The sequence below is a fragment of the Staurois parvus genome, unplaced genomic scaffold (genome assembly GCF_062004578.1).
Source record: "Staurois parvus isolate SC_StPar_1 unplaced genomic scaffold, SC_StPar_1.0 ptg000291l, whole genome shotgun sequence".
In the NCBI taxonomy this organism is placed as follows: Eukaryota; Metazoa; Chordata; class Amphibia; order Anura; family Ranidae; genus Staurois; species Staurois parvus.
In genome coordinates this window covers 255602-316549 of record NW_028318087.1, presented here as the reverse complement: position 1 = coordinate 316549, position 60948 = coordinate 255602, and the positions used below count along the sequence as shown (strand labels likewise).

General features: G+C 42.7%; 1 protein-coding gene across 2 annotated transcripts; it reads left to right on the top strand.

The window, feature by feature from the left end:
* Positions 1–15268: 15268 nt before the first annotated feature.
* DYDC2 (DPY30 domain containing 2) lies at positions 15269–31751 on the top strand. 2 transcript variants are annotated; one of them, XM_089682480.1, is made up of 5 exons: positions 15269–15514; positions 22030–22195; positions 25698–25817; positions 27989–28096; positions 30931–31751. In XM_089682480.1, exons 2-5 carry the CDS (start codon positions 22049–22051, stop codon positions 31201–31203), a joined length of 648 nt encoding a protein of 215 aa, XP_089538606.1. In that variant the 5' UTR covers positions 15269–15514; positions 22030–22048; the 3' UTR covers positions 31204–31751. The 2 variants fall into 2 exon arrangements, with proteins under 2 accessions (XP_089538606.1, XP_089538607.1); XM_089682481.1 differs by lacking the exon at positions 15269–15514 and adding an exon at positions 18478–18582.
* The last annotated feature ends 29197 nt before the right edge of the window (positions 31752–60948 follow it).

Sequence of the window (60948 nt, the reverse complement as noted above, 5' to 3'; positions counted from 1 at the left end):
TGTGAGGACTTGAACTGAACAGCCCCACTCAATGACAAGGCTACCAGTGTTAACTAATGGGCATTAAGCCTCTAACTGAGGTTTGCAGGTGATAGTACCTTTAGTAATGTCGAACCAGTAGAATCCTGAAAACTGACTCTCTTCAGCGAGGGTCTTGTGTGCATTCTACTGTGGGGATGTCAGAAAAAAGCACTAGGCCAAGTGCTGCAAGCAGGGTTCTATTGGAAGACACTGAAGAGTCAGATCCTTTATAGAAAAGAGATAGGTAGGAACTAGTTCCTGTTGACCTTGTTGACCTTGTTGGTCAAGATGTCCCTTAGGAGAAGGACAGGACTGAGGAGAATCAAATACCAAAAGATGTGCATTTTAAGAGGGGAAAATATTCTGCTGAGCAATACCAAAGAGTAAAGAAGTGCAGCTGAAGTAGGAGCCTGACTCCAAATGGTCTAACATGGAAGCTACAAGAGGTGATCTAAGCTGGGAGGAACCCATTATTATTATTATTATTATTATAATACATGATTTATATAGCGCCAACAGTTTGCTCAGCGCTTTACAATATAAAGGGAGACAATACAGTAACGATACAGTTCAATACAAGAGGGTTAGGAGGGCCCTGCTCCTTGGAGCTTACAATCTAAGAGGAAGGGGCTAGGGGCTAATAACTGTGGGGGATGAACTGATAGGAGAATAGAGGATTTGGTTATTAGCTGAAGGCAGGACAGAAATCCCTGAAGAGATAGGTTTTCAGAGATAGCCTATAAGTTGGCAGAGTAGGCGATAGTCAGATAGATTTGGGTAGAGTTCCAGAGGATAGGGAGGCTGTGGAGAAGTCTTGGAGACAAGCATGGGAGGAGAAGACAAGGGAGATAGACAGCAGGTGTAAGGGACCACCTGGCAGCACCTCTAGCAATCCACTGATAGGGCCTCCCCAGAGCGCGGAGTCTAAGTTCCGGAGCACTTGTTCACCAGGGCCCCTGATGGTGGGGATGGACTTGGATCGCTCCGAGACCAGGTCGCAGCTACTGGATATCCCTACCATGGTAGAGGAGTCTGCCAGAGGCTCCCGCAGGGTGAGAGTCTGATGTGAGGGAACTAGGGGGTCCTAGAGGGATGGATGGAGAAGCGAGAGCTAAGTCAAACAAGCCGAGTCGGTAGCCGGGGGGTCGGTGCGGTACAAAACAGTAGGCAAAGAATAGTCGGGTCACACGCCAGGTCAGTAACAGGAGATCAGATCTAAAGGGGAACATCCAGGAGCGAAGTCAGACAAGCCAAGGGGTCAGGATAGGAGAAGGCAGCAAGGTCAGACAATCCGGATCAATAGTACTCACAACACAGGTATCAGATAACAGGAATCGCAGAAAGACCATTCGGCAACAAGTGTCTGTGCAAGGCTGGTTTAAGTAGCCCGCCCTGCACCTGACAGGCGCAGCCTAGGTCCTAGTGCCTGCCCAGTACTGTCATAGATGACGGGTGCGCCTGGGTCCTAGTGCCGCGCTGCCTGCATGTCTTGACAGACACCTACGCATGTGTAGACCCATGCGTCGCGATGGTTCCTGACAGCAGGAGGTTGTGGGATGAGCAGAGAGAACGGATGAAATTTGGAGACAAGATTGGTAATGTAATTTGGGGCAGAGTTATGAATGGCTTTATATGTTATTGTTAATAGTTTGATAGACTGAAGAGGGGATAGCCTGCAATTAGGTAGACCAATGAGGAGGCCAGTGTAGAGAGGGAATGCACCTTACTGCAGAAGGCCAAGCAGAAGGAACAGAGAATCTCTGCCTTTGAGTCTTACAGTTTGAGTGGGAGGTAGGCTCTGACTGCCTAGGAGTTAGTACAGCTGTAATAGATGGAAAAGGTAGGGGGTGTCAGACCTAGACCTCCTGCTTTGAGACAGAAGCACTTCAACCACCAGTGTCTTACCAATGGCATTGTCAAGAACATATACAAAAATAGAACAACCTCCCCTGAAGGGCAAACTTGTCAGATGTCCCTTGGCAATATCATTAGCATTGGTCTCTGAGAAGACATGTTGCACCGAGAAGCAAAAAACACCTAGGCCCAAAGTGAGGCAAGGCCTTTTATACTCACAAATACAAGAAGCTGGTGCAGGTAGCAGGTAATTGTAGGCGGGCACTAGAATGAGACCAAAGACCAGCCGATCCATGTGTTGCTTCATAAATAGGAGCAACATCAGGATGGTGCTTTCTCTAGGCTGATGGACAAGAGAAAAAGTGTGAAGCATGCATCTGTAACTCTTCACCTAACTGATAGCATAATGTTTGGGTCCCTCTGCCTTAACACTGCAGTGAAACCAGTAATGGTAGAAAATGTTATGAAGTGCTCAGCAGTACCATCTTCAGCATCTGCTTCAGGGGCTTTAGCCCATCCAGCCTTATCCACAAAATGAATCTTTAGAGACAGGATCATCCCAGAGGCTGTTGCATGTCTCTGCACCCAGATAGTGCTCTTCAGCTAGCTAACAGTACACAAAGCACCAAAATGCTGAAGACTGCTTTCCAGGTTAGCCTCGTAATTTTCCAATTCAGCAGAGTTTGGGTAGGGCCTCCAAAGCTACTGCTAAGAATATGTCGAGCTGGATATCTGCTGTGTAAAATGTAGCACATCAAAGAGAAATAATCTATGTGTACCAAGTACCTTGATTGAAATCAACAGAGAAAAAAAATAGGATTATAGTTGGCAAAAGTATAGTTAGATCTTACCAGCAGAGCTTGAAGAAAAGGCATTTGACCTCCTTTATTTTTTTATTTTTACTTGGTGATCCAGCCAGTAAGCCTGTTATTTTTCAATTTACTTTAACAGACCAAGCTGTCCAGGCAACATAGAAGTTAGAGGGTTGAGACAAACCATTTATCACTACAGGGGGTGCTTAAAATGGTCAGCCTTTTTCCATTATATCAGCGTTAGCTGGGATTCAGCTTCAATTTAGTCAAGTTCATCTATATCTGTTAGTCTAAAGCTGGCAATCCATAGCTGAATGAGAAACCAGTTTACCCATCCACACACTTAAGATGGTGGGAAAATCCTCCTCACTCTGACTTTGTATTTTGGCAGTGGGACTCCGTTGGAAAGACAAAACACTTGAAGTGTAGCTAAACCCAAAAACAAAAATGCAATATATTGTAGCTTACCAGTTCTTGGATGTGATGGCTGCATTAGTTTTCTTTTTTTTTCCAGAACATTTTTAGCAAGTACAGAAAATACCCAGAGGGGCCGCTAGAAATATATTGGGTCCTCCTTGCTTGTCCAGAGGCTGCCCACCCAGTTTCCAGTTCCAGAAACATGTCAACAAATTCAGGCTCAGTCTAGGGGGTCTTTTTACCTTTTATTGCAGATCTTGAAGAAAATGCAGTAGACAGTTGAGAGAGCAGGATACTCAAAGGCAGTTATGGATCTTGGTGGACAGCTTTCTGAAGAATCTTGTAGCATTAGGCTCAAAAATAATGCTGAAGAAATAGAGGACAGCTAGTAAATAAGAGACCCTATGCAAGCAATTACAGTCTTGGCAGCAACTTCTGGCATCTCATCCTCAACCAGTGCCTCTATACCTGGAGCTTCAAGTGAAGGGCACTCACCTCTCCAGCTGAATTTCTGCAGACAAGTTTCCTTCGGGAAAGTCTTCTTTAATCCCGCAGCCCATAGCACATGCTGAGGCCTAGTAGCAGTAACTCCCAGGAACACACACACATGCCTCTTCCCAGGGGGGAAGGCCCAGTGGAAGAGAGAGGCTGATCAGATATTCTCAAAGATATATCTTCTCTGCAGCTACACCTTCTGTGTCAGCCTCCCAGAGATTAGCTAGGGTCAGATAACTATTCATAACCTCAGTGGTTGATCCTCCCACACTTTTGCTGGAGCATTCTTCTACCAGCAGGCAGGAGCAATCAACCACCAGGCTTAGAGAAAGCCTAAACAGGCTTAAAAATGAATTTTAGCTTAGCTGGTTACAGCAGAGCCATATATTAAATTTAACCAGCCCAGCAAGGGCGATACATATCTGTTAAAGTAGTAATAAACTCTTTTTTTAGACTTTTACCTACAGCTAAGCTTATAATAAAGCTTACCTGTAGGTAAAAGCAAATATCTCTTAAATGGTGCACATTTGGGAGATATTCATCTTATTGAGAGCCAATGCATGAGCTTATGGGTATGCTGTTCCTTCATAGCACGGTGCTGTGGCCCGGGACTACAGCGCACATGCATGGGATTGAGGTCTCCGCAGCTCGGCCAGTTAGACTGCCAGAGCTCGCAAACCTGGAGGGAAGACTGGGTGAAGATGGAAGCCTCTGCAGTGGTGACAGCATGCCGCTGGAGGGTTTCGTTTTAGGGTAAGTCCTTCATAATGTGCTAGTATGACATTATGACAATACCTTGTAGTGGATTTTTTTTTTTTTTGAGCTGCAGTGTACTACTGCTTTAGTCTCACCATAAATACAGTGTCCTTGCCAAATACTGTAAAAATTGAAGCTAAACCCAAGCACACATTGTAGTTACACAAGCAGTTACAGCATTTACAGTGACAGTTTGTTTTTCCTTTTTGGATAAAGGTTTTAAATAGATAAATAAACAAAAACTGATCATTGTGAGTACCCCTGTCAGCGGTAAATGGTTTGTCTCCTCCCTCTAACTTGCTACATCTGCAGGATAGCTTGTTCTGTTGGAAAACAACAGACTTACTAGTTGGATCACAAGATGAAAATAAAGGAAAGAAAGACAAAAAAATGCAGCTATTGCAGCTAAGAATTGGTAAGCTGCAATATAATAAATATTTGCTTTTGCGTTTAATCCTGCTTTAAAGGCACAGCATCATGCCAAAAGATCAGACTAGCCTAAAGTGACTGAAGAACCTCAGTTTGTATGCCAAATACTACAAACCAAAAATGTCACGTTCTAAAATTAATTTATAACTAGCAAAGGAAAGGTGCATGTAGTTTGGCAACACCTTGAACAAAGAGAAAAAAAACCCCAAGCACTCAATGTATCTAGGCAGCAAGGACACCCATTTAGAGCATTAAGATTAAAAAGTAAGGTTTTTGTTTTGCACATTTGCAAATATACTGTATATATATGTATACATGTAAAATCACACCATCCAATCTAAGGTATCAATGTATGCGCCGTTTCTTTTTATGGTCAAAAAAGATATAGAAAACACACTGGAGTATTTAAAATTGGTTTTATGTAAACACATTATGTTACAATTACATTACTCTGAATCTTAAATATAAAAAATAAAAAAAAATTGTGGCTTGCCTCTACAGTAGTGAAATTAATTTAAAATAGCGTTGATTCGAATGAATGAGACACAACCCATTCATACATTTTTATGAATGGATTTTACTGTATGTACCAAACCACCATGATATGAATCTAGGCAGGGTCAATTGAGCTCACTGTTTTGATGACTCAAAATTGCCTCTTTTCACAACTAACTAGTGTAGCTGTAAATGTATTTGTATGGAAACAAATTCTGAAAGGTTAAAAAAACAATCCTGATAAAAATGAAAAAAGAAAGAATGTCCATGTATCCTTCACAGTTCATGCATGGGGTCCTTTTCAGGTAAGAGGAATCAAAGTGAGCAACCATACTAAATGAAGACTGCACAAAAACAGGTAATGAATAACAAAGAATTAGGACAATGTGAACACAAAGCAACTTTCTGGCAAGGCACACTAGGCAGCAAAGTAAATAGCACAAGGGCAAAATTCAGATGATAAAACAAATACTAAACTAGGCTTCTTGCAGGCTAAGTGAGGACAGAAGACTAATGAAAGTTAACTAGGCAAGACAAGATACAATGCATGGCATAATAGTCGGACATGATGATAGAAGTGACTAGCTACTAAAGAATTAAAAGACATTAACCATGCCAAGATGCACACTGGGAATAAGGGTGCACTCACATTGGCACTTTGAACTGGTCTCGCGTGGTTCATTTCTGTAGTCCCAGCCCCTTTGGGCCAGTTCCTTTTTTGTAGTGTGATTGCTTTGCACCGTGCTAAGGATCTAATAATTGTACCACACCTAGGACCATTTGGAGTAGGTGGTGCCAAGCGTGGTTCACTTGTGGTCCGGAATGGTTTGTTGCAGTATGAGCGGAAACCGGGCTAGAGCACAAAACTCTCCATACAAGACTGTGTACAGAAGCAGGGATCACTGGTCTGGTTAGCAGGGGTGATGATGTAAGTGGGCCTGGAAACAACTGTATGTGTGCCTAGGATCACTTGCCTAAAGTCTAGATTGAGTGCAGACCAGCAGGGGAGTAGGGAGAGGGGACAAGTGAACTTGGGCACGGTTAACTTAAACCAATCTTGGTGCATCCTGAGATTCACAAGGGGCCTGAGCGCACATGGGCTAGATATGGAAAAAGACCGAAAGACCTTTGCTGTGACTGAGGAAGGATTTCAAAACCTCCAGCATGGTGAAGTTGCTGAAAATTTAGCTAAAAACCGAAGCAGAACAACACTAACAGGTGAAACACAGTGATTGCCAGGGCTTTACATTTCCCCCTACTTCTAACTAGTGAACATTTCTAGAAGTTCCCCCAAAAAAGGTGGGTATGCAGCAAATATTCTTACCAGCAAATTTAATTAAAATATAAAGTGGAATCTTGTAGATATACTATATGCCCAATTTACCTTCAGAGAAGATGCAGTCACGTTGAATTAACACATTGGAAACTAGACATGTGCATGCCAGAAATGTTTGTTTCACTTCGTATGCATTCATTAATTGAAGAATTTTGTTTCGGATGCATTTGTTAATTGAACCATTTTGTTTTCTGAATTAGTTTTGTATCTTCGTCATTCATTTCATTCAGTGTAGCTGGTTGTTAAGGAGCAGGCGACAGGCAGCCCACACGTCCTTAACAACCATGATCCCGCTTACAGCACAATGTAAACAAAAGCATTGCAGCATTAAACATTTTTCAAAATAAACAGCATGGAGGTCCCCCCCAATCCCAAACTTTGATGGGACTCAAAAGTCCAGTCCCTTAGGCCTGGTATGGATTTTTATGGGAACCCAAGCCCAAAGTTTTTTTATAGCAAGCCACATGCCCGATGACCACCAAACACGACCAGTCCCATCTATTGATACTTGCTGAATGATAGCTGCTTGACAGTAAGTAAACCTGGGGGCAGGGTTGTGTTCAGCAGGTGGCAGCTTTTTTTTGTTTTTTTCATGCAGGTCGATGTTCATCATGAATTATGTTGGATTTACTTCAGGGGACATTTATTTTTTTGTAGTTGTTTGAATAAAGGACTTGTCAAAAACTGTCTCTGGGTTTTTATTTACTTTTGACATGTACTATGTACCCCATACTCATTCACATAGAGGGGGGCCCCCTCATTAAAGGGGGCTTCCAGATTCTGATAAGTCACCCCCCACAACCACTCCCCTAACCCAAAACACTCCCCTCATGTTGAGGGTATGTGGCTTGGTATGGTTCAGCAGGGGAAAGGGCACTTGCTCATCTCCCCCTTTTCTGGCTTGTCAGGCTGCATGTTCAGATAAGGCTGTGATATGAATTTGGGGGGGGGGACCGCACGCCATTTAAAAAAAAAGTTCAGATATTGGAGTCGTCTTAAAATCCATACCGGACTTAAGGGTCTGGTATGGCTTAGGAGAGTAACGCCTTTTTTTTTTTTAATGCCACACTTTGTTTACATTCTGCTGTCAGTGAGGAATCCCGCTAACAGCAGAGGAGTAATGGTTGTTTATGACCACCTATTCACAATAAATCCTAAAGAAACAAATGCATTAATTCATTTCGATATAACTTTTTTCAGATTCGTTGAGATGCTGCAGATATTTAGAAGACACTATTATTGGCCAAGTCACCAAGAGTTAGCTACAGAACTGGAAAGCTCAGCTGGGGACTTCTGCCTTTTGAATCAATGGCTAGACTATGGTTTAAAACAAGACTTGTGTCTAGGGCCAGACAGATTACCCACTGATGCATCAGTTATAAGGCTAGAGTCTGTGACCAGTCTGGTCTCCCCAGTGATGGGGCTTAAAACTACACAAGCAACTTGAGAACTAGAATCTAAGGCTAAATCTAAGGCCACATGACAATACTAAGGCTATATGACAAGCATCCCATGTACCATGGTCAGAGGCTTGTTGCTTGTGTTCCCTTTGTGGGGGTCTGTGAATACATTAAGAACTATTTCAAAAAAGTGGCTCTGGAGTCCTCAAGGGAAGAAACAATAGTTAGATTGTCATTCAAGACAAGACTAGTGCACATGAGCACATGGAGGTTCCTGCTGCAAGGATCAAACACAGTGCTGAGATACCAGCCTGGAATTCCAACAATAAGGATCATATAGTTGAACTGTTATTCAAGGCATAAATGGTCTCTGTGACCAGACAGAATTCTCCATCTTTGGGGTCCAAGATGTGATTAGGGTTCAGGACCAAGCTTTAACCCCCAACCCCTATAGCCTCAAACTACATAATCAACCCCTAAAATGGGTTCTGAAACTACTTTGCAGGTTTCCATGTTGCTGGAGTCTCTACTACATTACTAATATATCTACTGCTGAGGCCTAAATCTACAGTAATGCCAATTCTCTTGGAAATTCAGGCCACAGCAGCTGATCCTCAGTCTAGGTGTTCCAACTACAAGAGTATCAGGTTACTGTATATTGCAGCTGTCGCTGGTGACCTGAAACTTCATAAAGAACCCTGAGAATCAAGACAAGACTGGTATTTGACAAAACAGAATTTACCTCTACATGAGTCACAAAAAAAGGCAGGCACCTATTGTAGGAATTCCAGTCTGATCACATACTGTACCTCATGTGAATGAGATCCTCACCCCTAGTTTGTGGCTACATTATAAATGTCCCCATAACCAGGGTCTGAGACTACATAACAGTAAACCTGTGATTATAGGACTATGGGAGCTGCCTGTGACAGACCCAACCTGGGCAGGGGCTTTTGGAGGGGACTAGGGGCTAGCCTTCTACCCACTGATTATGGCCCATGGAAAGAGCAAATCAATCTCTAATGATGGAAAAAAAACGTGATGAACGCTGACAGCGAGGCTTGGACTAATTATCTGAGTAAAGACAATACAGCTTCCCTTCTGGAGTGGATGGAAAGGTTAATGGACAGAGGAAATATCTGACCCTCCTGCAGGTTGGAGAAGTTCCTCAACTAAGGACAGAAATATTTATTAACAATCTCCATCATAAAATCTATGAAGATAGCTGAAATCCACTTCTCTGCTGACACCCGCCAATCCATAGAGGTCTATGGATGGTCCGATCGGGTCCATATGAAAAACTGACAGGAGGACTCGATTGGACCGTCACTGTGAAAGGGGCCTTACTGATTGGTCCTAAATTTCCAGTACACCCTGGGGCCACACAAAACAAAACGCCTGAATTCTGACACCCAGTCTACTGTATTTCACTATTCTAATGCTCCTGTTTGTAAAGAAGGTTCAATGGGTCTGTAAAGAAAATGGAAGAAAGCTATTTTATTTATAGTACTATAAATAATATACTATACTAAAAGTGCTATACGTATTGTATAGTATTTATAGTACTTTGAAGAAAAAAAGGCAGAATTTTAAAGTGGTAGTAAACTCTGCTTTTTCACTTGTACCTAAATGTAAGCTTATAATAAGGTTTGCTGTAGGTACAATGAATAATTTGGCCAATAACATCACTGCGCATGCGTGGTGCTTTCTACATTCAGGGTACACCAAGTGTGTCCTGAATACAGAGAGCGCCATGCCATGATTGGGACTCCCATGTGCGTGAGTGACGTCATAGTAGCCCCGACATGCAGAAAATTTTAATTCAAGAACAGTCCTTCAATTTTCAGAGTGGCTTACAAAGCTTAATAAAATGAGTGAGCAGGTTGCTATGAACGTACCATATCAAGCCTTTATCTGGCCATATGGGATAAAAAATCTGACAGTTCAGCAGTAACCAGATGTAAACGAATTGAAGTGTTGTGCTGCTATATATTAGAAATTAAATATAAATAAAAACCTGCCAGTCCCTGAAACACATAAGGCTGTATTCAAATTGTGAATATACAAATACTCAAAATATGTGCAGAAAAATGTGAGATCAATGTAAATACATGGCAGCCTGTCAAGCCCACTATTGCTACATAGCAATCAAGTATTAAAAAACATAATACATCAGAAATCCAAAGAAATGAAGAAAAAATACCAAGTGAAAATAAAGAGAGTAAAAATAAAAAAAATGACAGTAAACACCCAACTGCCCGACTTTCTCATGTGATGTAAATCACAAAATAGTGACTAAAGAAACAATGAGCGTCTATCCCTTCGATGTACTAGAAGGTAAAATGACAAAAGTCCAGTACAGAAAATTAGTAGTCCAATATGAGTAACAAACGATTTCCCACTGAATAAAAAAAAAGCCACCAGTGAGCCTTCTAATGCAAGCCATTCGGCCGATTTTTCGTTCGAAAAAAAAATCACCCGATTTTAGCACTGTTAGTGGGTTAATTGGTCGGCTGTTTTTCGGGGTTTTGCCACATTTTTTTTATCGGTAAGGTTGGAAAGAAATCGGACAATTTTGCTGATTGGCCGATTTTCCCAGCAATGATGGGCATATCGGCCAATCGTTTTACCGATAAAAAATCTGCACATGAGTCGTGACCTGCAAGAAGAAGAAAAAGAAAAAGAAGAATTCCGTCTGCTATTATGTTTTATATGAAAAGTAATGCGGTTGCAACAATGTACAGTCAGGTCCATAAATATTGGGACATCGACACAATTCTAACATTTTTGGCTCTATACACCACCACAATGGATTTGAAATGAAATGAACAAGATGTGCTTTAACTGCAAACTGTCAAACTGTATTACATATAATACATATATATGTAAAGTGTTGTGCAGGGGCAGACTGACCATTCGGGCATTGCCCGAGGGCCCGTGGTTAGTAGGGAGCCCGGTGAGAGGCTCACTGTGCACAATTCACTAAGCGGTATCCTACCATATCTGTGTATGTGGTAGGATACCACATAGCTTTTTAAAAAAAGTTTGAATTCACCAAAAAACACTACTATAAAACCGCACGAGTTATTTTATCAAGTCATGCAGTATTTTAGTATTGAAAATTATGCGTTAATGTTTCAGATGTCAGCGGAGTTCCCCACTGACAGCTGAATGTAAAGGAAAGAATTGCTGGCAATTAAAAAAATAATTTAAAAAACGGCGTGGGGCCCCCCTCCATCCATACCAAGCCCTCTTCCCCATAACCCTGGCCGGTGGTTGTGGGGGTCTAGGGACTTATTGGAATCTGAAAGCCCCCTTTAAGAAGGGGGCCTCCAGATCCCAGCCCCTCCCCCCATGTGAATGAGTATGGAGTACATAGTACCGCTACCCATTCACAAAACAAAAACCTGTAGTATGAAAAAAGACAGGAGACAGTCTTTGACGAGTCCTTTATTAAACAAAGAAAAGTAAAAAAATGTCCCCCAAAGTAGATCCAACGTCAATCACAATGTCCGCCGCCATTAAGGCGGCTAAGGCTCACCCACATCTTCAATCTCTCCCTCTCTACTGCCGCATTCTCCTCCCCCCTAAAGCACGCGCACATCACCCCCATACTCAAAAAACCCACCCTGGACCCCACCGACCTGAATAACCTTAGACCCACCCTACTGCCATTTACATCCAAGCTCCTTGAGCGCTTAGTCTATAATCGCCTAAGCGCCCACTTCACTGACAACAACCTCCTCGATCCACTACAGTCTGGCTTCTGTCCCCTATACTCCACCGAAACCGCCCTACTCAAATTCACTAATGATCTGCTAACCGCCAAAGCTAATGGCCACTACTCAGTCCTTTTACTCCTTGACCTCTCTGCGGCCTTCGATACAGTTGACCACCCCCTCCTTCTTAATAAACTACACTCCCTCCACATCAGAGACTCTGCTCTCTCCTGGCTCTCCTCCTACCTATCCCAACTCTCCTTCAGCATTACCTATAATGCTACCACCTCCCCTCTCTCCCCCTCTCTGTTGGGGTCCCCCAAGGCTCGGTCCTCGGACCCCTTCTCTTCTCCATCTACACCTCCTCCCTTGGCAAACTGATACACTCCCACGGCTTCAACTACCAGCTCTATGCCGATGACATGCAAATTTACCTCTCCACCCCTCACCTCACCCCTTCAGTCTCCGCCCGTATCACCCACCTGCTGAACGACATATCAAACTGGATGTCGCTTCATTTCCTCAAACTGAACCTTTCCAAAACCGAGCTCCTAATCTTCCCCCCAGCCCGCGCCCCCACCCTCATAAACAACAATGCCACCATCAGTCCCACCCAGCAAGCCAAAGTCCTAGGTGTCACTCTAGACTCAAACCTGTCCTTCCAACCCCATGTCCATTCGTTGGCAAACTCATGCAGACTCCACCTCCGCAACATCTCCAAAATATGTACGTTCCTAACCCCAGACTCTACTAAACAACTCGTTCAGTCCCTCATTATTTCACGTTTGGACTACTGCAACTCGCTCCTAACCGGCCTACCTCATCACAGACTATCCCCGCTTCAGTCTATACTGAACTAAGCGGCCAGACTCATCCACCTTACCAACCGCTCCTCTTCGTCCACCCCCCTCTGTCATTCCCTCCACTGGCTCCCGATCGCCCAACGCATTCAATTCAAACCACTAACACTGACATACAAAGCCATTCACAACGCTTCCCCAAACTACCTCACCGACCTGATACCCAAATACCACCCAACCCGTAATCTTCGCTCCTCACAAGACCTCCTACTTTCTAGCTCCCTGGTCTCCACCTATCACGCCCGACTGCAGGACTTCTCCAGGACTTCCCCCATCCTCTGGAACTCACTACCCCAATCCATCAGACTGTCACCTACCCTCCTCACCTTTAGACGCACCCTGAAACCCATCTCTTCAGGGAAGCTTAGCCCACACTCACCTAACAGCCGATCTCCTCACTCCTCCTACCACTTCATCTCCCACAGCCACTTCCTCCTGTACCACTTTCCCCTCCCTCCTAGATTGTAAGCTCGAAAGAGCAGGGCCCTCGAACCACTCATGTATTGTCTTGTTACTGTATTGTCTCATGTTCTGTCCCCCACTATAATGTACAGCAATGAGCAAACCTTTCTGGCGCTATATAAATACTATATACTAATAATAATAATAAGGCGGAATAATTGTCAAACTGTCACAGCACTGAAAACTGAAACGTTTTCTGGAAAGAAAAGGAGTATAACATGCTGGTATTGTTGTGGTTAAGGAGTAAAGGAAACATTTTTCATCATTTATAGAACTTCCGCACTACTTCCTTAGGAGTCGCTGAATATTGGGTCCTCCTACAAGTGCACAGCCAGGTAACACACATTTTTCTTCTACACCTGCACACTGGAGACAGTAAACAGTCCTTGAGCTTGGTTTGGGATTTTATTTAGGGGTTTTGAACTTGGATAGGGTTGAGGGGTGTATGGGATGCCCAAGGAAACTGTGAACTGTGAGGACAAACTCCTTAGCAACTATGTGCAAGTCCAGGGACAAAAAGTCTCTCCTTTGAAAAGCTCTCCAGCTCTCTGATGTACCTCCTCAGACGCCAGATTAAATCTCCACTTCACCCAGTTGCCTGAGGGTATCCCTGGGCAAGGGGACCCAGAAACTTCCAACTTAAGAAACAGCTCCAGATGAGGAGTTAGCTGGGTTCTCCACCTGACTGCCCTCTCCTCTTATCTGGCCCAGGGGGTGTAAGGTTACTCACACTGTCCTTCCTGATAGGTCAATGGGTAGGTGGCTGCATTCAGACCTTTCGCTGGGCTAGCTCCTTCCCTGCTGTTCAGGCTGTCCTTTCTGGAAGACAGTCTTCACTGAGACTTCCTTGTCCAGCACCAGCTTGTAGGTAGGTCCCCTCCCAGGCTCCGCACTCCAGCCTTCACTCCATCTGCCACCCGACACTACTCCTCCTGCTGACCAGGCTCTCTCATATTTAAGGGCTATCCTGACCATATGCTAAGCCTCCTGCTTGGGGATTGGTCAAGGTCCCTTAAACATGCAGATCAGCCCCTCCGCACCCCCCACCCACTGTCTTCTAGAAACTTCTCAGAGGGATCAGGGAACTGATCTGCAGAGCCCTCAGCCCTGACCCAGAGCAAGCTGGCTGACTAGGGTTTGCAAGTGGGGGACGGGGTATTATTTGGGAGTTTTGATGTCTGTCAGCAGAGGGAGGGGGTGCCAATGATAGCCCCCCACCCCTCCACTACTGCTCCCCGCTCCCTACTGACAGACCTCAACTACCCCCCCGATACACCCCCACAACTACCAACCCCTCCCCTTCCCTCCCAAATACAGACCCAAGCCTCATCAACTACCACCCCCCAACAGACCCCCATCCCCCACTGACAGACCATCCCAACCCCCTATTAATGTACCCTTCAACCACTAATGGATCTACACACCCCTACTACCGTCCTCTCCCACCACTGACAAACCCACCTTCTATCCTCTCCTCACTATAGAAAATATAGGGTACTGAAGTTTGTTGCCATTTCCCCAGCGCACACAAATGTAAGGTTTGACATGTTGGGTATCTGTTTCCTTGGTGCTACCTCTTTTATATTTTACCAAAATGGTGGGTAATTGCATTTGTGAGCCCTAAAATTCACTTTAGTGTTTTTTACTGAAATGTTGCATTTCCTAGACCTTTGCGGTTTCATCATGTGACATAAAAAAATTGGAACCACTATTTTATTCTCTATGGTGTCTGCTTTCAGACAATATATAATGCTTGGCTTTGTGTAATCTTCAGGACCAAAAATGATTTTTTTTTAAAACGTGTGCAAAACACACACAAAAGAGTTAAAGTTGATTTAAAAAAAAAAACTGTGGAGGTCACATGTTTCCTGGCGAGAGTGGAGCTCCAGTCTGCAGCCATATACCCTTGGGAAATGCAGATGTGACAGGAACCATGTGACCTCCACTTCTTGGAGTTGTGTCTATTGGTTGTTTGTTGCACTAAAATTCAAAAAATTTGGAGTGGAGGTCACATGTTTCCTGTCAAATGGAGCTCCAGTCTGCAGCCATTGGTTATTCAACAGATTAAAATTCTTTTTTTTTTTTACAAAAAGGTGGAGTGGAGGTCACATGATTCCTGTCAAAAGTGGAGCTCCACTCTGCAGCCGGCAAAAATCCACAGTGAATTGGTCTACAAAAAAATGTCCGCCGTTCACCCGCCTGTACATGTAAACACGGGGCTTCGAATTAAGAATAAACATGCGAATAGCTTAGATTTTAGTCTTTTAATAGAATAATTAAATCTTTCGTTTATAGCGCTCTGTTTCCGTCGCTAGTCTCTGTCTTGGAAAATAGCATTCCCTATACCAGTATGGCCACTGGAGGTCGCACAGCACTCATGCAGCATATTCGGCACCTTGTTTGGGTTGCCTGGAGACGGGACGCGTTCTGGCTGTTGGAGGTGTAGGAGAGCAGAGAGGTAGGTTTATACCGTGCGGTAAGTGCTGGAAATGTAACCTACACTGGATTGTATGTACAGGGATCAGACCTTCCCTATGTATAGTGGACTTCTCCTAGAGGAAACGTCTTGTATGCAGCTGGCATGCTGAATAGGATTGCCCTATATTGATCTTTTTTATTTTACTTATTGATTTGAGATCGTTTTATTCTACTCCATGTTCTGGATCTAATTAGATGTTGTAATGACATCCTATACAGAGTAGTGTTGGTCACAGAGAGGCAGATACCTCCCTGAGATGACAGGTGGGGTCAGGTCTGCCTATCTGTAATGGTCACATAGATCTCCTATCATAGTCAATGGCAGGGCGTCATCTTTTATTATTATTTATTACAGGTATTTATACATATTGTACATTCACATCAGTCCTGTCCTCAAGAGCTTACAATCGATGGTCCCTACCAGGGGCGGACTGACAACTCATGGGGCCCCCGGGCAATAGGGGATCATGGGGCCCCTGTGTCCTTGTCCAAACTCACAAAAGCCTATGAAAAAGGTACCGGGGCATCTCATGGGGCCCCCTACTGACCCCGGGCCCTCGGGCAGTGCCCGAGTTTCCAAATGGTCAGTCCGCCCCTGGTCCCTACACACACATACTAAGGGCAATTTGAACAGGAGCCAATGAAACTCCCAGCATGTCTTAGGGCTCGTTCACACTTGAATTTATTTCTAACTCTTGGCAAACACCCCTATAGCATTTGACAGGCGATAGGCGTTTGGGAAGCATGTTTAACACGCTCATCAAATGCTCCCAAAATGTCCTATGTGTGGTTTTGAGGCGTATGATAGGCGTTTGCCATGCGTTAAAACTCCACCACAAACTCCCATAATGAAGTTAAATGGTATTAACGCTCCCCAAATGCCTCGCAACCGCTTGCCAGGCGTTTAAGGAGCGGCACCATAGACTTGAATGGGAGGCTTCAACTCCTCCTGACTCAACAAGAGGCGTCAGTTTTGCTGCTACGCTAACGCTTCAATGTGAACAGCACTGCATGCTGCCATGTGCAGAATTTTAATAGGCATTTGAGGAGCATTAAAAACGCTTCCCAAATGCCTGTCTGACGCCTGCTGACAAAGCTAGTGTGAACTGAGCCTTAAGAGTGTAGGAGGAAACCAGAGTATCCAAAGGAAAACCACACAGGTAGGACACGCAAATTCCATGCAGATTGTGTCCTGCTTGGATTTTGAACAGTGGATACCAGTGCTGCAAGGCATAAATAACAGGAGCTGAGCACTCATTGATTTGTGTGGAATCTCTGTGTGCAATAATCAGCACTGTCAGCAGGCCTGGACTGGCCATAGGGCACATCAGGCATTTGCCTGGTGGGCCTGAGCCGACTGGATAAGAGGGTCAGCTGGGCGGCACAAAAAGGAACCGGACCGTGCATTTCACCCCTGCAGCCACTGAATGCCTCCTTCTCCTCCTCTCCCTCTCTCCCTCACTGACTGGTTCCTCTATGTGCCACCCGGCTACCTCTCCTATCTTCTCCTGCTGCCCTGGCTCCTGTATACTGACCTGGTGGTCGTCCCCCTTCATTCCCCACAGTTCTGCCGGATTCCCCCCTCCCTACAGTTGCTGCAAGGGGATCTGTCAGGATAGACTAGACTGTCCTCTGGGGCTCTGAGCTGAGAGAGTACCTTTCCTACAGCCCAGAGCCAGTGCTTACAGTTGCTCTCCACCACACCACCACAGACAGGAGAGGAGAGAGGAGTCTGGTTCTGCCCCTCCTTTTCCCCCTCTCTCCTCCTGTGTCTGCCCTGCCGACTCTCACTGACAGTCTTTTGTCTTCTTTCCCCCTTTATTTCTCTTTCTCTCTCACCAAAAGGGGCTCCTGAAATTTAAAAATAAATAAATAATAAAATTGTAAAAAATAACTTAAAAAAAAAATAAATAAAAACCTACTGACACTAGTGGCTGAACTACCAGGGTTGCAAAGGTCACTGTTGCGACCGTGTCCTGGCGTTCCATCACCGGGCTCCAAGGAAAGGGTCCCGGGGCTTGGTGCTGCTTAGTTTACAATGCACAGTTCTGTTTTTTGTCCCTGTCCGGACCTGACTGTCAGAGTGATCCTTGTTGTCTAGAAATGAGGAAAGCTATGGAAAGAAAAAGACCCTTTTCACATGGAGTGGAATCTGCTTCTACCCACTTCCTGAATCTGTCTGCTGATCTCCCACTGAGCAGAGCAGAGCGCGGTGATCGATGATCCATCCACATCCACTATGGACAAGTCAGATGTATGTGGACTGGCTGTCTATTTACATCTGACTGCCCTTTGATCTGATTGGCCCAGACAGAGGGAAACAAATCCCCTCCGATTGTTTTTGGAGAATCGAATCAGTTTGGAGCTCCATAGAGTTCTGCCTGATAAACGGACAGATGGACCCGATCTGACCGCTCGTTTGAAAGGGAGCCAAACCAGTAGGCTCAATGCACTAAAGGATGTCACATGCAATATTTGGAGCAGTGGCACATTTTTCCCAATTATCACATGCCATATTGAAAATATCAATTCGCTATCCCTTTATGCTGTAGAAACAGACATAGAAAAGTGATGGCAGAAAAAAGACTAAGTGGTCCATTGAGTTTGTCCATTTTTTTTTCAATACAGCTTTTGCATTTATTTGTTTGGGGGTTTTTTTGTCGTTTTTGTTTTGTTTTACTTTTTCACTAATATTTTTGTTTGAGTATAGATCTAAAACCACTTACTGTTGACTGACTCACTACCTCTGCTGGAAGTCTATTCCAAGCATCAACTACCCTTTCAGTAAAATAATACTTTCTAAGATAGATAGTTTGAGGTCATGTCCCCGTGTTCTTGATTTTCATTTCATATTGAAAATAATGCCCTCTTGAACCTTATTCACCCTCTTGATGTATTTAAAGGTTTCATATCTTCCCTTTCCCTTCTATCCTCCAGACTATACGCATTAAGTTCCTGAAGTCACTCTTGATAAGTTTTATCCGTGACACCTTTCACCATTTTTGTTTATCGGTCTCTGGACTCGTTCTATCTTATCAAAATCTTTTTGTAAGTATGCTCTCTAAAACTGGACACAGTGGGGGTTATTTACTAAAACTGGAGGGTGCAAAATCTGGTGCAGCTCTGCAAAGAAGCCAATCAGCTTCCATTTTTTTTTGTCAAAGCTTAACTGAACAAGCTGCAGTTAGAAGCTGATTGGCTGCCATGCACTGCTGCACCAGGTTTTGACTCTCTAGTTTTAGTAAATCAACCCCTTTGTGTCTGCCATTAACAGAATTCCACAAGTGTTGTCCTGAAATGAATGTAATTAATGTAGATAAGGGAAATCATTACAACGTGAATTACCTATGGTAGGCAAATACATTGCAGATATACTGCAGAAGATCAATTCTGATTGTTTTCTGTGCAATAGGGTCATCATAAGTAGGGCACTACAAATCTTTGCTTAAAGTGGTAGTAAAATCCACTTTGCATATTTTTACCTACAGGTAAGCTTTTAATAAAGTTTACCCGTAGGTAAAATGAAGCTCCATTCACACTATGCTTTTTGGAATTGCCGCGATTCTGCCCATGATTTGAAAACGCGCTGACAAAGTGTGAAAAAGCACAATCGCATTTTCAGGTACCATTCTTTTCAATGGCACCCGAAAATGCATGCCGTTTTTGCTGTAACTGCGGCATGTTTTTCCATTCGGCAAATTTTAATTATTATACAGGATTTATATAGCGCCAACAGTTTGTGCAGCTCTTTACAATATAAGGGAGACAGTACAATTACAATACATTTCAGTACAGAAGGAATATGAGGGCCCTGCTCGTGGAGCTTACAATCTAAAGGATGCACCGCGATCACGCAAACAAAATCGCGGGAGGAGCGCGATTTTGTGTGCATGATCACAAAGTGAATGGCACCTGAAAACATGATTGCACGTTTTCACACTTTGACAGCGCAGTTTCAAATCACAGCCAGAATCCCTGCGATTCTGCCCACGATTTGAAAAAGCATAGTGTGAATGGAACCTTAGACGTTCACCGTTTAGGAGATATTCTATGGAACAGCAGCCGGTAACAATACCACACATGCACTCTGAAGAAACGGCATGCCTGTGCCATTCCTTCAGAGCTGTGTGCCATGGCCGAAACTAGTGATGTCATTGGCAGCTCAGCCATTCAAGCAGCCACAGCCCATAAACCTGGAAGGAAGACCGAGTGAAGATGAAAGCCTTCTGCAGTGGTGACAGCATGCCGCTGGAGGGCTTCATTCTAAGGTGAGTCTTTCTAATGTGCTATTATGTAATGCATACTAGCACATTATATTACCTTATACAAGGAAATGTTTGTTTTTTTTTAATACATTTATTTTTAATATATTTTCTTTTTTTTAATACATTTAGTGGCAATAATGCTGTATTTTTTCTGATTGACATATTGAAAAATATGCATTATTGTTACTAGATGGTGCTGACGATCTTAGGAAACAAACCTATTAAAGTGGATCTAAACCCTCCTATCCTTTACAGCCAAGGAGACTGTGATTGTAGCCTCTGATGGATCTGCAGTTGCTATGGTACTGCACATTTGATCAGTTATGACATCAACCATTTGGTGACTTGACAGCTTGGTTGTGATAATAAGCAACTGTGACAGCTATTATTCATGGCATGTCTTGAATGTAACTGTTTTAAGAAGACAATGGATTTAGTTCCACTATAAGCAAATCACAGTGAGGATCTGTTGTGGCTATACAAATGATTGATACTCTGCACAGGAATTCATGACTACATTCCACAAATTACCATTCCTCATTTAATAATGGTGCCCCTAATAACCACTTTTATTAGGCAGCGGGATACCAATAGGCAGGGCTTAGCCTAGAAGACTGGTAAGTCAGTCCTCCATCAAAAAGTGAAACTTATTTCAAAGGTGGGACTTTTAAAAAAGCACTGTCAAACTTGCATTTATACAAAGACATTTCTATAGACAACATTTCTAAAGGCATAGATGCATGTAACGATTTTCCAATGGTGCCATTCAAAGTCTGTTTATCTGCTTTTAGGTGTGATCAGTTAAGCTGTGTTTAGAGCAAATAGCATTTTTTACATCCAGAATCTGATTAGATGTTCTAAAGGTGGCTAAATGCAGGTAGACGTATCTAAAAAATTAAAATTTGCTATTAGACCCCTTTCACAAGAAGGGTCCGATCAGGTCAGCCTATCAGTTTTTCAGACAGGCCCAACCGGACCCTCCATTAACCCCTGTGGACCCATGGTTATAAATGGACTTCCATTTACACCTGCCTACCTCCATTCAGATCCAGTCTGCTTAGAAAAAACAAACAAACACAGAAGGGGATCTGTCCCCTTCAGTCTAGGCCAAGCAGATGGGAGGGTAGTCAGGTGTAATGGATGGTGCAATTTGTTTATTCCCGACTTACAGTGAAGTCGCACAATTTCAAAGTTGGGTGAGATGCCGATTTCAGGTGCAATTTGCAAGACATCTGACACAGATGTCTATACAAATTGCACCAAAAGTAATACATGTACTACTTTAGAAATCGGTGCGGCTCCGACCAAGTCTGACCACTCTACTCTCCGACCAAGTCTGTCCGATCTGACCACTCTAATTGCGGACAGTAGGGTTGTGACTTGGCATGTGATTTTCAAGTCACATAGCATACAAATCGCATGCCAAGTCACACCCGATGTGAACAGGGTGGAAAATAGCAAGTAACAAAAAACTGACAGGTTATATGGGTTACCTAGACCACACCCAGGTAACCCTTTGCGTGCTTATGGTAAGATACACAATCAAAAGTTTGTGGACATCTGATAATCTCACGTATGGCAAAAATTATGTGATGCCCCCTCCTACAGTAATTGAGTGCAGGTGTTTCCAATGAAGGTTCTTGGTAATGTTACAGCATACAAAGAAATATTAAACAACTGTGTGCTTCCAACCTTGTGATGACAGTTTTAGGACGTGACTGTACCCAAAAGTCAGGTCCAAAATGATATGGTTTGATGAGCTTTGTTGTGGAGGAACCTAAGTTGCCTTCACAGAGTCTTGAGCTTGGTGTGGAGAAACCTAAGTTGCCTTCACAGAGTCTTGAGCTTGGTGTGGAGGAACCTGAGTTGCCTTCACAGAGCCTTGACTTCAACTCTATTAAAAATCTTTGGGATATACTCAAATGCCTATTGCGTGCCAGACCTCGTTCAACATCAAATACTAGACCTTACAAATGCTCTTTTTACTAAGTGGACCAAATTCCCACAGACACGCTTTCCAGTGGAATATGTTATAGCCCCAAAGTGTTGTTCTGTTGTGTATCAATGTGCATGGTTCTGGAATGGCATAAATATCAAACTCGTATATTGTAGGTGTGATGTTCACGTGTCCTCAAACTTTTGGTGATAAAGTGTATCAAACTACAAAAAATGAAATTCATTTGTAAATGTATAATGTTAATAATGCAGTGTTTTTCTTATTTCATTGCAGTGTGCTACGAAGAATATAAATGGATTCAGAATACTTGAAGAGATGTTTAGGAAACTGTCTTGCAGAGGGACTGGCAGAAGTAGCAGAGAAAAGACCAGTGGACCCTATTTATTATCTGGCACACTGGATCTACAAATATAGAAGCAACGTAGATGAATATGAAAAGGTAACTTTAAAGCAGGTTATACTCGCCTCACCTCCAGCTTTGCAATGTCTGCAAGCTCCCTCACCCACGCCAACCTCTTCACCGGTCTTCTTTCATATTTGGGATCTTCAGCCAGGGCCATGGATAAGGGGGTACCACCAGTCCTCCTGTAAGGGGCCAAGGCCAACAGGGGGGCCCAGGTAACTGGGTGAATCGGATGTGAGCAGGGAGGGTGATCGGCACGGCTGAGGGTCAATTACTTGAACCGATCCCCTGTGTAGCTCTCTGCAGCAGGTGAAAGCTGGCTTCTTCTCCTATTCCTCCCACTGGCTTTCAGCTGCTGCAGAGAGATCCATACAGGGGATCGGTTCCAGTAACTGCCCCCTCTGCACCCATCACCCTCCCTGTACACCATACATGTCCCTCTGTTGCCCATGCCCCCTGTGTGCCCCACCCCTGCAATGCTGCTGGCTTCCCTCCTCTCCTTCTTACCGGCAGCTGCAAGTACTCAATAGGATCCTTCAGGATGGAGAGTAGAGGAAGGGTCTGGTAAAATATGTCACATTTATCAGCCCCTTTCTTCCCTGAATGGACACAGTTAATGATCGGTACCTATCACTCACTGTTCATTCATAACTGAAGCATAGTAAACTGTGCACTTTTTTTTTTTTTTTGAGGGGGGGCCTGTCAGGTTGGCTATATGGGACCCCGTGGCTTCTAACAGCAGCCCTGTCTTCAGCCATCTTGATTGGCCTTGCCAGGAGGACTAAATTCCCATACAATCCTAGGAAATCGTTTATCCTGGAAGATGCCAAAACTGTATATTTGTTTTCATCAACATGTGCACAGTGTCTCTAACAAATAGAGGTCCCAAGGGAACCTCTGTTCATTATTGCACAGTGGCAGCGCACCCCCGGAATGCTGTCACTGTGCAGGGAAAAATGCAGACACCTATAGCAGCTCATTGTATAAATTCTTCTCCCTTTCCTGCAATCAGGGAGTGATTATTGGGGGGAGAAAGAAATGCAGACTGCCCAATGTCTGCTCCCTCTGTGGTGAGTGCCCATTCAGACCTTCATCAGAGGAAATGTGTCAACTGTCTCCTCTCCTCTGCTCACCTAGGCAGAGAGAGGAATGAGGGAGGTGGTAGCCTCTTCCAGCTCATCCTCCCTGTGATATGCATATGTACAGTCAGAAAGAGTCAGCCTGATATGCAGATCTGCTCCAGGTCAAACCAAGCACAGATCTGCAGTTAATATCTGTGCCATATTGTAGCACAGATATTAGTCTATATGGTGCAAAAACTGCAACATTTCTATAAAAAAAAAAAATCACAGTTTGTGATTTGCCAAATTTTGGCGCACATGAAGCAAATCCTTTTCAACATAGATGCACTATATTCTTTATTTGTTGCATGTCAAGCGTGCCAAAAATATAGCGTAAAAACAAATGTTTATCTGGCCCAGTATATCTCTTCTGCAATAAAAAGCCTGCCCTTTGCACATTTGTATATTGTATGTAGAGGTTTATTATATGTACACAATGAAATGTTAAAGTGGTTGTAAACCCTTACATATACCCAGTGAAGTGACTGGCCTCAGGTGATACACAGAGATGAAACAAATCCTCCTAGTTGCACCTGTTTATCTGAGGTCTTCTCTACATCTGTTCAAAATCCAGAATTTATAAAGCTTTTCTGAGAGTTTAAAAAAAAAGGGGGCAAAGAACTGAAATTACACACTGCAGAGCTCAGTGAGGAGAGCTACAAGAGCTGATTGGAGGGAAGAGACACACGCCCCTCCACACAGCTCACAGGAGCAGAGTTGAGGCTTTCAGTCTGCTGGAGCTCCTTCCTCTATCACCATTTTTCTCTTGGTGCCGGGAAGACTTGTCAGAAGTGGCTCATGCTGATAGCAGAGGAATGAGGTAGCAAACTGAAATGATATTTACTGCTCTTAATTGAGACAAATACATACTATAGAGGAATATGCTTTGTTCATATTTCATGTCTCAGGTTTACAATCAGTCTAAAGAGGATCCGTCACAGTTGGTTACGTTATCTGGTACTGTTATGCACAATCAGAAGCTTGGAGGCAGTGTGTGAGGTCAGGCAGTTGAGAATGGCTGCAACTTTCATAGTATTGGTCCACTTACTTTCCGCTAAAAAAGGGGTTAACATACTGTAAGTATTTCATGTGTATGCCTCAGCAGTTATCATTAAAGAATGAGCAATCAGATCATTGCATAAGCTCATCATGATGAGTTCCCACAAAGGTGAATCGGTTATGTCAACAAAAGTGTGCATACTAATATTATTATTAAATTACAGGCACCTACAGTAACAGCAGACACTGACAGGTCCCTTAGCCTAGGTTCATACTATTGCTGCTACATAATCATGAGTTTTGCAATGCATTTTTGTAGTGCCTTTTTGATGTGTTTTTATGCTGTTTTTTTGTAGGAAAAAACTGGATTTTAAACACAAAACTCTCCCAAAAATATGCACTAGAAATGCATGAAAGAGCATTTTACAAGCACTTTCCATGTGCTCTGACTGTCAAAAACAGACTGTGCTGCACCTAAGAAGCACCTGCATCTTTTTAAAAAATCACAGTGCACCATATTGTAATGATATGAAGGGGCACCATAGAGAATAATGTGATTTCCATTGTCATACATGGCAACGCACCAACAGACGCAGGAGGAATCACACTATTGTGAACTGGGGTCTTATTGATGAGCCTATAGAGCCCCACTTCAATTAATTAACTTCTCCAAAATTCATATTGCTGTTATTTTTTCTATAATGCTTTCTGGCTTTTTGAGAATCATATGGAAAATATTGAATACAAGTACAAAAATAATAAATGATAGAAAAAAAAATGTGCAGCGCTAAAGTTGCTAACATATAAATTGTATATAGCAATTCACAATAATAATGATAATAACATACATCAATAAGCACCAAAAGCGAAAAAGTGCAAAGTGACTAATACATAATACAGTCCATTGCCTGATGAACAAAGATCAGTGACAACAATCCAGTGGTGACACCTATTCTGTAGGACCTTCACCCCTATGCACTCACCTGACATTTGGCAAACATACGCCCAAAATGATGTAACGTGTAATGGCCTCCTTGACTCCTTCCTCACAGCGGACTCCAACCGAAATGACTGAGATGCGCATTAATAAAAAAGCTCACATGCGGAGCCTCATCCATAGAACTTTTATTTTTTTTGTCAGTTTCTGTGAGATTTTGAACGGATTTTCAGATTGCATCATTTCCTGTCGATGGTCATCTCCAAGCGCTCACTACACCTTGCTTGTTTATAAGAAAAATAAATTCACATAACGAATATAGCTGGGGAGGCAGTAATACCTTTCATATGGTGTTCATGGGTGGTGCAGATACATTCCATTGTATGGTTAACATCACATTTGTTGTTTTTCACATAATCCAGCATTATGAATGGTGTGCTTGGGCTATATTTATCTGTTGTTTTTTTGTTTTTTTTTAAAGAGGAAACTGGAACGGGAGGAGCTGGAGAAAGAAAAAGAAGAAGCACGTAAGGAACTTGAGATGATTGAAAGACTGAAGGAAGAAGAAATTTTGATTCAACAGAGGATTGAAGAACAGAAGGTAGGTTTTGGACTTTGAATACCACGAAGAAGGGTTACAACTTCTGTGTACCCATTGGAGAAATTTCCCTTCACTTCCTGTTGTGGTCACAGGGTGTTGATGAGAAATCTCTAAAATGGAGACAGACAATGAAAAAAAAAATCTGGGCCTTAGAGTGATTGTAAAATCACCTTGTAAAACAAACCATTCAGTTTTGAATGAATTGAAAGGCATTTGTGTAAAAAATTAAAAAACCTTATAAGTACATTTTTTCCCTTTTTATAAGTGATCACATTCCCTCTGTTCTCGACTGCAGAAGAGCTGGGGTAGGAGAAACAGTAGTACACTAAACTTCCCAGAGAAAAGCTGTGTGGGGGCGTGTCAGCACAAGTCTGATCATTGAAGGAGAGCACAGTGAGTTCCCAGCACAGCTAGAAAACTGACCACAGTGTGTTCTCCTGCTTAGTGTAGTCAGTTTTTAATAGGAATGCAGAGGGACTGGCAGGAACACCAGGGATTTTATACAGAAGGAAGCAAAACAAAGAGAAAAGGATACTTTTTCATAAAAGTATATGGTACAGCAGGCACATATCAGGAATATGAAAGGTTGGGTTTACATAGGATAAGTTCACCTAGGAGCATGTTACACCCATATTCAGAGTATAACATGTAACATGTTCCCTCCACCAGCGCTCCCCTCTCTGTGACAGTGGGCAGGGGTTCTGCTCCCCATACCTGCTGTTATAATTTGAAAACAGAGCGGCTATGTGGGGCTCTGCCCACTTGGCCATGTCATTTATTCACAATTCACTGTGAATGAATAGACTACAAGTACCGTCATTCATTTCAGCTGATGGCTTGTAGTACTGAATGAACTGCAAGAGCGCTGGTAGGCACTTTGGTAGTTCATTACTTTTACTTGCTCTCAGGTAACTGCTTGCCCAAATGAGAGGTAAGGGCAGCCAGCTATCCTGAGAGTCTGCAGGAGCCTTGCATTGCACTGATGATATGCTGATCATGAGTAAATGCTCTGCAGTATCCTTTGAAAATGTAAGAAGTGCACATTTTTTTACCTGTAGAAAATGTGCATTTATTATTCTTTTCAAAAGGTGAACTTATCCTTAAGCAAATAAGCTCTTTCCTAACATTTACCTGCCACCCTCTCCATTAGTACTTAACACCACCCCAACACTAAAATGAGCCCTGTAACCCTTGACTTAAAATACAGTGACAGAAATAAGACTCTTGGAATACGGTTTATAACAGCTCTGTTTTCATTTCCTCCAGCTTTTGTGTATGAGAGTATGAGAAAATATATTGTTTTATTTATTTAAAGCTGAACTCTAGTCTTACCTCCAGTTTTGCACAGTTGTACAGACTGTCTCACTCTGATTTCATTGCACACAGTGAGCTTCTCATAGTGTGCATTAAAAGTGGCAGCAGGTCAGCAATCCCACCTCATTTCTTGGCTGAGGGTCATCCAGCATCACCTAGTTCTTTCCTCCCCATCATGACTGTCCCTCTCGTTCATTCATTGAATTTCAGTTCTTTCAGTCATGGAGTTCAGCATCACAAGTGGCTGTTATCTAGAGTAGCATGTACACAAATGCAGCCTGCCTAGGAATCTCCTTACCTCCAGACATCTATCAAGCCATTTTGCCATTTCTATAACTCCTCCCAAGAACCAGCCCATTTCTTGCATCATCGCTGAGGACTGTTGAGAGAAGTTCTGAGGCAGGGTGATGTGACTTTTTTCAGGAAGCCCCTCTCACCAGCAGTGATTTGTCTGCATTTCATAGAGAAGCATATGGTCCCAGTGACGACACCACTGGGTTTAAAATAAGGTATGTAATGAAAACGAAAATATTTTATTAAATATTTTCATTTGTATTTGATGGGGGGGGACCAGTAAGGGCAAAATATAAGATATTAAACTTAAACTAGACTTAAACCCTTTGCCTCCCTTTGATCTGCAGTTATCATAGTGCTGCACAAGTGATCAGTTATGTCACCAGCCATTTGATAGTTTGACAGGTTGAGAGCACAGGCAAATGTGAGTTATCATTCACAGCATATCTTGAATTTACCTACTTTGGGGAAACCATTACATTTTTAGGTTTGGCTCCACATAATGTTTTTATTGTTACTATATTAGCATTTACAAATGATCACTAAGTGGATTTCTTTTGCAGAAAATAGCTTCTGAGGAGCATCCACAAAAAACCATAGCAGAACTTACTGAGAAATTTGGTGCACCAAACTTACCTACTGTAGAAGAGACAGATGAAAGTCTAGTACCAGTAAGTACTATCCAGGAAAAGAAACCTTTGTTTACCATTTCTTACCTTGCTGGATATAGATTGTATAATGTTAGAAATAGAGTTTTCTTTTGGTGATATTTAATCACCACTGGGCAGCCCTGGAATGACAGCTTTCAATCTGTCATTTTTTCCAGCGTGGGCATTTTTCCCATTTAATAGCGTGCAGCAACAGCCCTGAAGAAGGGAGAGTCGTTTCTCCCAAAACGCGTTGGATTGATGTACTTGTAATTATTCTCAAAAAATGCCTCTTAATCTACCATCAGAATTGCATTCTTTTGGACATCAGGAGCTCATTTTCTCTATTATTCCATTTATATGAGGTAGCATTCCTTCCACTGACATCAATGATGGGGCACTATTCCTCCCACTGACACCAATTATGCAGGCCATAGATGGGTCGAAAATCGGCCGATTTTTCTTTTAAAAAAACGAACAATCGGTCGTTCAAGTGGCCGACGTTACCACCAATGGTTAAAAAAAACGGCCGATTTTCATCCCGTCTACAGCCGGCAAAAAGTGTCCCTGCAGAGAGCTCTGCTATTTCTGACAGTTCTCTGACAGTTCCTTGACATTTACAGCGGTTGCAACATTGTATCTATTTGTTTCCATTTAGGATACAGATGTTTTTATTCGGAAACAATTAGATACAATGTTGCAACCGCTGTAAATGTCAAGGAACTGTCAGAGAACTGTCAAAGAAATAGCGGAGCTCTCTGCAGAGACACTTTTTGCTGGACTGGAATTCCTCTTATTTTCATCCTACTTCTTCTTCTTTTTCATCCTCTTCTTCTTCTTCTTCTTCATCCTCATCCTCTTCTTCTTCTTCATCATCCTCATCCTCTTCTTCTTCATCATCCTCATCCTCTTCTTCATCATCCTCTTCTTCTTCTTCCTCATCCTCTTCTTCTTCATCCTCATCCTCTTCTTCTTCATCATCCTCATCCTCTTCTTCATCCTCTTCTTCTTCTTCATCCTCTTCTTCTTCATCATCCTCATCCTCTTCTTCGTCTTCTTCTTCTTCCTCATCCTCTTCTTCTTCTTCATCCTCATCCTCTTCTTCTTCATCCTCATCCTCTTCTTCTTCTTCATCCTCATCCTCTTCTTATTATTATTCATCCTCATCATCTTCTTCTTCTTCATCATCCTCATCCTCTTCTTCTTCATCATCCTCATCCTCTTCTTCTTCATCCTCATCCTCTTCTTCTTCTTCCTCCTCATCCTCTTCTTCTTCTTCATCTTCATCCTCATCCTCTTCTTCTTCATCATCCTCACCCTCTTCTTCTTCTTCTTCATCATCCTCTTCTTCTTCTTCATCCTCTTCTTATTATTCATCCTCTTCTTCTTCTTCTTCTTCATCATCCTCATCTTCTTCTTCTTCATCCTCTTCTTCTTCTTCTTCATCCTCATCCTCTTCTTCTTCATCCTCATCCTCTTCTTCTTTTTCATCCTCTTCTTCTTCTTCTTCTTCATCCTCATCCTCTTCTTCTTATTATTCATCCTCATCATCTTCTTCTTCATCATCCTCATCCTCTTCTTCTTCTTCTTCATCCTCATCCTCTTCTTCTTCTTCTTCATCCTCATCCTCTTCTTCTTCCTCCCCATCCTCTTCTTCTTCATCATCTTCATCCTCATCCTCTTCTTCTTCATCATCCTCATCCTCTTCTTCTTCTTCTTCTTCATCCTCATCCTCTTCTTCTTCTTCTTCATCCTCTTCTTCTTATTATTCATCCTCATCCTCTTCATCCTCATCCTCTTCTTCTTCTTCCTCATCCTCTTCTTCTTCTTCTTCATCCTCATCTTCTTCTTCTTCCTCATCCTCTTCTTCTTCTTCATCCTCTTCTTCTTCCTCTTCTTCTTCTTCATCCTCTTCTTCATCCTCTTCCTCTTCTTTTTCTTCTTTTTGTCTTCCTCTTGCAGGTCACTGCTTATGCACAGATTTTTTATCGGTAAAAAATCGGCCGATTAGCCCATTATTGCCGCGAAAATCGGCCGATCGGCCGATTTTTTTCTAACTTTACCAAAAAAAAAAAACGGCCAAAATCCCGAAAAACGGCCGAACAAATAGCCCACTAACGATCCGAAAATCGGCCGATTTTATTTTCGGCCAAAAAATCGGCCGATTTTCGACCCATCTATGGCCTGCATTACTGTATCTAATTTTTTTACTCCCACTGAACACCAAGCCTATGGCATTGTTCACTTCCACTGATGCCAGGGCATTTTCTACTCCTACTGACCAGTCTGGCACCTCTAAATTTTGAAGGTTTTGAAAGTTTGTAGACCCCTGCACAAAAATTCCCTAAAACATATTTGCTTGTTTATTATGAATAACCAATAAAAAAAAAACAAAGGCATCTTTAGCACTGCTTGTCCCACTCTACATACCAGATCAGATCCAACATATTCAGGATTATTCAATAAAATCAATTTATTTCTGATTGGTTAATATGGGTTATCTTGCTTTTTTTTCTAATTGCTCTGCAAAATAATGAGCATGAATGACCTAAATTACCCGGTCTGCAGGTGGAGCTTGTACACTACACTATTACACTGTATCTGTACAATTTGTGGAATTTTTGCTAAAGGTGTTAATCCTATTGAGGCTTATGTATGAAAAGAAAATATCTTATTACCTATAGGAACCACTAAGCTCCCAACTGTCATGCATAAGCCTCTTAGCATTTTTCACTTCTGTAAATACAAAAGAACCATCTAACATATGTGAGGACTACAATGAGTATGCCATTATAAATTACTTATCTGTAAACCGGTTATAAAAATGATTACATTTCTCCATATACTCATATCCTAAGGGTGGCAGACAGAAGGACACAGAGGAAGCAACTGAAGCGGGTGAAGAGAAACCAGATGAAGACCAGCTGAAGAGTGGCACAGCAGACCCAGAGGAACCCTCTGAGACACCTGCTGTACAAGCAGAACATGGAAAGGGTTTGGAAGCTTCTGTGAGTGTTGAGGTGTCATCAGAAGAAAACAGACCAGGCTTTGATTCAGCCAACACAATCACAGAGCAAACCGAAATAGAGGACACAAAACCAATGGCTGCTACAGAGGAACTTGAGGGATGACATTATTAACTTGTGTTACATTATACATTTTCAATATATCTTTCTAGGTTTTTGAGTTACTCCTCTGACCTTCACTGGAAGCTACTTCATTGCTGTAGCCAACAAAGACACTTTTGAATGCACTGAATTGTATATCAAGCTCGAATTCAATTCTGTGTCTTGTGAGCCATACAGAAATTGAGAACAAATTACTGATATTTTGAAATATTAATTTTTTCTTATACATAGCTGTAGCCTTTGTTTTTGTCTTTTTAGATCTTGCTAGTTCTCTGGCAGTTTTTCAGAAATAGTAGACATTCTGACAGTTGAATAGAAGGGTGGTGCTTGGTGTCAGGAAGGGGTAGAGCTAAATCTCGGCTGACAAAGACATTGTGGCACTATCTGCAGACTAGGATCCAAGGGGCTCGAAAAGGATCACAAGGATTGGTATAATGCATAATATATTGAAAGCACAATATTGTTTATTGTATACTTGTACAATTTTACAGTATATATGTTTAATCCCATAAAAGACAGCATTTCTGAGTTTTGCTCAGTGCTCAAAAATGCTCAGTCTCTTGTATGATTAAAGGTAGTGGCATGGCACCACTGGAGGCCCCCATGAGAAATAAATTGAGGTGTACAAGTGCAGTACAACGTGTACATTTTCTGGAGAAAGGTTGTTCCGCTCCAAATCGGATTGCACAGTGAAGATAACTGGATGAGGGCTGAAGGTACTGTAGGTATTTGACCTAGTGGGAAGCACTCGGGTTTGGTGAAAATATATTAAAGGACAGTTGTACAAAGGTACAGTTGTCCTTTAAAATTGCTTGGCCAACACTAACATTTAAAGAATAAAAAAATATTGTGATAAAACATACATCAGGGTGTATAGTTTCAAACTGTGCAGAGTAGAAATAAAGATTAGAAAGTCCAGTACATAGTACAAAGTGAAGTAGTGTGCAGTATAGTGTACAGAGTGGAACATTGTGGAGTATATATTGTGCAGAGTGAAGCAGTGTGGCATATTTAAAGCTGAAGTTTAGGTATTTCAATTTACATAGTTACTTTGGTCCAGCTTAGACCCTGTGGAATCCCTATGGAAGCGTGTAATCACTATAGTAGTCACTGCTTTCTAGAGACTGTCTTGTTGCATTACAAACACAAGAGGTTACTTGCTCAGCTCAGGGTGCCTGTCAGAGAACACTTTGCATTTTCTAGTTGGGAAAGGTGGGTCGATGACATCATGATCTCCAACTCGTCCAATGAGAAAACACTTTGCATTCATTGAGAAAATACAAAGGGTTCTTTGAATGGTGCCCATGCCAACAAGCAACCACCTGTGTTGAGTATGCAGAAGAGCAGCACGCAGCATGGGACCCAGAAGCCAGCAACAACCACTGAAGCAATGGTGACTACTACAGTCATTCCCAGCTTCCAAAGGGATCCCACAGGTATGGCACATACTGTACACACTTACAATGGTCCAAGGTGACCTAATGTAACTATGTAAAAATTGCCATAGCTAAACTTCAGTTTTAATGTACAAAACGGTATAGGGAGTAGTGTAGCAGTTTGAGGTTTAAAATACTGTAGAGAATGGAGCAGAGGTCATACAACACAGTGTACAGATTGGAGATATTTGACGTTAAGAACACATAGCACAGCGTGAACAGGTGCAGCATATAGAACAACAGAGTCTGGTATAGGAGATAAAGCAATGATCAGTAACCTGGAATGAAATTTCCAGAGGCAAATCTCTAAAGCTTGTGATTGCCCTTAGAATGAAGAACAATAGCCAGCTTTGGGTGTGCCGGGCTTAAATGGCATACAATGTAGATAGGCATTATGCATGATATCTAGGTGAGAAGGCAGGTTTCATTGTTGGCTTTCTGGGATATGGGTGCTGTGCAGTACTATTAAAGTCACTTCATGTGTGTGTTGCTGTATCAAACTGTGTAGGGCAGGCCATACACAATGCAATTTTCTTTGTGATCGCAGGAAAGAAAATTGTTTGATTCCCCCATCAACACAGTCAGTGTTAATGGGGGAATCCTCCCGTAGAGCTATTGTGTTCTCTCAGAGGAGCGAAGGGAGGAGGGCTGGGGGAGCTGTCCCTGCCGGGAGAACACAGTGATTACTGTTAGAGGCTGTAATAGCTGCTAGCAATAACCATATGGAAAAACCGACATACTGGTTATACCCAAGTCATTCAACAAGCACCTTAGGTACAATCAGCCTGACCATAGATGGATCAAACCCCCGCCAGTCCCTGCTGAACCAGCCGGGATTCGACCCATCTATGACAAGCTTAAGTCCTACAACTCTTCCTCATTGAATTCATAGAGGTGCCTTCCCTCTGTGCAACACTGACGTAATAGAAGGCTTATCAGACAAAGGACTCTCTGCATACACAGGAATATGGAATCAATAACATACTCAAATTTGACAATCACAGCGTGCTTGACTGTTTTCTGCGGTGCATAGATGGTGCTTCCTTACATGTTTTGCCCAACCTGGGCTTCGTCAGGGGAATGGTGGATAGCCTGTCTCTTCCGCTGAGGAAGCCTAGGTTGGGAGAAACATGTAGGGAGCACCATCTATGCACCGCAGAAAACAGTTACGCATGCTGTGATTGTCATGTTTGATGTACCTACCTGTATTTAATGTAATGCCATTGCAATAAATTAGTAAAAAAACTTTTAAAAATCAGTTGGTCAATTGTTACGCACCTCCAATATCCCATAACTACTTTCTTTTGTATTATCACTAATAGTCAGTGAAGTCCTCCCAGTTTTCTAATACTGGGATTTCATTTATTCAAAATGTATTGCTGGCCTTGGGCAAAGGGATGATTCATAATTATTTACATATTGTACAGTGAAGCATTTATAATTAGGATGCATCTATACAAAGAAACTATAACTGCTCAGACAAGTCTCTGCCTGAATACTGGCATAATGGGTGCTAGCAAGGTTGAAGGTTTTGCTCAGTGCACAGTGTGTCATATGTATGCAAAAATGGTGCAACAGCTTCAGGATGAATACCGCTGTGACAGATGTGAGCAGCTTTTCATTGTAGAAGCTTGCTTTAGAGATCTAGAGGAGTTGCAATACTGAGCAGAAAGGACAACTGTGAAAGGAGCCTTCTGCTCACTGAGCAGGTGGTTAATGGGGTTGATGTGGAGGGTGGAGGGGTAAGTCAGGATTAACAGGTAGGAAGATGGGTTAATGTAGTTAGGGGGAGTGGTAGAAATTCACAGAAAAGGAAGAAAAGTGCTGTATTTGAGCACCAAAACAAATCTGCCAAGTTGAATGAAGATGTGGAGGTGGCAAACACAAGTGGCAGCCCTGGATGTCACTGCTACCCATAACGGCTGGGAGATCAACCCACCTAGTACAGTTGGTTAGGGTAGTGCAGGAAGGCCTAGACATTTGGTGGTAATAGTGGATTCTACAATCAAAAAGACTAATAGAATAATTTGTTGCCAGGATCACCTCAACCAAATGGTTTGCCATCTCCCAGTGCCAGGGTTTGGCGTGTGGTGGACCGGGTTAATAAATTACTGGGAAGGGCTGGGCATGACCCAGCTTTGTTGGTCCATGTTGGAACCAATGGAAGAATACTTGGAAGGTGGAGGCTCCTTAAAAATCAATTTAAAGAACTAGGGAAGGACCTCCAAGATGATATTCTCTAAAATACTGCCTGTGCCATGCGCAACACAGGAAAGACAGGGGGAGATTAGAGAACTGAATGCATGGCTAAAGAATGTGGTGTAAGAAGGAAAGATTTGGGTTTCTAGTGCACTGGGCTGACTTTTCATTGGGGTACAACCTATACGCATGACAGGGCTATTAATATTCTTAGATATGCTCTCTTTCAGAGAGACAAGGTAAATCGTAAAGGTGGTGGTGTCTCTATGTGAGAAGTGATCTCAAAGCAAGTGTGAAAGAGGACCTGGTTGATGGAGAGTGGGATGGGGCTGAAGCATTATGGGTGTGTGTAGTTCAAAGTTAATCATTGGAGTTTGTTATAGGCCATCAAGTGTTAATGAGGAGGTAAAGACTCAGCTCCTTGCACAGATGGAAAGGGCTGCAAGGGCTGAGACAGTGATACTAATAATGGAGGATTTTAACTTCCCTGATATTAATTTAAGTATTGGCACTGCAGGAACAGTTAAAGGACAAAAATGTATAAATGTATTACAAGACAATGTTATGGTACAGTTCATAGAGACCCCAACTATGATGCTTTGCTGGATCTGGTAATCTCAAACCATGCAGAGCTTATTACTAATGTTCATATAAAAGAACATCTGGTTAGCAGTGACAATAACATGATTTCATTTAATCTTAGCTGTAAACAACAAGCACATACTGGAAAGATAAAAACACTTAACTTTAAGAGGACACATTTTCCAAGTAGGAGGGCTGCTCTCCAAGACTTTGATTGGGAGGGAATATTTGCATCAAAGAACACAGAACAGAGACTGTGTGTGAACATACTGCAAAATACACTATATTGCCAAAAGTATTGGGACACCCCTCCAAATCATTGGATTCAGATGTTCCTCCATAGCCACAGGTGTATGAAATCAAGCACCTAGGCGTGCAGACTGCTTCTACAAACATTTGTGAAAGAATGGGTCGCTCTCAGGAGCTCAGTGAATTCAAGCGTGGTACCGTGATAGGTTGCCACCTGTGCAATAAGTCCATCTGTGAAATTTCCTTGCTACTAAATATTCCACGGTCTACTGTTAGTGGTATTATAACAAAGTGGAAGCAACTGGGAACAATAGCAACTCAGCCACAACGTGGTAGGCTACGTAAAATGGGGGGGGGTCAGTGTGGTCAGCGCATGCTGAATTGCGCAGAAGTCGCCAACTGTCTGCAGAGTCAATAGCTAAAGACATCCAAACTTCATGTGGCCTTCAGATTAGCACAACCGTGCATAGAGTGCTTCATGGAATGGGTTTCTGTGGCCGAGTAGCTGCATCCAAGCCTTACACCACCAACTGCAATGCAAAGTGCCTTATGCAGTGGACTCTAGAGCAGTGGAGACATGTTTCCTGGAGTGAAAAATCACACTTCTCTGTCTGGCAATCTGATGGATGTGTCTGGGTTTGGCAGTTGCCAGGAGAACAGTACCTTCCTTGACTGCACTGTGCCAAATGTAAAGTTTGGTGGAGGGAGGATTATGGTGTGGTGTTGTTTTTCAGAGGTTGGGCTCAGCCCCTTACTTCCAGTGAAGGGAACTCTTAAGGCATCAGCATACCAAGACATTTTGGACAATTTCATGCTCCCAACTTTGTAGGAACAGTTTGGAGATGGCCCTTCCTGGTCCAACATGACTGCGCAACAGTGCACAAAGCAAGGTCCATAAAGACATGGATGAGTGAGTTTGGGGTAGAGGAATTTGACTGACCTCAACTCGACAGAACACCTTTGGGATGAATTAGAGCAGAGACTGTGAGCCAGGCCTATTCTGACATCAATGCCTGACCTCACAAATGCGCTTCTGGAAGAATGGTCAAACATTCCCATAGACACACTTCTAAATCTTGTGGACAGCCTTCCCAGAAGAGGTAAAGCTGTTATAGCTGCAAAGGGTAGGCCAACTCAATATTGAACCCTTTGGACTAAGACTGTGATGCCATTAAGGTTTATGTGCGTGTAAAGGCAGGCATCCAAATACTTTTGGCAATATAGTGTATATTCCCATGGACAATAAGTACAGAAGGCTAAAAATAAAACCTACGTGGCTCAGGTCAAGTTAAAAAAGCTATAATTATTAAGATAAGAACTTTTAAAAAATATAAAAATTAAGGAACACTATTATCATTTAAATGTTACAATGAATATAACAGAATATGCAAAAAGGAAATCAAGGATGCAAAAATTCAAAATGAACAACAGCCCCCCAAAAATTCAAATACATTAATAGTAAAAAGGTCAGGTCTGAGCATGTAGGCCCTTTACAAAATAATCTAGAGTGGGTGACTGGGGACAAAGAGAAGGCAAATGTATTAAATACCTTCTTCAGCTCTGCGTATATATAAAAAAGCATGGGGGTGCCCATATCCATAATGGCGATGATATTGACAGAGCCTCAAATGATCCACAATGGCTTGAAATTGATATGGTTCAGAAATATTTAGACAGAATAACCATGAACAAAGCACCTGAACCAGATGGCATACACCCATGGATCCTAAAAGAATTGAGCTCTGTCATTTCAAAGTCACTGTTTCTAATATTTAGAGACTCTTTAATGACTGGCATAGTACCTCTGGACTGGTGTAAGGCCAATGTGGTGCTTATATTTAAAAAGGGATCTTTACCAATTAACTATAGACCTGTTAGTCAACTTCTATAGTTGGGAAGATACTGGAGAGTTTAATAAAAGATCACATAGATGAGTTCTTGCTAGGAAAAAAAATATTTTAAATAACAGACAACAGGGATTCATGAAAGACAGAAGTTGTCAAACAAATCTGATCTCTTTTTATGAGGAGGTAAGCAAAACCTTAGACAAAGGAGTAGCTGTGGAAGTGGTTTACTTGGACAGAGGGGTGGCGGTGGACGTGGTATACTTGGATTTTGCAAAAGTGTTTGACACAGTTCCCCACACACAGCTAATATGTAAGGTAAAGTCTACAGGCTTGGAGAAATCAGTTTGTAAACGGATAGAAAACTGGCTAAAAGACCGAATTCATAGAGTGGTGGTTAATGATTCATATTCGGACTGGTCTAGGGTTGTTAGTGGTGTACTCCAAGCTTCAGTGTTGGGACTCTTACTTTTTAATAGATTTATAAATAATATAGGGTCTGGGATTAAAAGCACTATTTCAGTGTTTGCAGATAACACCAAGCTATGCAGTGGAATAACGTCCTTACAAGATGTCTTCAATTTACAAGCTGACCTCAATGCAACTATGTGGCAAATGATGTTTATTGTTGATAAATTTAAAGTTATGCGCTTGGGGGCTAAGAATATGCATGCATCATACATACTAGGGGGAGTATAACGGGGAATTAATGGTGGAGAAGGATCTGGGAGTTCTGGTAGATCACAAGCTTAATAATAACATGCAATGCCAAGCTGCGGTTTCTAAAGCGAGTAAAATCCTCTCTTGTATTAAAAGAGGTATAGACTCCAGAGAGAGAAAGATATCATTTTACTCCTGTACAAATCATTAGTAAAACCTCAACTGGAATATGCAGTTCAGTTTTGGGTACCAATTCATTCACAAAAATAACATTGAGGAACTGCAGAAAGTACAGAGAAGGGCAACCACACTGATAAGAGTCATGGAGGAGCTCAGCTATGAGGAAAGATTAGAGGAACTGAATTTATTCTCTCTTGAGAAGAGGAGTTTAAGGGGGATATGATTAACATGTATAAATACATAGGTGGTCCATATAGGGAACTTGGTGTAGTTATTCACTTTAAAGTCATCACAGCGGACAAGGGGGTGCTCTTTACATCTGGAGGAAAAGAGATCTAATCTCCATATATGGAAAGGGTTCGCAGTAAGAGCTGTTAAAATGTGGAATAGACTCCCTCAAGATCTGGTTCTGGCAGCTCAGTATATTGTTTAAAAAAGGCCTGGATCCTTTCCTAACTGTACACAATATAACTGGATACCAGGGGCGGACTGACAACTCATGGGGCCCCCGGGTAATAGGGGATCATGGGGCCCCTGTGTCCTTGCCCAAACTCAAAAAAGCCTATGAAAAAAGGACCAGGGGCATCCCATGGGGCCCCCTACTGACCCCGGGCCCTCGGGCAGTGCCCGAGTTTCCAAATGGTCAGTCCGCCCCTGCTGGATACTAATATTTATAGGTAAAGTTGATCCAGGGAATATCCAATTGCCTCTAGTGGGATCAGGAAGGGCCTTTTCCCCTGCAGGAGCAAATTGGATCATGCTTTATTGGGTGTTGTTTTGCCTATATCAACTGTGAATATACGATTGTGTAAATACAGTTCAATTGTATAATTTTTTCCCCTTTTATTGGTTGAACTACATGGACTTTGTCTTTTTTCAACCAAACTATGTAACATGCGATGGAGTAGATGGGACTGGAGGAGGACATAGGATGGAGGAGATGGGAATAGAGGAGGAGGACATGGGATGGAGAAGGTGGAGGACGTGGGATGGAGGAGATTGGATTGGAGGAGGAGGAGATGGGACCGGAGGAGGAGGAGATAGGACTAGAGGACGAGGAGGACATAGGATGGAGGATATATAAAAGTGGGTGCCCTAAAGGACTTGGTGGGATGGTCAGTGGACGGATTCAGTGGGTTGACCAGAGGGGGGGCCCTGGGGAATGTTAGTGGTCAGGCCCAAGCCTAAAGCTGTGTAAGGGGCCCCAAAATTTCTGAAGGCTGCCCTGCCCTTCTCCTAAAAATTGACTTTTAACTGTGATCATTCGTGGTCATTTTGATTAGGTCAGCCTGAAATGAGCATTCCTGGAGCATTTCAGTCCCTGTTAGTGCAAATGAAGCAAACAATCAACTATGGACGGCAAGGCACTGTCAGAAAGAAGCACAGTGAAGACTATTATTAAAAAGTAGAAGGTATTTGGTACAACACCGTCCCTCCCTGGATCAGGACGTTGCTACAAACTGGATGAGAGAGTTAGGAGGAAACTGGTCAGAGAGGCTACCAAGAAGCCTACAGCAACTCTGAAGCAGTTGCAGGAATGTATGACAAAGAGTAGTCATTGTGTTCATGTGACAACAATATCACAAAGTCTTAACAAATGTGGCTTGTATGGGAGGGTTGCAAGAAAAAAGCCACTCCTCAAAAAAGGCCACATGCAGTCACGACTGAGGGTTGCAAAAATGCATCTTGAAGATTCTGAGGTGATATGGAAAAAGGTGTTATGGTCAGTTGAGACTAAAATTTAATTATTTGGCCTCAACACTAAACAATATGTCTGGCGGAAATCCAATACAGCTCACCATAGAAATAACACCACTCTTACAATAAAGCATGGAGGTGGTAATATCCTGTTATGGGGGTGTTTCTCTGCAGCAGTGATTGGAGCACTTGTCAGGATAGAGGGATATGACGCCACAGGGTCATGTGGCTTCATCGGGGGATATGATTCGTAATTCCCTGATGAAGCCACATGACCCTGTGGCGTAACGCGTAGGGGAGGGGCTCTGAAGTCACCACGTTCTGTCGGCCAGCTAACGGCGAGTATTGTTAGTGTGCAGACCACACACAAAGGCATTTATCACAGGCGCGTTTTGATTGTTTTTAATGTGAGTGCAATTGCTCATTTGATTATTAAAATGTTTAAAAGGATAAGACACTATTTCTCGTTTTCTTTTTGATACCATTATGTGGAGTTCTGGAGGGGATATATAGGCAAATAGACCCCTGGAGGTGAGAGTGAGGAATCCTTCCATATCCATCTTATTAAGCAGCATTGTGGAGAGACACCAGGTGGATCATTAGCATACAACAACGTGCAACCAGCTGAGTGGGAGATCTGAAGCAGGAGTAGTTTTCATCTGTCCTGTCAGGACAAAAAGTGTTTTTTGCCTATTTATATATTAGGCAAAAATTGGAGATGAGCGCAATATATATTATTATTCATCGGTGTTTTTCCCCATTTGGTGACACGAGTTTTTGGATTTATCAAGAGGACTGTTCATTTAACACAGAAATTGTTTGCATCAAGGCTATTACATTGTTTTTGTTATTTTAATATGTTTTTGAGTATATAGTTTGATTATGAACTGATAATCACTGTTGCAAGTTTTTTTTTTTTATATAATTAATTTAGCACGGGAGCGCAGCACTGAATATTATTATTCATTAATAATATAAGTTTTATTTTGGATAAAACAAAAACTGTGTCTGTCTTCATTTCAGGCTGCAAATCAACAAAATGTGATTATTTTATAGAGGGGTGATTCTTTCTATACCCACTGTACATAACTAATATGTTTGGTCCTGTATTCTGGGAAATAAAAAAAAATATTAAACTTCAGCTTTAAAGCTACCCACTGTTTGGTTATTTGGCCAGCTCATCTTGCCGGTTACGTGTATCCAGCTTCCCAGAAAGTACATTTTCATATGGAGGGAGGTATGATGCAGAAGGAAATGGGTCGGCCTGCAATCTAGACTATACTGTAAACAGAGCTGACTCAAATCCTAGAAGCACCTATAGAAAGTCACAAGGGTTTGAATCCATGAAATATATGAATAGGAAAAACAACCAAAAAAATAACTTTGTGGAGTCAAATTACAGTCAAACGATCTGGTGTAGCTGTGCATGGTAGCCAATCAGCTGCTAACTTCAATTTGTTCAGTTAAGCTTTAGCAATAAGACCTGGAAGCTGATTTCTATGCTCTACTTTTAGTGAAAAAAACCCCCAGAGTTTGTGCACACAGTTTTTGAAGGAGCCTGGGAGGGGGTCTCAGAGGAGGGGGGTTTGCCTACAGGAAGCTGGACAGAAGGACCTCCACTGTCCCACAATCTATCAGGGAAAGACAGCCTGTCAGCAGGGAAAGAGTCAGCCCAGCGTTAGGCCTTAAAGCAGCTTCAACCTTTAAAACTACAAGAACAGGACAGTGTGAGTACTTCTATACCCCTTGGGCCAAAGAAGGGAGAGAGCGGTCAGGTGCAATACCCAACTAGTTCCAGGTGGATGAGGAGATTTTCATCTGGGGTCTGAGGAGGTTCATTTAAGGGGACCAAGTGCTCCTTGCAAAGACTGTGTGACAGTCTGTCAAAAGCAAAGATACAATCCTAAAAGTGTAGTGAGCCTAGGATTTCATCTTTTCTGTGCTTTTTGCTGGATTTTTGACTTTATCGTGTCTAAGAAGTTTTCCTCCAAGGTGTTCAGTTCCAAAGCAACAAAAACCAAGCTCATGGACTGTTTACTGCCTTTGGATGAAAGTGTGGAAGATGTGTGTTGCCTGGCTGTTCAGAGCTTAGGGGGACCCAAAAACTCAGCAGCCCTCAAGAGGGTAGCGCTACATCAGCATTGAGGACACCATCGACAAAGGTACAATGGTTAAGGACTGTAGACACAGTGGTCAACCAAGGAAACGTAATGCAGCAGATGAAAGACACATCATGTTTACTTCACTTAGCCATCACAAGATGTCCAGCAGTGCAATCAGCACAGAACTGGTGGAAACCAGTAGGATACACCCATCTAATGTCTGGGAAAATCTGGCCAGAAGTGGTCTTCATTGGAAGAATTGCTGCCAAAAAGCCAGATCTCTGACCTGGAAACATGGCCAGATCTAGGGGGGTGCTGGGGTGGGCTGTGCCCCCCAAATTTCAGCTTCGCCCCCCAGGCAACCCATGGACTTTATCCAATAAGAGAAGCTGTCTGCACACAGTCCAGACAGCACACTCCCCCCTCCCCTTCCTTGCACTAACAGGAGAGGAGATCGATTTACATTGCCTCCTTCCCGTCCTCCTGTCTGCCCAGACATTTTGAAGCACTGCAAGCCAACTACATGGTATCTTCATGATTGACTCCTCTGAGCCTGTAGATACCAACCTGGGTGAGTGAGCTGAGCTCTGCACTACAGCTGAACTCTCCCCAACTCCCTCCCTTCTATCTCTCCCCCACCTCTATCCCCCCCTTCTCTCCCCCTCTTTGTCACCCCCTTCTCTTCCCACCCCCCCACCCCCATCTCCCCACTATCTCTCCCCCTTCTCTCCCTCTGTCTCCTCCTTCTCTCCCCCCACCTTCTCTAACCCCTCTATCTTCCCACCTTTTCCCTCCTCTATTTCCCACCTTCTTCCCCCTCTATCTCTCCCCCCTCTATTTCCCTATCTTTGCCCCTCCTCTATCACCTCCCTTCTCTCCCCCCTCTATCACCCCCCCTTCACTCCCCCCTCTTTCTCTCTCCCTTCTACCCCCCCCCCCCTTTCACCTTTCCCTTCTCTCCCCCATCTCTCCCCATCCCTTCTCTCCCCCTCCCTTCTCTCCTCTATCTCTCACAATCCCCTCTCTCCCCCATCTGTCTCCCTCCAACTCTCTGTTCATGTTAACATACAGGGAGAGCTTTAGTATTATTGGGAATGGCTGACAATCTGAAGGCTGGACAAACTGATGGACTTATTTCTCACAAGTTTGCTATGCTTCTGTTTAACCCTGCCTCTGTTCCTGCCCAGCCCCAACATCCCTTTAGGGGATTGTTCACATGAACTTTGGTCTCTGAAGAGCGATCTGCATTCAGATCACTCTTCAGAGAGCAGTTGGCAGGCAGTGAGATGTATAACCTGCTCATCACCTGCTTTAACCCCTAGAACCCCACACTTCAACCAAGTGCATTGCACACAGTTGTGGGGTGCTTGCAGAGCAGCCTTGTTCACTTGAATGGATTCAGGAGGCACTATGAAAGCAACAGAGAATTTCTTCCGCGGACACAAAACATCACAGTGGCAGTATGTGTATACCCCAACCTTGTGTTGCCAATCATCCATAAATTTACAGACAGTTTGTATAAAACAGACACTTTTCTCATATCCGCAAATGTTCATGGACAGGAGAAAAGTGCCCGTAAAAAATATCTTTGTCATGGGCTCTGCCTACCAGACTCTGATGTAAGGGGGCACTCTGCTGGATTCTGATGTAAGGGGGGCACTCTAGACTCTGCTAGACTCTGATTTAAGGGGGACTCTGCAGACTGTAATGTAAGGTGGTTTCACTCTGGGGACACTGATGTAAGGGAGGACTCTGATGTGAATGTGGCTCTCATCCCGGCAGCTACACTCCATATGTTGTTTTGATTTTTACTTATTCTGACCCCTATGCTTTATGTACATTATGCATAAATATACATAAACCTGACCAATTTGATTATTTTCTCAACAGTTGCTGGTTTTAACGAAGTTCTTCTTTAAGGTAGGCTCAGTAAGGTGGCTCAAACATTAGTAATTTGTTTTGTTCAACAATGTTTTGAACAGAAAAAAAAAAATATGACTCAATTCTCTCATCTACAAATTCTGTGTGGATAGGGAATCAGTCCCTCTGAGGTAATGTGTTCTGACAGAGAAGAGACTTCAATGCCATCAGGATACACTGATCAGTGCTGCCAGCTATAGCCAGTGCTGCTAATGCAGACATTTTGCTAGAGGCTTAATGTACAGAAGTCGATAGGTACATCAACTTTTGTACAACCAGCCTGCCCATACATGGATATAAATTCAACTGGAGCAGATGAATTTTGATCCAAGCATGGCCACCTAGGGCAAAAATATCCTTTTTGTGTGCATAAAGACATATGAAATGGAAACAATTAATGAAAAAAAAAGTTCCTTTGTCCTGAGGTTTATTTGGGTCTTTGAGACTGTCAGTTGTGGCACAGTATATAGTATTTTGTAGGTACGAGGAGTGTGGTATAGATGTGCATTGTATATAGTAGGCACAGACTCTGTTCAGTCCCCCTTTAAGATCCTCCCACTGGCCAGCCACAGAACTTATTTCTCTGCTATTTCCAGAGTGCCCCATGTCTTTCATGATCCCAGACTTGCTCACACTTTGTCATCCTGTTTTGACTTTTTAATTATAAAGCCAGTCAGATTACTCGTTATGAGTATTTATCACGTACCTGGTGATGGAGGCCAATGAGAGAGGGCTTCCCTTGCGGGAAGGTTCTTGACTCCCCTGATAGTGGGACAGTGGGAGTCAGGCCCAAAGTTGCACAGGTCACCTGTAGGAGTGCTGGTTGGTGGTCCACTCAGAAGCACAGCTGGTGCACGGAGATAGGTCTTCAGACAGGAGGCGCCTGTGCGTGGTATGCAAGCCCTTCTGGGATTTACATGTTTACTGGGTAGTCGGTTCAAGCCAAGGTCAGGTACCAGGTGGGAATCAGAGCAGACGTGGTCAGATGGGATAGCCGAGGTCATACACAGAGTAGAAAGAGAGAGTATCCATAAGCTAGGCCGAGGTCAGATCAGGGGTAAGGCAGAGTAGACAGGTCCAGGAGCAAGCCAAGTCGGTAACACTGTTCAACAAATTTTTATTTTTTGCCAGTTTTGGAAACAAAAGGATCCATTTCTTAATGAATTTCACATTCTGAGTTCAAATATAACAATGAAATTTGTCAATTGGCTCTAGTTTTTCTGTAAACGGAAAGTTTTCTACTATAGGCGTAATGACTACATAATGCACAATAATTATATAGATAGATGTCTTTCCACAAATATAAAGCAAGTGATATTGACTACATAACAAAGCCTAAATGGCATAATATATTGCATAGGATTACCAAGAAAAATTATAGCCATAAGCTAAGTTGAATCATTTTAATACTTAGGATTCTCACTAGTTTTGTCTTCAGTTTGTGTCGGTTTTGCTTCTCTTGACTTTTCTCTTGTATTCGAGGAAAGGGCTATCTCTTACAACTGCACGTGACTACACGCTTCAGGTTCTTCCTCACTTGACTCAACCACGAAGGATTCTGGTGCTTTAGGAATTGGTAGCCCCTCTCCATGAGGAACTGGATGTATTGCCGATGGAATATTTGGATAGTGCACAGATAACTTTTTCTTCTTATTTAGCCCTTTTACAATTGGAAGCACCATACAAAAGTAACAATTACTAACATGATCTGTTGGCTCTCTCCAAATAATTGGCACAGCGAAAGGCATAGATGCCTTTTTTCCATTCAACCATTGCTCCAGTGCCGTCCCACAAGAATTGAAGCATATATGTGGTGCCCAACTCTTGTCCTGGTCTCCTATCTTGCAACCAAAATACAAGTTGTAGGCTTTCTTAATCATTCCTGTTATCCTCCTTTTTTGTGAGATAAAAGTTATTTCACCGCAGATATAGCAGAAATTATCTACTTTATTCACACAAGTTCGAGGCATTACTGAGTAGCCTATATAAGCATAAAACGAAATGTAAAGACGCTGTCGAACTACAATCAGCTACAGATACTGCAGCTTTTATGCAGTGAAGTGATGCAATTAAAGGCTAATATTGCATCATCTCAGTATACATGCAATTTTCTATTGGTCACCAGTATCAATTGCGCAATATGCAGCTAAAGTTGCATCATAATTTTGAATGGCTTACGTCATTAGGTGGGTGAATATATCATGCAAACTAGAGCCAATCAACATTTTTTGGGGTCAATTTTCGTTTTCAGCACCCCAAAATTATGTAAGATTAGCTAATTTTATGCCCAAAACTTTTTACCTGTTGAACAGTGTAACAGGAAATCAAGGGTCAAAGTCACAGGAAACAGGAACAGGGCACGGGGAGCTAGAGATCATCCAGCAACTTCAGGAAGTGATGAGCTTCCTTATAAAGGCCTTCTGGCACCAGACTGAGGCTGATGTGTCCTTCTGCGGCCATGCAGAGTACTGGCAGAAATACCAGATCTTCCAGAACCTCTGCCGTGGACAGGACCCTGACAGTATTGTTAAAATTGTCAATGTTTACATATTGCTTATACTGTTTAGTGGCTATGCTCGCTTTTAAAACATATTATATGTCCTGTGCATTGCTGACCCCTGTACACTGTCATACTGACACCCTGTACACTGCCCTACAAACTGCTGATCCCAGCCCTTTGCTCTGCTAATTCTTGTCCTCTGCCCTGCTGACCCCCAGTACACTCCGCTACTGATTCCTGTTTTTGTGCACTGCTCTGCTGACCTCCTATCCTCTGCCCCCCTGATATTTTTTTTATTGCACCCTCATATCAGACTGGCTAGATCTGACCTGCATGGAAAAAGGCTAAATGACTCAACTATGCATGAAAATATAGCAACTGGGGTGCAAAAAAATAGCAGAAGGTGCTCTGGATTGATGAGTCAAAATTTGAAATATTTGGCCATAGCAGGAAGCAGTTTGTTCACTGAAGGGTTGGAGAGTGGTACGAAAATTGAGTGTTTGCAGGCAACAGTGAAGCATGCTGAAGGTTCTTTGCAAGTTTGGGACTGCATTTCTGCAAGTGGTGTTTGTGATATTTCCTCATAGCTGAGTTTCTCCATGCCTCTTATCAGTTTTGTTTCCCTTCCCTGCACTTTGTCCAGTACTCTAATATTCTATTTGTGAACTGCCCAAAACTGAACTGCATATTTCAGATGAGGTCTTACTAAAGATTTGTACAGGGGAAATAATAAATCTCTCTCTCTGGAGTCTATTTCTCTTTTTAGATAAGGACATATTTTGCTAGCTTTAGAATCTGCAGTTTGGCATTGCATGCTGGTATTAGGTAAATGATCTACCAGAACACCCATATTCAGTTGTGCAATTTTGCCTTCTTCCTTTTCACAGCTGCAGCAGCAATCAATGACTTTAGGGGAGATATTGTGTAGCAAAGTAGGTGTTCTGTATCACTGTAGTCTCACTTCTGTATCGTGGTATTTATTGATTCCTACTCTTTCTTTGTAAGTGTAAGACCTATGGCAGGAACTGGATCACCTGCTGGTGGCACTCTGGTACCAGGATCTGAAGGGTTTATTCCAAGTGTCTCTTAGTAGTCAGTAGATCCCAGTAATTAATCCCCACATGATGCTCTCTGCTGATAGGATATTTATCCCTTCATCTAGCCTTCCACAGTATCTCAACATTTTTCTCTGTGTGCCAAACAGCCTGACCCTGCTGCCCTAATCCTGCTTCTTTACATGATAATCTGACTCTTTTGGCATTGTATCCGTTACTCTGATCCCATTGACTCTACCTCCTACACTTATAACTGATCCTTGCTCTGAATAGAATAACAACTAATACCAGGTTCTTTGTAAACCAATAATTATTATAGACCTTTATTTCAGTCCCTATCTCAATAAAGTCTCATCAAGCATATGCAGAAAAGTGAAAAAATATTTATCCGAGTCACAGATGCAGGTTACTGAAATCTCTGCTGGAACATCATCTTTGTCAGCCAGACAGAAGCAGATTTAAGAGGACTTCTCCAATTGGTTCCCGCCAGTATTGCGATGCACAGGATTGCAGAAATAGTAGAGGTGACAGATATAATTTCTCTCTCCGGTGCTCTATCTATCCAATGTGTGGTCTGGTTTGTCCCCAGCTTCAGGAAGCTAGAATTCTTGGTACCATGCTTATTCTGAGATGACCAGGTTCTTGAGGAGTTCACAGAATTGGTGTAAGTCTTCTAACATCCAGAGAATGGCTGTGTAACCATGATTGGTGGCAGAAAGCCAAAATAGCAAATACAACCTGAATGGAATGTGTCATTCATGGAGAACATCCAGGAGAGGATGTAGCGTTCTTCTGTTGCATAGGGTATGCTGGAAAGATACTGGAATATTTTCACTTCACATCTACATAAATTCTGTCTGTTAACCCATTTCTTGCCTCCTCTTCTTCCCTTTTAAATGCAGCCCTTACACCCAACTTCACCTTACCTCCTGCTCTTACTGGAGAAGTTTTTGCTGCAAAAGCACTGGCAAAAGCTTGGGGAGATTGTCTCTCTGTTGGAACAGAAGTAATCACTTCGTACTTCGTTCTTCCTCAGCTGTTCCTCTTTTTTGACTGAAGTATAGACCTCAATAAAAAAATGTACTAGGTAACTGTCAGAACTGTGTTACACTAAACCTTTCATTCATCCTCTATATTATTGCATCTCTTGTTTTGAAAAGCCAATAGTGAAAAAAATGTGGGTTACCCGATAATTGTTTGCATGTTTGGCAGTGTCTGTACATGTGCTAAAAGGTGTTCTTCATTTTACATCTCACAAAGTTGGAAGATATACAAAAGCAAGTTTTCCCAGGTTATGGGCTTAGATAGTGGGTTGCCTATCCTTATAAGGAATGTCAAGGTCATGTAAGAGGATGCTGTGTGTGCAGATGCCACTGCACTTGGCAAGTGGAGTCACTGTTTCGGTGTGTGGCAAAGCAGGAGTGAGGCTGTGACCTGCAACTCTCCCATGCACTTCGCCACTAGTGGCCAGAAAAAAACTCAATGATTACATGATCACTGCTTACCTATTGTGCTAGGGGAAACGTGTGGAACACTACCTTGTTCTCTGCATTGACTTCCAATGGCCATCTTGGGGGAGCCTGTGTCAAAATGGATGCAGACCTCTACAGAGATTTGGGCACATATATTGGACCCAGAAAGGCTATATACCGTTATATAACCCATGCTGGGTTATTTTCTACAGTGTGGGGAGTGTGAGGTAGGGACAGAGACCTATAAATGTGTGAGTTTAGCGAGCGCACCAATAAAAAGCTGCTGATGCACAAAAAGGAACCACAAAGCCTTTCTAAGATTATGACATGAATATAGGGTGTGCAGCGCTATATAAATAAAACACACTGTCTAAAGTATGACAAAATATGACAGAAATGGAAAAATCCCATAAACTAGATGTTAGACAGTCCAAGGTAATATAATATCAGTCCAAAAAGGTATATTCCAGTGATGGAGTATAAATGACTTCAATCCAAATGGGTATATTCCAGCATCCTAACATGAAGGTGTAGAAAAATTGCCCACTCACCGGAAGTGCAATTTAATGTGCACATAGAAATTCCATGAAGCCGGAGGTCCCATGAAGGTATAGCCTGATGATAAAGGTGCCCTCTGGGGGTGGATAGGGTGACGGCTGCCAGAGAAGTTGATCTGGACCAATTTCCCAAATTGTCCTGCCTGGGTGGACTCCTAGAATGCTGGGCTGAGATGTGGAGGCTCAGTGCCAGGTAGTAGAGATGAGAACGCTCATAGTGTAGTATTATAAAAAGTATTTATTGAGTATATATCATTAAGATAAAACAGTAAACGTACAGGGTTAGAGTACCTATACAGGTATGGTGTAAATGAGCTCTTTAAATGCACTGACCAGTGAATATAAATGATGGCCACCGGACCTCCTGATCCAGTGGCGTAACGTCAAGGCGTGCAGAGGCTCCTCCTAGACGCGCTTCGTGTAATAACACGTCTCCTGTAGGGGTGATGCCATGCCTAGGGACAGAGACCTGCTGGCTAGGGAAAGATAGGATTAGTGTCAAGGCAGACTCTGGCTTTTTATTTGCCTTCAAAGACATGAGTAAACAGTTCTTACATCTGTTTCCTACCAGAGATCAGCATGTAACATCTCTTTAGGGTGGTAGGTTAGACTTAAAAATATTATACAAAATTGCATTTATATTTAAGGCACATTGAAGGTAACATAGGTTCGGAAAACACATCATGGAAAAACCCACTCCTTAATAAATTCACCATTAATACACTGTACACTGTGGCTTGTGTATCCTCGTGCATCATGAAAGCGTAAAATTTATTGTGAGGATATTTTGGGTACTATTGCAGGCTCTTTATTAGAGTTAAAGTTAAAAGGTGTGCATACTGTACTTTGTAAGCATGAACAGTTAGTTCAGCGGAGGAATAGAGCACTATCCAGTCTGGTATGGGTCAAGCATTTGGTCCAGGTCACCATCTAATCTCATGTCTGTAGTTCAGGCTACTACTTTCATGGGGAGAAGGGTAGAAAGTAAGGTTTAAACATTTTTTTGTTTTTTAATTCTTTTTTTTGGGCACATCACAACACAAATGTGTAAGGCTTAATGCACATCATATTCAGCTGAGCGTAATTGTCAGGGTCCGCCGCGGCGTCTGTCCCAGCACATGCGCAGTCGCGGCGGCTCGCGCCAGGATACAGGCACTAGGTCCCGGCCGGCCGCGGCTGAAGGAGATTCGTGCATGCGCAGTAGGCGCCGCGAGTACACACTGGGCAACCAATGACAGCGCAGGGCACGGTATTTAAAGATGCCCTGCGCTGTCACAAATTGCCGCAAGGTCTTTCCTGCTACCTGTGTTCCTGTACCGTGAGTTCTGTTGCTGTTTTTGACCTGACTACGCTGCCTTCTCCTCTCCTGATCCCTGGCTTATCTGACCTCTCTGCGGACTGACCACCCCGGTATTGACCCTGCGTGTGACCCGACTATCCTTTGCCTGCCGATTCTGTACCTCGCTGCTCCCACGGTAACGACTGGCCTGTCTGACTGCGATCCATCCATCCCGCCTGGGCCTGCCGGTCTCTTCACATCAGGCTCTCCTCCTGTATCCATCCCCTGTGGTCCCCTCTGCCACGGGTGGGAGTGCTCAGAGGTCGTGACCTGGTCCTGGTCTGCTTCAAGTCCATCCCCAACATCAGGGGCCCTGGTGAATACGCAGACCGGGACTTAGACTCCACGCTCTGGGTAATCCTGTCCGGTGGGCTGCCAGAGGTACCACCTGGCGGATCATAACAGTAATAGTGAACAAACTTATTCCCATATAGGAAACCATGATCATAAGTATGCAGCCTTTACCTATACCATGAGCTTTGTTTAGGACGTGTCCATCATTTTCAGAATTTGAACTCTAGGCAACAACAGGGGGGTAAGGGACAGAGTTGAAGGCATGGTCGAGGAGCCAGGCAGTGCATGAAGAAAGGGATAGCTGGGAAGGGGAGGAGGTAAAGAGGGATCAATAGGGAAGGTAAAGAAAAAAAACTGGGTAAAAAGAAAAACCTTTTCAAAAGAGAGGAAGGGTTTGGGGAAGGACAGGGTGGAGTGTTAGAGGCACTTCCATCATCAGGCCATCACTGGGCCAGGGTTGGTGGGCCATAGAAAGTTGTTCTGGAGTCACAGACCACCAGCCAAAAGACTGAAGTGAGCAGCTAGGGTGGCCACTATTAGTGGAAACTATGTATCGCAAAACTATTCTTCACAATTATGGAGAGACATAGTCAGGCTTTCTATTGTTTTAATTTAATTAATTTTGGTAAACCATAACAGAACAATAGGGGTGTAGTTTGTTTCCACGAAGCTGGAATGCAGACATGGGGTGTGTTAAGTAGATGGATGGTCAAGGAAGATTTATAGTTTCAGTTGTACTTCATGGACTGGAGAGTCAGTTTTTCAAACCTCAAACCAAAAAGGACATAGTAGGGAGTAATTCCAAAAAACATAAAGTATAATCCTAGGTTCTAACTAACATCTCCAATATGTAATCAGGACCTGCAGGAATATTTTGTAGAGAAGGCATGGGACTAGATATCAATGTGTCAACATTTTATAGCTTTGATCCCGATATCTGTTGGCAAAAGAAGACCTGTATGCCAGTGTAATGACTTTCATTACATAAATGACTTTATGTATGGAGGAATATTGTCTTGTAGTGGTGCAGTAAGGGTCTTACAGAGAAGAGTGCGTAGATGTGGCATAGGAGTTACATCTTGGGATAGGATCTCAAAAGAGCAGAGGTATCTAGACAGATTTGTCGATATCGTACAAATCTTAGAACGTGTCAGACCGCATATGCAGCCAGAGTATCTAGTGACAGTGAAAGCAAGTTTTTGATTGCCTCTTGACCTAACCAGCCATATGGGGTCAGAAAGTGTCGGAGTCTGGATTTACCTGCATCCACAGGCATTTGAAATGTTTGTTTTCAGTAATGAAGGAAATAAGGATTTCCCAGCACTAGAAACATAAGGAAGGGATGGGTTGAAATCATTGGTAGATGGAAGGTCTATTGAATTACTCTAATAGTGGCTTCAACAGTTGGATGGGATTTTAAGACACATAGGTATCTAGAGGGTAGATAATGAGAGCAGAGATGAATCTTGTTCCACTAGCAAGAAGTTTTTTAACAGGTTGTACACCCCCAGGCAATAGGGGATCATGGGGCCCCTGTGTCCTTGCCCAAACGCAAAAAAGCCTATGAGAAAGGTACCAGGGGCATCTCATGGGGCCCCCTACTGACCTCGGGCCATCAGGCAGTGCCCGAGTTTCCAAATGGTCAGTCCTCCCCTGTACTATACTGTTTTACATACAGATTTGCCTGGGTACATTTTATTTCCTATCATACTGCTAAGTTAAGAATACAAAACAATATTTATAGCATTTGTTTTTTTTTGGTATGATGATTTACAGCCAACAAGTATTTAACCTTTATTTGTGCGTGTAGCCTTTGATCTATGATTCTTGCTGTTATCATTTGTCACAGTCTGTCTTAAGGCACTGACTAATGCCTGTGAAAACAGGGTTATTGGTAATCCCTCCCTGTCCTGGGGCTCTTAACTACTTTCTGTTATGAATTCCTTTGGTCTTTTTCTAAGGAGCTATTCCAGAACTCACGAAAAATGACCCTTTTCTATCTGGTGTTAGCTAAAAAGTGACCTAATAATACATTTTCTTAAATGCATTTTTCTACTGCACACTATACCTATGTGTATTATTTCCGTCTCTCTTCATCCTGAACACAATCCCTTTAACTGCTCTGCAGAGCACTTTTGTTCCATTGATCTAGTGACTGTTGCAAAACTGGGATTTATATCAACGTTTATACTGTATGTACTGTGCATTTTGCATTATAGGCCGAGATGTTGATCATGATGTCATCTCTCCACCTCTCCACCTCAGTCAAACAAAAGAAGTCTTGCATTAATTGATAAAAATACAACACTTCTCTTAAATGTCGGAAATGCGCTACAGGCGCCTCTTTCTATCTGGGAGTAGAAGGGAATTTGCTGGTGTTGCTGCCAGAATACAGAGCCACTTACTATATGTAGCACAAATTACTACAGTAGACTACAGCATAAGCAGTGGACAATCCACTCTGGCATGTAAAGTGCCAGGAAACATGGAATTCTCTTTAATGTTTTCTCCATAAACACTTGTCTGTTTTAAATTATTTGCTTGTTCAAAATTCGATTTCATATTATATTTATCAATTTGGCCACTACCAGTCTCTCAAGAACTGTGGGTAAACGCCACAATTTATTTTAACATTTTGTGTGGTGATTAGACATATGCGGAATTAAAAAATGTGTTTTGTTTAGTTTTGGATGGATTCATTAAGTTATTAGTAACTCCACTTTTGTTGAGAAAAAAAACTTCCCCTCTGGGTATGTACATTGCATGGATTTTAAATAATATTGTTGCAGATTATGATAGACCGCCTGTCACCCCGCCTGGGTGCTTCTGTCAGAACTGCTTCTTTGCTGCTGGGACACAAGACCAAGGTATTATAGCTGTGCAATGCACCCAAGAACTTGAAGACACTAGCTTAGGTGCATGAGGAACTCTATTGAATAGAAATACATGTTTTTATACACTTCAGAAACAGGGGCAGACCTCTCATGAACAATAAAAACAAATATTACACATTGGGATAAACATCCCACACTGATTAGATAATGAGGTCAAGTTGACACAAGACTAATCACATCATGTAGGAACCTCCGGGAGGACTAGCCAACAGACAGAAACACTAGGTGACACAATTAGCCCAATTAACAATGGGAGAAAGACACAGTAAACACATCACACTTTAATAAATAGATTACAGCAAGAGACTTCAGCATCAGGTCATTTTGAGCTGATTATATTAACATCTGTTTAGGGTCTCTGAGTCTAGGAGGGGGTTAAGGTAGTCAATGCTGGTTTGGGCACAGAGACCCCAAATCTGTACCCTGGTCCTCCAATTCTCAGAGTCTGTGTGTGACGATCAATTTGGTTACAACCAGCATGTCGGATTTTTCATTGGATTACTGCCAGAAGCTATAGCCACTAGCAATAATCACTGGATGTTCTCCCAGCAGTGACAGCTCTTAGCATCCCCCTGCCAGGAAAACACAATAGCATAGCAGGAGGGATTCCCACAACAATACTGGTGGTTGCCCATGATACCCATGGTTGCAGAAAAAAAAAAATCACACAATCTATGGCCAGCTTAAATATTTAATAAAAGGATTAAAAGTAACATAAAACATTGAAGAGTCCTAGGTTATAAGACATAAATGTTGATCTGGACACAAATGATGCTAAAATTATTAATTCACCAGAAAAATTGACCATTTGATTTTTGACAAGTTAATCTTCTTTGTATTACTAATAAGGTTTATTCAGACTACGTGAAGTGTTCTAAGTTATAAAAGCAATATCTGACCTGAACATTTTATGGTCTCTATGTACAGTACTGTGCAAATGTTTTTGGCAAGTGTGACGATATACTGTAATGGAAAGTAAGAATGCTTTCAAAACGGAAGATTGAACGACAGATACTTACCGTAATTTTCCTTTCCTGACAAGCTCCATGTCAGCACAGCTGGGTAAGGGCCCCACCCTCCCCATGCTTCCAGGACCTAGCTCCATGTCAGCACAGCTGGGAACTAACTAGTCACACAGGGGAGGGATAATGCTGCACACACCTCAATTCTGGCTCAAAGCAGAAGCCAGGATGGCTCTGTCAAACTCAACTGTCATTAAGACTGATTCTATACAGTAATGAGCCATGATTGTATATATTGATCCTCACATAGCTGCCTTGCAGATAGTGTCAGCAAACACTCAGCCTGCTTGCGCTCACATGGTCGAGAACCTTTGGGTGGACAGAAATGTGATCTCCCTGACACAACCAACCCTATCAATTTGTAGGCCAAGGAGATGAGCTTCACCAACCAAGAGACAATAAACTTGTTGGAAGCCGTGAAATCATTACACGTTCCACCTGGAATGACAAATTAGTGCTCCAACTTCCTGATGCCAGATGTCACCTTGATGTAACATTTTAAAGCTTGACTCACATCTGATGGGCTAACTTCTTAGGTACTGCCCAAGAGGGACGTAGGAAGGACAACCTCTTGTTTGATATGGACTCTGAAGGCCACTTAGACACGATCTTGAGCATCAGCACGAGCACCACCCTATCCGGGATGAACGTTAGCAAGGGTTCTTTAAACCCCAGGGCTGCTAATAGAGACAGACACTCTTCTGGTCGATGTAATTGCCACCAGGAAAGCAGTTTTCAGCAAGAGGTACCACAGGGGGTCACTTTGATTGAAGGCATCTGATGCAAACAAGTCCTACACCAATGGGAGATCCCGTTTCACAAACAATCCCATAGGTAGGTTTCAACCAAGTTGTAGCTTGAAGGACAGTATAATTGAGTGTTGGATGCCCACTATATGCCGGTGAAGGCAGAGATAAATGAAATGTGGGCTCATAGCATGCTTATGAATAAACCTAAACCAAGCCCTGCCTACAGAAACTTCAGAATGTACAGACTTGTGAAGAGCCCAGCGTAAAACCTTGATCAGCAGCAATCCTGTGAATTTATGTAATATTTTACTATAGGCACTACTAGTGCTGTTCTTCTTTGCTTTCATAAGAGTATTCACAACCTTTACAGAGCACTGAGATCTATTAGCCTCTGCTTCTCAAGACCCAAGCCATGAGCTTGAGCCTATCAGGTGTTGGATAAATGGGACTTTGGACCCGATCTTACCAGCAGAGGGAGTGGATCCTTGGCACTCATTAGGAGGGGCAGAGGGTACCAAGGCCCCTTCATTGAATCTGGGATCACCACCAGAACTATCACCTTCCCCTGCCACAGCCTCAGCAGAAAGCTGAGAATCGGAGGGAGAGGCAGAAAGTCATAAGCAGTCCTGGAGATCCACTCTGTGATCAGCACATCCACCCTGAATACTTGTGGATGCTAGACCCTGGAATAGAAAGCAGCTTGACATTGACTGAGGATGTCAACAGGTCTACCTCTGGAAGAGATTACCAAGCCCATTAGTTCTCGAAAGACTTGCAGCATTCTGAATCATTCATTGTTGTCCAGGATTGTCCTGGACAAATTGTTTGCCTAAATATTCTTATGACCGGGCACATAGTCAACAGATAATTGAAGGATATTGACTTGCGCCAACTCTAGAATCAGAGAAACCTCCTTCAGGAGGGAGACACTAAGTGCCCCCTTGTTTCCGGATGTAAGCCACAGTCGTTGTGCTGTCTAACTTCACCAGGACTGGTCCACCCTGGATAGGGTGACTGAAGGCTAGGAGAGCCATTGGTCCTGAGTTCATTGTTCCTAAATTAGGGCTCTCCAACTACTTTGCTGGTGTCTTACTGCACCACCAGCCAATAGGTCATCAGATGGGAATTACATCGCAGGAGATTCTACTTCTCCAACCACACGTTTTGGCTCTCTTTCATACAGGGCGTAATCCATATCTTCTGACCTAGACCCTCTGACTACTACCAGTGAGCTGAACATTGCCAGAATAGATGGCCCTTGCAGAAGGTGAATTTAACAATTTCTTTAGTGTGCCTTGACCACATGCTTAATTGTGACAACTTGGTCACCATAATTTTAATCACTGTCTCCCTGAACAAAGCAAGAATCATACAGTCATGTTCATCCTCATGTTCTTTGGACAAATATGGCAAGGATTGATTTGCCTGAGAGGGTTCTGAGACTGCTGATTGGCAGAATATATGACCCCTTCACAAAGTGAGTGGAAGCAGTTCTTTTAGAATGTATTGACCACATGGTCAATGAATGTGATAACTTATTAGTTTTCAACTTCTTTATCCCTGGCTGCTTTAACCAGCAGGGCTCATACAGTCATGCTCATCAAAATCTTCTTTTGGAAGAGTCTGAAGAGGATTGTTTGCTTGGAAGGCTAGAAGACTGCTCATTGATCGAACAAATAACCCTTTCCAAGTGAGTGGAAACACTCCTTTAGAGTGTATTAGCCTCATGTGACAATCTGTTAGGTGTCATCATCGTTATCCTTGGTAGCTTGAACAAAGCAGTATTCATGCAGTCATGTCCAACCGCATCGTTCTCTTTGGAAATTCTGAAGAGCGCTGTTTCACCTGGGAAGGCTAGGCCACTTCTCATTGCCAAAGCAGATAACCCTTTCAATTGGTAAGTGGAAACCACTCCTTTAGAGTGTATTGACAATGTGTTTATTGAATGTGTTATCTCTTTCCCTGTCTGCTTAAACCAGCAGGATACATACAGTCATGCTCATCCGCATCTTCCTCTTCATAGAGTCTGAAGAGGCTGTCTTGCCTGGCATGGCTATGAGACTTCTAATTGCCAGAACATATAACCCTTACACAGAGTGATTGCAAACAACTCTTTTTGAGTGCACTGGCCACTTGTTTAATGAACGTGACAACATGTTAGGTGTCAGTTACTTGAACAAAGCAAGATTGATATCTTCATGTTCATCCGCTTCTTCCTCTTTGGAGAGTCTGAAGAGGCTGTTTTGCCTGGGAAGGCTATTAGCCTGCTCATTGCTAGAACATATAACCCCTTTACAGGGTGAGTGAAACACTGTACATTCATGTTCATCACACAGTCATGTTCATCTGCGTCTTCTTTTTTGAAAAGTCTGAAGAGGGTTGCTTTGCTTGGGAAAGCTCTGCAACTGCTCATTGCCAGACTAGATAATCCTTTCACAGGGTTTTGCCTGCCAGTTAAAGCAGCTAAAAAAATAATGTAATGCAGCAGAAAATTGCTTGCTTAGTAACTGACTCTAAAGGGTTAACAACTGCTAGATGGAGGCTGATACTGCAGCTTCCAACCACAGCCAGATTTCACCAGGTGGTTAGTGAACCAAACTTTGCCCTGCCAGAGAGCAGAAGATAATGAAAATGTTTTGCTAAGGAAAGCAACAAAAATGTAGGAATCTGCAACAGAATTACAATTCAAGGGAATTGTTGACATCATAAAGACCTTCTTTTTTTTTTAGAGAAACTGGAGAGCACTAACAAAATACAAAAGGATGTCCTATATTCCAACAGGCAATGCTGGCTACAGTAGTCATCCACAGGTGGCTCCTCTACCTTCTCTGGAAATGCTGGTCTTTCAATTGGGTTGGCACAATGGCACAAAAGTAAAGCAAACATGGAAAGCCACCAACAGGTTAATGCCATTTGTGAACGGACAAAGAATTACTTTATGCACCTACTATGCAGATTACTATTTGTGGAGGAGCTTGGGGTATGCACAGTGGCTGCAGGGAGCAAGGCACAACAATACTTAGCAATTCAGCATTCATTTGGATACAAAGCATTTTTAAATTTAGCTCACCCAACCTTCATCATCCAACTGTAAACACTGGCAATGCCTAGAGGAGACTGCTGGCACTGCTGCCCACTTCACATGGACCCAGCGGACCCCAGACAAGGCTATTAGCCATGAAAAAGCAGTCCCAAGGACCAGCAGCGGGGATCACCGGATTATGAGTCATTAGGAGTCATTTAGCCGGTACACCAGGGACCGTGTCCAGCTGAAACCCACATGCATGGACGGACAGCCAGCCCTTTAGACCAGCCTGCTAGAGGAGCACGCCTAGGTCCTACACATGGGAGGAAAAAAGAGGAATGCCAAGCCTGCAGGTGGGCTAAAATTTATGAGTTTGGCCCTGGAAGCATGGGGGGGGGGCTTACCCAGCTGTTCTGACATGGAGCTGTCAGGAAAAATAAATATTTTACTTGTTTATTTTTAGCAATTTAAAAAATGCAAAGTAAACAAAAAGAAGAAAAATCTAAATCAAATCAATATTTAAATACCCTTTGGCTTCAAAACAACATCAATTCTTTTAGGTACACTAATACACACACTCTTTGAATTAAAAAAAAAAATCAAAATGTAAACATATTGCTGATTTCCTTCAAATTCAGATTACACATTATTGTGGATGAAATTTCATCTTGCCATTTCGGATTTGTTACTGTTGTAATTCGGAAATTTGGATACATCTGAATCTCCAAATAATGAAAATTTTGTCCAAATTTCGATTTAGAATGAAACAAGCCACACTAGTGGTGATATCTAGTGTGGCCTATTAGGCCAGGTACTGAGAAAATAATGTAAACCTTAAAGTGCTTGTAAAACCTAAATATCAGCTGTCCATGTGTGCACAATCTGGATGCCAAATGATCATTATTTTAAACAATAATCAGAAATAAAATATGTTCTGGCCAATCTATTCCTCCCCTGAGTAAACATGGTCATCAGTCTTGGGTCTACATAGGAACGTTCTCATATGTCTTTAGACACCTTTTACTATTCCTATGACCTCCTGAAACAACAAAAGAAAGAAAAGTTCTTTTCTTTTTACATTACTGCATTTATGTTTGGTGTTATGTTGCTCAATATAGAACAGGTTATTTGAGAAGTTTTGTTGATCTATCAGATTACTGAAAAAAGGCCTTCAAAAGCTGGAGACATTTCTGACTAATGTGTTGGAGTCAGGGGCTGACTGACCATTTGGAAACTCGGGCACTGCCTGAGGGCCCGGGGTCAGTAGGGGGCCCCTTGAGATGCCCCTGGTACCTTTTTCATAGGCTTTATTGAATTTGGGCAAGGACACAGGGGCCCCATGATCCCCTATTGCCCTGGGGCCCCATGAGTTGTCAGTCCCCCCCGGTTGGAGTAAATTAATTAAAGAATCAGGGTTGGACAGGGATACTAGGACTAACTAAGGGAAATGAGAATGGGGGCCCACCTCATGGCCGAACATTCAGTGCTCTATTTTTAAGTGGTTGTGTATTACTTTTAGATGGTGTGAAAATATTGTTAGGGGCATGTTTAATGGTGGAAGGCTGTTCAATGATATCATGATCCTTTAACACATTATATCAAGCCACAATATCACAACACTAGATCATATTATAAACCTGGGAACTTTCCAGAGTTGCCGAGCTGGAGACTGTGCTAGGTTGAAAGAGGAAAGAGGGGGAAAGAGGAAGGGTTAATAGCCAAAATGGAAGCAATAGTTTAATATTGATAACCATAGTGTGCCAAAATAAATACGGGGATAAAAGTCCCGAATCTGATAGTGACAGGTCTACAGGGGATTAAATTTAAGGCCCCTTCCAGATGGAATGGGCTCCGTTTAAGTCCACTTTCTCAGCTGGAGACCTCTCTGCTAATCCCTGATGAGCAGGTGGATGACTGGTCTGTGTCCGCTCTTCCTAATACTAGGTGGACACAGACACAACCTGCTCTCCT

Bases quoted from the DNA above. Each gene is read 5' to 3' on its own strand.
- DYDC2 (XM_089682480.1), top strand. From the start codon at position 22,049: ATGGATTCAGAATACTTGAAGAGATGTTTAGGAAACTGTCTTGCAGAG. The intron at 22,196-25,697 runs GTAACTTTAAAG...TTTTTTTTAAAG, and splicing joins ACGTAGATGAATATGAAAAG to AGGAAACTGGAACGGGAGGA. The intron at 25,818-27,988 runs GTAGGTTTTGGA...TTTCTTTTGCAG, and splicing joins AGAGGATTGAAGAACAGAAG to AAAATAGCTTCTGAGGAGCA.